At 36.7% G+C, this 60,945-nt stretch overlaps 3 protein-coding genes and 2 long non-coding RNA genes across 7 annotated transcripts; 3 read left to right on the forward strand and 2 right to left on the reverse strand.

The window, feature by feature from the left end:
- The first annotated feature begins 3,555 nt into the window (after positions 1 to 3,555).
- LOC131963014 (uncharacterized) lies at positions 3,556 to 8,013 on the forward strand. Of its 2 annotated transcripts, XR_009389989.1 has the most exons (8): positions 3,556 to 3,631; positions 4,288 to 6,345; positions 6,496 to 6,572; positions 6,748 to 6,861; positions 6,953 to 7,075; positions 7,158 to 7,283; positions 7,429 to 7,485; positions 7,774 to 8,013. It is a non-coding gene; the product is annotated as an uncharacterized LOC131963014 (long non-coding RNA). The 2 variants fall into 2 exon arrangements; XR_009389990.1 differs by lacking the exon at positions 3,556 to 3,631 and having other exon boundaries at positions 4,188 to 6,345; positions 7,432 to 7,485.
- A 2,738-nt stretch (positions 8,014 to 10,751) lies between these two features.
- On the reverse strand, positions 10,752 to 12,003 carry LOC131963015 (uncharacterized). The gene is made up of 3 exons (XR_009389991.1): positions 11,872 to 12,003; positions 11,139 to 11,231; positions 10,752 to 11,019 (listed from the first exon to the last, which is right to left on the reverse strand). It is a non-coding gene; the product is annotated as an uncharacterized LOC131963015 (long non-coding RNA).
- Positions 12,004 to 12,477: 474 nt separating this feature from the next.
- LOC131963012 (B- and T-lymphocyte attenuator-like) lies at positions 12,478 to 19,522 on the reverse strand. Its single transcript, XM_059328138.1, has 6 exons — positions 19,365 to 19,522; positions 16,330 to 16,659; positions 16,205 to 16,246; positions 15,980 to 16,105; positions 15,859 to 15,893; positions 12,478 to 14,943 (listed from the first exon to the last, which is right to left on the reverse strand). The coding sequence occupies exons 1-6, from the start codon at positions 19,468 to 19,470 to the stop codon at positions 14,602 to 14,604; spliced, it is 981 nt and encodes a 326-aa protein (XP_059184121.1). The 5' UTR covers positions 19,471 to 19,522; the 3' UTR covers positions 12,478 to 14,601.
- Positions 19,523 to 21,978: 2,456 nt separating this feature from the next.
- On the forward strand, positions 21,979 to 37,198 carry LOC131963013 (splicing factor U2AF 35 kDa subunit-like). 2 transcript variants are annotated; one of them, XM_059328139.1, is made up of 8 exons: positions 21,979 to 22,022; positions 24,729 to 24,816; positions 26,023 to 26,089; positions 29,122 to 29,171; positions 32,605 to 32,703; positions 33,569 to 33,702; positions 36,748 to 36,840; positions 36,917 to 37,198. In XM_059328139.1, exons 1-8 carry the CDS (start codon positions 21,979 to 21,981, stop codon positions 37,026 to 37,028), a joined length of 687 nt encoding a protein of 228 aa, XP_059184122.1. In that variant the 3' UTR covers positions 37,029 to 37,198. The 2 variants fall into 2 exon arrangements, with proteins under 2 accessions (XP_059184122.1, XP_059184123.1); XM_059328140.1 differs by lacking the exon at positions 21,979 to 22,022 and adding an exon at positions 27,510 to 27,579 and having other exon boundaries at positions 24,756 to 24,816.
- Positions 37,199 to 39,474: 2,276 nt separating this feature from the next.
- LOC131963010 (cystathionine beta-synthase-like) lies at positions 39,475 to 58,763 on the forward strand. The gene is made up of 15 exons (XM_059328133.1): positions 39,475 to 39,631; positions 44,499 to 44,799; positions 46,629 to 46,735; positions 47,846 to 47,980; positions 49,504 to 49,583; positions 50,249 to 50,453; positions 51,181 to 51,272; positions 51,789 to 51,914; positions 52,670 to 52,754; positions 52,846 to 52,951; positions 54,080 to 54,157; positions 54,244 to 54,378; positions 54,485 to 54,593; positions 55,074 to 55,158; positions 57,966 to 58,763. The coding sequence occupies exons 2-15, from the start codon at positions 44,507 to 44,509 to the stop codon at positions 58,097 to 58,099; spliced, it is 1,770 nt and encodes a 589-aa protein (XP_059184116.1). The 5' UTR covers positions 39,475 to 39,631; positions 44,499 to 44,506; the 3' UTR covers positions 58,100 to 58,763.
- Positions 58,764 to 60,945: the final 2,182 nt, after the last annotated feature.

A 60,945-nucleotide genomic window follows, 5' to 3' on the forward strand; every position in this document is an offset into this window, starting at 1 on the left:
CATTCATATAGCAGTAAACAACTATTTTCTGTGTAAATATAAAGGCGTCCTTTCTCTGAGCTTCTCTGTTCTTTGTAACTATTTCACCAGTAGGACACAATGCAGCAATTTCCAGTGTTTTGCAGGCATTTTGAATAAGGTCGCCACCACCAGTGTAAGCAGAACAGATTTACACATATTTAACAATCTAGGTGTGAAATTTTATTGATGTACTTTGAGATTTACATGTCTAATTACAAGTCAAAAGTAACTTTGATGAGAGAAAGCAGTAAGAACTCTTGATCGTTAAGCCAAACTGGAGTCAGCAGAAGTATTCAACATTATTCCCAAAGCATATTACAGAAAATAGCATTGCAATAGCACATGAATACAAATCAGACATATTACGTGAGATCAGGAGGCGAGGCGTCACGGCTTGGGTCTGGTGTCTCACAGCATTTTCCTGCATGAAAAGATTGACATCGGGAGAAATCAGATCAGTTACTGTTCTCAGAATCATTATATTTAAAATCTCCTGTATTAAAATAAATTAAAATATTTTTAAATCAGTTTTTACTGGGGTTTTATCAGGTTAGACCTTTAGCGGGAAGTGTTCTGCTGCTGAACAATCACTGCATGTTCTTACCTGCATACTTACAGCAGCATACAAGACAAAAAGCCAGCGCCATGCAACCAAAGAAAATCAAAGCAAGCACACCGAAATACTCCATATCCATTTTTGGGCTCTCTGCAACAAAGAGAAGGACTTACTATTACTTAATAAAGCATACAAGAAGCCACGATGTTTACATCCATGTGAAGAATTTTTTAAATTAAAATTATTATGAATAAGAACACATCAAAGTATATCAAGTAGTTAAAATTAGCTTGACAAAGGTAAAACGCTGCTTACATAAATGCATCAAAAATAATAATCAAATAACATATTTGGATATATTTAACAATCTAAGCATAACGAGCACTTTTACTTCTATATTTATATTTTACATTTTGATGCTGATACTTAAGTAAGGTTTTGAATGCAGGACTTTTACTTGTAGTGGTGTATTTTGAAATTGCCATTTTTAAAACTACAATCAGATAAAACATCTTGAGTGAGTGATCTTACCGTTAGCTTCCAAAGTGAGGAAGTGCACACTTCAAAAACCTGCTATCCTCCTCTGTAGAACAACTTTCACTGCAGGTCTGCTGTAGATATCTTAGTTAATGACATGGTTTACTTTATTTCCTGCTTCGATCACTGTGGTCTTTGTTGTTTGCATACCCCCATTACACTCAACATACAGGACATATCAAAGCCCATAAAAGGATATTTTAGGTATGAACACAGCTTGGTACATCGGCTACTTTGGGGGGTTTTGTGTTTACATTAATGCTTCTATAATTTTGGATCAGATAATTGGTTTTCAGAACATTCATATAGCAGTAAACTATTTTCTGTGTAAATATAAAGGCGTCCTTTCTCTGAGCTTCTCTGTTCTTTGTAACTATTTCACCAGTAGGACACAATGCAGCACTTTCTGGTGTTTTGCAGGCATTTTGAATAAGGTCGCCACCACCAGTGTAAGCAGAATAGACAAACACATATTTAACAATCTAGGTGTGAAATTTTATTCATGTACTTTGAGATTTACATGTCTAATTACAAGTCAAAAGTAACTTTGATGAGAGAAAGCAGTAAGAACTCTTGATCTTTAAGCCAAACTGGAGTCAACAGAAGTATTCAACATTATTCCCAAAGCATATTACAGAAAATAGCATTGCAATAGCACATAAATACAAATCAGACATATTAGATGAGAGCAGGAGACGAGGTGTCACGGCAGGGCTGGCGGCTTGGGTCGAGTGTCTCACAGTATTTTTCTGCATGAAAAGATTGACATCAGGAGAAATCAGATCAGTTACTGTTCTCAGAATCATTAGGGCCTCGGGGCAATCGCACCGAGCACTACTGTTATACTGTGGATTTCTTCTTATTCCTCTTGCGAACGCAATTTCGTCCCGCTACAAATTATATATCAAAACGTGCGGTTTGATCGGGATCGGTGTGCTATTACTTTTGTCTACGGAATACGAATTTCTATAATATCGGATCAGATAATTACGTCGCGAAAAACTGCCCAAAATTTTGCATTGAAATGAATGGGACGGCCGAAAGAAAATGAGCAAAAAAGAACATTAATTGAAGATTTTCAGACGTCTACTTCTCCGGCATAATTTCACCTAGAGACTCCATTTAAACTTTAAACAGTAGACACAAGTCTTGTGTATCGGTGTATTAATTTGCGTTTTGATAGGTCATATAGTTTTTTATCAATCCCTGTTCAATGACCATGATCATTTTTGGAGAAATTCTGAGATTATAATGGGTGTGTATTGCACGGAATGTTCGTGTCACAGTGTGTGATGTCATCGCTCAGAGTGTAGAGGGAGAGAAAAAACTGTCAAAAAATAAATTTGAAAACTGCGCTCCAGGCCGCAAATTCCACTCTACAGAAATAATTTATACATAGAAACGTAGGAAAATTTGTCTTCTCACTCACAATCCTCTGGTAAAGCTGTCAGAGTTATAGTTTGGGTGTAGGACGCACAGATGATTCACCAACACCACCAACAGCCTCATTGGCTCCCATATTAAAAACGCAGGGAGATTTCTGAGCTGTCTGAGATTTAACAGTTTTTTTAGATCGCTCTAACAAAGCTATTTTTTAATTTTTCTTCACAAAAAATATATGTAGAGGTTCAGGAAGAACTCAGGACGCTCAAAGTGAAGTCGGATCAATGATAGGTATTATGGTTTTGCCAAAAATGCTTTCTGTTCGAGGCCAGAAATTCCAGTCCACCTCTGGCTGCTGTAACAGGTGTCAGTTAATTCTGTTGATTGCTTTGATCTTTGATGTGATTACAGTTACAGATACACACACACACACACACACACACACACACACACATGCGCGTAAGCGCTCACACTCCTCACACATGCATACACATGCTTCAAACACGCACGTGCGCGCGCACACACACACAGACAGGTAACTTTATGCGATTTTCACTACACACACACACACACACACACACATTTTGAGGTTAAAGGGCATAGTTTGAAATCTCTGAAGAATCTCATCATAGTGTACACACACCGGCAGTCAGGGGTGGACTGGCCATCTGGCACACCGGGCATAGTCCCGGTGGGCCGTTGACCCAATGTGGGCCGGTCCGGTCCGCTATGTTTTTTTTTTTTTTTCTCTCTCTCTAAATTCTCTCCAATTGGGCCGTCCAATTGGCTACAGAGGGCTAGCAGTGTGTTGCCAGCATCGACACACATTATTGGTCTATGTTTGTCATTGTCAATCAATCACGGGCTGACAGTGCTGTCAATCACCACACAAACGAGGGTGGGCGGGACCTCATGGCATGGGCCGGAGTCGCGAGACCCGCTGCTGCTGAGCTTAAGATGGATAAGCGTAAGAAACGGCCGGGTGGCGCTTAAAAACTGCGACTTAAAAAGTTGAAGTCTCTGGAGGTGGAAGCAGCTAAATGCTCGAAATTAACATATCTATTTGGTGCTGGCGGGGTCACCAGCCCAGCACGTGCTGCTACGCCGGGAGACTGGCGAGTGGAGACATACATGGTAAGTAACATTAGCCTGCGGCTGGCCTGGCTACATTTAGAAACAAAGTAGAAAACGTTTTTACATTGAATGTGATGTGATCTAATTAACTGCATACGTGTGACAACATATTAGCCCAGAGATGAAGGGCTGTGACTGTTGGTAGTTGCGGTTGATTTTGTTTAAATATGCCGAATTGTGATATTATGTGTTATTTTGTTAGATGATTTAGCTAAGCTAGCTAACAGCTGCTAACGTCAGCAGTCTCTTGTTCAGTAAACAGTAAACATTGACATTACACTAATGAGCTGTAAATAGAGATGGAGAATCAAGCTGTATTGTAAATACAGATGAGATACTTTTAATTTTAGATCAAAATACAAGTAAGCCTATAGGAAATAATTTGTTTAATTTGCAATATATTTGCCATTGAATTTATTGTAATCTTTCAGTTAACTATTTTTAAAATAACTATTTTTTAGGTATAATTTGTGTGTAACTTTAATTTCTGTGTAAATGTGTTACTTTTACTTAGTAAGAGTACTAAGTAAGTAAGACTTTCTTCGTCCTCCTCCTCTTTTGTGGCAGTGTGGCCTCCACTTCAATGTCCGTGTCATCTCTCTCTTGGATTTCTGTGTTTGTCTAGTTGACAAATGTGTCTGCTGCTTTTTTTACAGATTCAAAATCTCTTCCCAAGCTTTTCAACGTATCTTGTGTTGATGCCACCATTCTGTGAGCAGAGAGGATGTCCAATCCTGCCGTCTGAAGGTATTTAGACAATGGAGAGGTATGTTCAAATATGCGGAGGAAGATTTCAGCCGTCAAGATTGTCTCATACTTGAACAATGACTCTGCATATCCTCTGGCCATGACACGGATAGATGGTTTCACTGTTGCCTGTTTCTGTATAGCTGATAATGTCAACAGCACATCAACGTACAGACCATCTTCCGGCTTTCTGAAGGAGCCAAACACCTTCTTCAGGGCCTCATGCTTGGCCCACCAGCGTGTCTCGCCAATAGGAGCAAGGCGTCTACCTCTTTTTTTTCTTCCCAAACATTCATCCTTTGATGAGACTCTTTGATGAATACCGCAATGCCATTGAGGAGCGCAAACAGGGACCCACTCTCAATAACAATCTGGGTTGTGTTTGCAAGCACCAGATTCAGAACATGTGCGTAGCACCATACATGCACCTGGTTTGGCGATTGTACAGACAACAGTGAGGAGAATCCTTTGTATTGGCCTTGCATGTTTAATGCCCCATCAGTTGCATTTCCAATGCACATGGTCTTGCTGAGGCCCATTTTGTCCAGAACTTCTGACAGCATGTCGACAAAGGCCTGTCCAGTAGTTGAACTGCACTTCAGCACTGCAACAAGCCTCTCATGAACAACATCAGTAACATACCTCATAATTATAGAGCATTGATCCAGAGAGGTGATGTCCTGCGTTGTGTCCAGTTGAACTGAAAACATTCCTGCTTTCTTGATATCACTGGAGATGTTTTCTTGAATCAGATGGTGAATTGCATCTATCACTGAGTTGACTGTTGTTTTGGAGAGTAAAGTTACAAGGGAGCCTCTGCCTCTTGTGCCACCAGACAAATGCAACTTTTTGCTGTTCTCAATGCAGCTGTCCAGGTGCTCTTTTAAACAGAAATCACACTTCCCCAGTAGAAGTACGAGTTCCAAGAAATTACCATGATCAACCGTGTGGTCTTCCAGGGTATATGCTGCCTCATTTTCTGACCTCCTGTATGCAAGCCCCCTCTTCCCAAGAACCTTGATTACATCTATGATGCGCTCCAAAACCTGCCGTCTCGTTCTGACCTGCTCTCTGTGCGCCAACATCTGACTGCCACCAAACAAACTGCTGATATCAGCACTGGCAGATTTCAAGAGGTAAGCTTCAGCACAGTTCCTGTGTGGACTGCCTCTCTCATGCTTTTCTGTGCGCTGGTGTATATGCCTCAATCTGACATTCCACTGATGAACAGACTGCTATCAGTTCTCTTACTGAATGCCATGCAGATGAAACGATACAGCATGTGACGCTCTGGACAGTACGTCAGCCACTTTCTACTGGTGCCGTCTCTGCTACAGAACACTTTCTGCACCACTGGATTGCTACTTTTTTGCTGAGGGTGGAAATTTAAAAAAAAATCAGTTATTTGACTGGCAGACTCATGGCTCTCTACAGATGTTTCCCTCTCAGGTGATCCTGTCTTTGGGCTGCCTGCACTGGTCTGGCTCTCTCCCTGAACCTGTCTGGTCTGGACATTGGGAAAGCATTTATCATTGGATGGGGAAATAACTCAAAACCACAGAATAATGTACAAGATAAAAGATTACTTCATATTGAACTAAATGTTCATGAGCATAAAAAACACTAATCATGGTCACGGATCATGGACACAGCAATTGAAGCCATTCATAGGCGCTTTTTGACACACAGCAATCTATATGCTGACTTGGCATGTCTGGATCCCAGAAACTTCCCTCAGCTCTCCACCAGTGCTCTTCCCCAGTCTGCCCTTCAAGACTTAAGCAAGTGCTTGCAAGGATCTGACAGCAGGGCAACCAAGGAAAATATGCAGGCTGAGTTGAAAAGCTTTGCACTCCAGTGGACCAGGCTGAAGGCATCCCCATTGGCAGAGTACAAGGCAAGAACAGTAGAAGATGGATCAGGTGGTGAGGAGGACAACACAGAAGAGGTTGAGGCGATAAGGCGAGGTATATTTAATATTATCACACATCAAACATTATGTAGTAATTCATTATTTTTAATTTTAATATTGCTTTTCAGAAGTTTTATTGTGCTTATGTGTTGATCCGTAATGGTGTGATTATGTACACTAAATTATCAATTATTTTCCATTACAGGTTGTTCTGATATATTTGAGGAGTCGTTCACCCTCTGTTCTATATGTGGACTCATTTGGGACCACTGTTAGAATTTGGTAAGTGTATCATGTATTTCTTAATGTTACATAAATTCATGCTTCATAATTATGATAATTTAAAAAAAAGTTTTAAAATAAACACACATCCAAAAGTTTTCAACTCTATGTGCAGGACAGAGGAAAGCATTTTCTTTATTTTTCAGAAATGATAATGTATCCATGTCCCTCTCAGGTTGACCACTTGAAATGTGAGAGTTTGAGGAGTTGTTCCCCCATCGTCCATGTTCGAGGACTTGCTCTCTCTCTGCTTTCATTGCACCAAAGTTTGGCTGTTGAGTCTCCTCTAGTATGATGAGTTTATCATTTTTTATGTTTTATGAAATCATACTTAATTTGTGATGATTAGAGACTTAATAATGTATCCATGTCCCTCTCAGGTTGACCACTTGACTTGTGAGAGTTTGAGGAGTTGTTCCCCCTCCGTCCATTTTCAAGGACTTGCTCTCTTACTGCTTCCGCTTCACCACTTTTTGGCTACTGAGACGTCTTTGATTTGTTGAGTATGTCATGTGTCTTATAATGTTATATGAATTCATACTTGATTTGTGATGATGACTTAATAATGTTCCATGTCTCTTTTAGGTTCATTCATTCATCATCTACCGTTTATCCTGTACAAGCCAATCACTCTGTCCCCTTTTGAAGACCTGCTTTGTCTCCTCCATCATTCATTGGGCCACTTTTGGGTTCCTGATCTTATTTCATGTGGTGAGAGGAATGCAATATGTGTATGTTTAAAGGTTTATGTGAAGAAAATATATGTGTGATAAAATGGCAATTGGTAATTCATAAATGTCTCTTTATATTCTCTGCTACCATCATCTCCTGTCAAACGGGTTTCCTGACCTGCAAGAAGTTCTTCTTTCTATGATTCTTGAGAGAGAGAGAGAGAGAGCTTCGTCTTGACTTTGTGAGTTTATTATGCAACTTGTTTTGTCTCAGATTGAAACAAAAGGTTTGATTATGATTATTTCCTAGTTGAAGATTTTCATATTTATGATTTTAATTTCAAACATCTGCATATCTTTTAAGTTAAGTTAAACAGTTATGCAGGTAGGCCTCAGGGCTCTTTTGAGACTTAAGTCACCCTTCATGACAGATACATTTGTTCACTAAGTGTCACTACATCACAAAAAGGCTACATGGCTACATATACTTCAGTATACTGAGTACAAGTTCTGTTTGCTGTTTCTTGCAGGTCATGAATTTGATGAGGAGTGGAGCTGGCTGGCTGCGGACGAGGAAGTAGGGCAATATATACATGTGCACATACACATAAATGAGAATGCATATTTTTCAGAACTGTAATTCATGTCTTAGACTTTTTCACACAGCTATAGATACATTCCCCCCCAATTCTCTGTTTATGGTTTCATAATGACTGAGTCACTGTTAAAACAAATGAGTTTCAGCTCTAATGCTGCTTCTGTCTGTAATATGTTTCTATTTAGATTATTTGTCAGGGTAATTTGTTGCTATTGTCCGAGTCTGGTTTTAACTAATGCTGGGCTAAGATTTTCACAGTCACAGACTAAAAGGGTAGCAAGAGGGTTCTTCCCGTTAGCCTCGTCCTACCCCTAGTCTTGACATAATTTCTGTTGTGATTTACCACTAATGAATAAAGACTGACTGATTGAGTGCTATAGTTGTCAATAGTCCTTGAGTTCATAGTTACGTGCTTTATTTGTTAACTGCTATCAAGGAATATGGCTCTCCTTTGTAGTATGCATGAGAGGAGATGCTGTGAGATTTGTGGACTTCTATGTAGTGTCCGCTGACAATGTAGTGGGCTGGTCTGGACATAAAATGCCAGGGCTGAATTTTTGTCCCAGTCCACCCCTGCCGGCAGTAGCCCCCGTGGCCCTTTCAAAATTTCCCCCGAGGAAATTTTCTAGTTATATTTAAAATCTCCTGTATTAAAATAAATTAAAATATTTTTAAATCAGTTTTTACTGGGGTTTTATCAGGTTAAACCTTTAGCGGGAAGTGTTCTACTGCTGAACAATCACTGCATGTTCTTACCTGCATACTTACAGCACCATACAAGACAAAAAACCAGCGCCATGCAACCAAAGAAAATCAAAGCAGTAAAACCGGCAGCCGTCATATTCATTTTTGGGCTCTCTGCAACAAAGAGAAGGACTTACTATTACTTAATAAAGCATACAAGAAGCCACGATGTTTAAATCCATGTGAAGAATTTTTTAAATTAAATTAAAATGATTATGAATAAAAACACATCAAAGTATATTAAGTAGTTAAAATTAGCTTGACAAAGGTAAAACGCTGCTTACATAAATGCATCAAAAATAATAATCAAATAACATATTTGGATAGAGTTAACAATCTAAGCATAACGAGCACTTTTACTTCTACATTTATATTTTACATTTTGATTCTGATACTTAAGTAAGGTTTTGAATGCAGGACTTTTACTTGTAGTGGTGTATTTTGAAATTGCCATTTTTAAAACTACAATCAGATAAAACATCTTGAGTGAGTGATCTTACCGTTAGCTTCCAAAGTGAGGAAGTGCGCACTTCAAAAACCTGCTATCCTCCTCTGTAGAACAACTTTCACTGCAGGTCTGCTGTAGATATCTCAGTTAATGACATGGTTTACTTTATTTCCTGCTTTGATCACTGTGGTCTTTGGTGTATGCATACCCCCATTACACTCAACATACAGGACATATCAAAGCCCATAAAAGGACATTTTAGGTATGAACACAGCTTGGTACATCTGCTACTTTGGTGGGTTTTGTGTCTACATTAATGCTTCTATTATATCGGATCAGATAATTGGTTTTCAGAACATTCATATAGCAGTAAACAACTATTTTCTGTGTAAATATAAAGGCGTCCTTTCTCTGAGCGTCTCTGTTCTTTGTAACTATTTCACCAGTAGGCAGTGGTGGGCCGTCAGGGCCAGCAAGGCCTTCTCTGCTGGCCTAACATGACCAGAAATCATGATCATAATTATGATAAAGGTTAATTTAATTTTTAATTTTCTTTCCCTAAATATCTAAAAGTATTCATATTCTCTTCATGTCATATTATGCTCCTTCCAGTGCTGATGCTTTTAGGTTAGAGTTTTTATCCAATCAGAATTCAGCTATCTTATGTTGCCAGGCTGTATGAAATCTGCCCGGGCCTTCAGAATCAACAATGCGGGCGTTTGTGCACTGTAACCGTGTGTTCAGACCGGACGCGTAGCGAATTTTGGCGTCGCGTTACTCGCGCAAGTTGATCGCGCCGCCGGCAAAAATTTGCGTCTATTCGCGTGTGTTTGCATTGACTTTGTATGTAATCTTGTCGCGCAAAATATTCGCTACGCGTCCGGTCTGAACACACCGTAAGTGAACGGGCAAATACAGTTGATAGATAGTTGCGATAGCCAATCAGATCACGAGTTGTGTCAGTAAGGCCCTCTAGCTGGCCTCACGTTGAACGTGACATTTACGCGTCCTGTGATTGGATATAATATATATATATAATAATAAGGATACTTACTAGTTTGAGCCACGGCAGCGCTATGCAGATCAACAGAGTCACACCCGGGACTGTTAACAGTATGTAAATAATCTGGCGCGTTGGCGCAGCTGTGTGGTTGTACTCACAGCAACAGGTCACAGAATGTCGTGATACGTCACGTTTTGACATGAAAACGTTTTTTCACAAAGAGACTTGTTTATCGTGTCGCTGTCGCCAAAGTATGGCCGTCTTGTTAGCGTCTTTCTGATATTAAACTGCGATTTTGCAATGTATTGTACAATCTTGTTAAAGCTTGCATATTCTTTGTGGACTCATTTAATAAAACTTTTTGGAAAGATAATTTTAAAGACCCTTTTATTTTTAAGTTTTGACAGTAGCATATCAGATATGTTTTAATTGCTGATGCGCCGGATAATAGCCCATTTTGTAAACAACTGAGGTGATGCAATGCCTAGTAGTGCTTCAGTGTGTTTCTAACTACTCTCCAGTCCTGGTGTTATAAATGCTGCATAATGAAAGGTATTTATTGACTAAGTTGGACATCACTGAAGGCCTAAGTGTGAAATGCACCGCCCGCCACTGCCAGTAGGACACAATGCAGCACTTTCTGGTGTTTTGCAGGCATTTTGAATAAGGTTGCCACCACCAGTGTAAGCAGAATAGATTTACACATATTTAACAATCTAGGTGTGAAATTTTATTAATGCACATGGAGATTTACATGTCTAATTACAAGTCGAAAGTAACTTTGATGAGAGAAAGCAGTAAGAACTCTTGATCTTTAAGCCAAACTGGAGTCAGCAGAAGTATTCAACATTATTCCCAAAGCATATTACAGAAAATAGCATTGCAATAGCACATAAATACAAATCAGACATATTAGATGAGAGCAGGAGATGAGGCGTCACGGCAGGGCTGGCGGCTTGGGTCTGGTGTCTCACTGGATTCTACTGCAGGAAAAGATTATCAGGAGAGATTAGTTACTGTTCTCAGAATCATTATATTGAAAATCTCCTGTATTAAAATAAATTAAAATATTTTAAAATCAGTTTTTACTGCATGTTCTTACCTGCATTCTTACAGCACCATACAAGAAAAGAAATCAGCGCCATGCAACCACTGAAAATTATACCGAAATACTTCATATCCATTTTTGGGCTCTCTGCAACAAAGAGAAGGACTTACTATTACTTAATAAGGCATACAAGAAGCCACGATGTTAACATCCATGTAAAGAATGTTTTAATTCATTTAAAATTATTATGAATAAAACCACATTAAAGTACATTAAGTAGTTAAAATTAGCTTGACAAAGGTAAAACGCTGCTTACATAAATGCATCAAAAATAATAATCAAATAACATATTTGGATATAGTTAACAATCTGAGCATAACGAGCACTTTTACTTCTATATTTATATTTTACATTTTGATGCTGATACTTAAGGAAGGTTTTGAATGCAGGACTTTTACTTGTAGTGGTGTATTTTGAAATTGCCATTTTTAAAACTACAATCAGATAAAACATCTTGAGTGAGTGATCTTACCGTTAGCTTCCAAAGTGAGGAAGTGCGCACTTCAAAAACCTGCTATCCACCAAAAAAACTAACATTTTTCATGCCATTTCTAATCCCTTAAATAGTTTTATTAGAACAAACATCTAATATTTCATCCACATATAGTCTAGGGAGATCCTCAAACTAAAAATCTGCATTATAGCATCAAAGACCCACTTTACAATTCTACATTTTGCCATTTTTAAAACTAGAATCAGATAAAACATGTTGAGTGAGAGAGCTTACCATAAGCTTCCACAGTGAGGATGAGCGCAGCGAGGATGAACACATGAAAGATGTTCAGGTAGTTATTTCTTATGGTGGGAACACTTCAAAAACCTGCTATCCTCCTCTGTAGAACAACTTTCACAGGTCTGCTCTACATAGATATGTAGAGCAGACCTGCAGTGAAAGTTGTTCACATGGTTTACTTTATTTCCTGCTTTTGTTCACTGTGGTCTGTGTTGTTTGCATACCCCCATTACACTCAACATACAGGAAAACAAAGCAAAAGCGAGTCAGCAGCGAGTCATGTAATCTTAATTGAAATCAAACAGTGGATACACATTATGTTATTTGATTGCACAAAACGACAAGATTATTATTACATTCTCTAGTTCCCACTTAAAGAAACAGTAATTCTGAAAGGTTTTCGATCACAAAATTACAGTCAGAAAATGAGTCAATAGGTGATACCGTACTATGTAAGCACATGTTACTATTATTGCTGTAATATGTGATGTCACTCAACAGAGTGAATTCAAGTTATGAATGTGCAAAAAGCACATCATGCACATCATGCACGTCCTGCAGGTTAAGACTGTGACCTTGTGGTCACAGTCTTAACCTGCAGGACGTGCATGATACAAAACATTCAAAACAAATCCATATTAGTTGAAGATAGTTTGTGAAATAATTCTGTGAAAAAAATACATTAAGTTTGTTCAGAGGTGGTGCTGCTTTCGCCGTCTCCAGTGCTGCAGATTTATGGAGCCTGAATCCAACATTGTCCATCTTTCAATATTTTCCAGACAAGTCATTTCCAACTGAAGGTGTAAAACTTTCAAATTGGGGCACAAAGATATAGTTTCATTTTTGACAGATCATTTCCTGAAATAGCTGGGCATTGTAGAGTTTAGTGGATGTTATTCAAACAGGAATAAATAGCGAGTTTGTAAGGGACTATTTTCAGCTGCGGATTACTCCACGTTTGGTGCACTAGTGAGTAATTCTGTGTTATTTGCGTTTTAGACAACGTCCATTCTTTGGAATCAGGTTGTACAATGTGTGTGTTCATGGTAATGGAGGACCACTTCCCCCTGACACGTTTTCATCCCTAGTTCATCAGCTACGGACATTTGTTCAGGACGCCTTGGCGTCACTTTTTAACACACTGGGCATCAAAATAAAACACTCCACTACGGATGCAGTTTTAAACACGTGGTTAACATTGTGAATTTAAACAAAACGACATGGTTATGTTTGGGAAAAGTTCATGTAATGTATGTTCTGTCAATTTAAAGGCGTAATTCAGATTTTTATGAAATGAGGTTGTACGAGGTATTTTAACCACTTAAACAAAAGCCCAACCTTAAAATATTATACCCGTTTATGTGTACGCTCTATTACATTTGGAACTACTTTTTTCTCAACTGCAGACCCATATTCCTACACATATGACGATTAAATTGCCAAAGACAAAAGTAAATATTTTTGGAATTGGGAATATACAGAAGAAGGACTATTGCTGATGGAGACTGAAAGGGCTGAAAGAGAGAGAGAGAGGGGAAACTTTGGTGGAAACTAGAGCCAAGAAAGAGCCCCGGCTAGCTGCTGATGCCGCTATGTAAACTGTAAAGTCAGTTCTGTTTGATTCAGTCCAAAACAGCCGATCTGTGACGGGTATAACATAATTAGGGTGGGCCTTTGTTTATGTGGTTAAAATACATTTTGTGACAGTCTGTTTCCTGCCAACACTACATACATAGCGTCACGTCAGCGTCGCGTTCGCCGTTGCAAATAGGTAACACTCTAATCAATGAGAGCATTTCCATGCGATGCGTAACGTTACAGCAGCGTCTCAGCAGCGTCTCTCCGCGAGCATTAGGTAGGACTTCTATTTCTCCGCGAGACGCTGCCAAACCGCGTAAATCTCAACAGAGCAGATCACCAGACAGGAAGTCCGACTCAGAATCAGCGTAAAACACTTCCGCCCCTTTCAAAATGAAACACAATACGCAGTTCATGCAGCCTAAAACTACTTCACATCAACATTATGTTATGACCGAGGCACCAGATCAGCAATCAATCAATCAATCAATCAATCAATCAATCAAAGGGTCTCAGAGGATCGGCGACACGGACGACAAGAGACAGATTTTTGAAGTGGAACATCATACAATCATTTATGACATAACATATTGTTTTTATAAGGATAGATGGTCAGATCAACAGATCTTTCACGTCAGAGAAGCAAAGTAAGCTGTTTGTTGTTGTTGTTGTTGTTGTTTACTTTATACACACAGTTTATCCATAGACTGTATAAATAGAGTTTAGAGTTTATCATGGGATCTCGCGGTCTCCCGTATGGTCAGGATTATCGCGTGATCTCGCGTGTATACGACCGGCTCGCTAAACTGACGTGCTGCTGCTGTAACGCGCCCGGTGTGAATCCCCAGTCATACAACCTCACGTCAAAAGATCCGAACCATCTCTTTAAATATGTATGTAAGTTGTCAAAGTATTTCACTCAGCGTTCACTTTTGGTTTTACACGGGACAAGATGTTTGACGTGCTTTAAGCTTCTAATATTGCTGTGCATGGAGTTGAAAGCCTTGTGTGCCTCATACAGGTCCAGAGGGTGCCCCGTGTGTCCGGTATCAGACGCCTCCTGATCTCCTCTGGGACGTACTAATGGTCCTCTAGTGTGGTTTGTTGCCAGATTAGCCAACCTGTGAGTTGTCCGCTTTGAGTAATTCAGTCCAGTGGGTCTTTAATACGGATAGCTGCGTACTCCGAAGCCTCTTCCACCTGCCTGCGCGGCCGAGCTGCAGCTCTGGCTGGAAGCTGATGGTTGAGAGCAGCGTACACCACAGAACTCCCCTCTTCCTCCGCCGTATTCCTATGTCTCTCCTCGCCCTTTTTCACCTCGCCGTAAACGTGCACATGGTCTCTGGGTAGCGGCAGCTCGTTGGGTTGTGCGGCCGGGGTCTTTCTCCGGGTGGATCTCCGACATGGCGGCGCTGAGGGGCTGACTCTTGGCGAGTTCTGGGCGCTGGCGGGTTGGAGCGGTTGCTCCACCATGGGGATAGCAATGTACTGAAAACATTTTTGAAAATAGGTTGTATTGAACCGTTTAAAGTATGGAAGCCCAGAAGGGTCAGCTTGCAATTTTTTTATGCTGTTATCTCAAGGTAGAAGAAGTTCGTTTAGTTGTTATCTCGGAAAGCAAAACAGAAAAAGCTTCAGCATCTCGAGATAATTTAACTCATTATCACAAGAAAACGATCTTAGCTATCAAATGAAGAGATATTTTACTCATTATTACAAGGAAACAAACTTTGTTCTTTATCTTGCGATATCATGATAATTCCTTTTTTATGTTTGGGTCAAACATGTCAAGTGACAGCCTTGGTGGAGTTATCAGAAGCAAAGCACGTCTGGTTTTCAAAATAAGATATTATTTTGTTGAGTTTATTTCCAAAAAATCTAAAACATGTCAGCTGTTACTTTTAAATTACAAAAAAAAAAAAAACTAAATTGTGAGGGAAATGTATTTATTCTTTGAATTTTCAGTTACTGGAAAAAGCTTTTTACCGTATCAATTTAGAGATTTCAAAGTAAAAGTCCCATATTTGTACCTTGACATTGCTACGTTATGTTTCTGAATACTTGTTTAACAAAACACATTGCTACATAACTCCTTTCAAAGAATGATATACTTGTGTTCAGGACATCTTGTTTCCATATATGTATTCTGTATTTACACCTTATTTTGAAAAAAAACGGATGTAGTCATACATGTATTCTTCTGCAGTTTGAATGCATTTGCCTTTGTGATTTGACCCAAACATTTTAGTAATAAGAGGAAGTTTTCTTGTGATAACGAGTTCATTATCTTGCTATCTGGTGATAACAGTATTTTATTAAAATAACTGCAAGCATGGCCATTCTCAGCTTCTGTATTAACGAGATAGAAACAAGATGTTATCTTAAAATGTGTCCTTGTCTTACCTGATTTTCAGTTTGCACCTCTTTTTTTGGTTTTCCTGCAAGAAAAATTTTTTGACTAAATTAGTCACTGTTTTTAGAGTCGCAACAATTTCCTCTATGGCACATTTAATCAAGATCTCACCTTTACACCCGTGCATTGACAAGATAGATATAATAATCACTACGATGACGAATCCTGAAATCCCAGCAGCCAAATAGATGTACATCCATAGATCTGGTGGGGGGTCAGGGTCAGAAGGTGTGCGATCTGCAAGAAAAATAGAACATAAATGTATATATGTATTTAAACCTAAGTGTATAAAATGAAGAGAATGAAAATAGGGGGAGTAGCAGAGTTTTTTCTTACTTGTGTCATTATTCTCTGTAACATTGGTGGGATCACCATCACCTATAAAACAAATCACAGCTGCTGTCTTAACTTGTTATCATACGAAGATAGAAAAAAGTTTTTTTTTTTTAAAGTCCACTCACCAGTGACAGAGACGTTGATGTTGTGACTCACGCTGCCTTCACTTCGACAATGATACTGACCAGAGTCTTTTCTGAGTATTTTTTTGAAATTTAAAAACAATATTCCTTCATAATCACTCAAAAGCTTCCACTCCTCTGTAATGTGACTTCCACCGCTCACATTGACAGGGACAGCTGTGCCATTTTTCTCAAATTTAAACCAGGTCACTGTTGGTGGCTTTTTGTTGCAAAAAGCAACTGTGCAGTTGATCTGGAGCTCTTCCCCATGGAAAGCGTTATGAGCCGTGTGGCGACGTACTTTGATTTCAACTCCACAATCTGGATTTTCACCTGCAAGAGGCAAATAGAAAACAACAGATATAGAATGAGTTAATTCATCCTTACTTTACAGTTTAAAATGTAGCACCTGATTCGAATTAAGGCATATGACATCAGATCTTAGTTAACAGTACAATTCAAGTGACAATGTGTGTAAGAAAATGATTTACTGGTAGTCTGATGTCTTTTTTAAGTGACCAAAATGTTAAAATGAACTTTGATTAAGTGAAACCACACTGTGAAAGGTTAAAGGTTAAACACACACCATGGTAGGGACCTGTCAATCACAAGGTTGCCCCAGCAAAAAACATATCCTGCTTTATCATCTATTTAACTCTAATTGGGACCATCATTTACAAAATTAACACCATGCTGTATTGAACAAGACTTTAAACAAGCAATTGAGATCATAGACCCTTTATCAAAATGTTTACTGAGTTAACAATTCAAGTGAGAAGTTGAATCATTTTCTTATTGACTTTCATACAAATGGACTTCTTTTTGCAGCCAGTGGAGTCGCCCCCTGCTGGCCATTGGAAAGAATGCAGGTTTAAGGCATCGGGTTCACCCTTTAGGATGATGTAATATAGATATATTGAAAGCAAGGTGAGAGATTACAAGTTTTTATAAGAATTATAGGAAAACTGTCTTAGTATAAAAACACACAAGCATGACGTCTGAGTAAAAAAGTGTACTTAAACTTCTCACATCATAGCTCTGCTTTCTTTCTGCTACAAATCTTTGCAAGTAAACTAGTAAAGCTGTTAATCAATATTGTATTTTTAGAAGACATAATATTGGGATAACATCAATATTTTGAGGAATCTGAATTCAGTGTTTTTTTAAGACATGCAAATAGGGTTCAAGGAATTTATTACGTTGCTTTACACTTTACTCTATGTAAGACTGTGAAAGAAAAGTAAAAAAAAAAGTGCCACAGCATACAATAATATTAAGATTGTGAAATACAAGTATTGCATTATTTTTCATAAAAATCATCTAAAAGGCCTATAATCGTGTCAAGAGGATTATTCACGCACCGAAAGTTTCATCCTGTGACAAATGGAAACACATTTTGCATTAAAGGGAACTGAGAGTGAACCCCACCTGAAGTATGCCATCTCAGGGGGAACTTTAAAACCACAGATCTGAATTTCACACTGAAAACCCTCAAAATACTGCAACATTGACGACACAACTTCCCCACTAAGTCCATTTAGTAGCTGTTCTGGAGTTTTCAGACAAGAGAAACAGGGAATTTAAACATACATAGTTCTGTGACAATGTTACCTCAATAGCAATTTTCATATAAACTGATGCATTTTATTCAATTTAACCCTCCTGGTGTAGCACATACATCGTGGTAATCTTAATTTGTGATTTTGCCTGATTTAAAATGTTCTTTTTGCTCTTTGCCACCAATATGAGTCACCATTAAATAATACCCCCTCTGCCACAGCGTCAAACCACAGAGTAACACTTAACTAAACCACAGCATACACTTATATATTTAAAGATAGATATGCTAATTACATTGTAGTCGTTGGAGGTAGAATTTGATTAGCTATCTTTTTTACACCACTGGTAACGCAAACGGGGAAATTATAGAAACGCCAAGTGGGTAGACGACTGATAAAGCTAATGAGTAAGCTTGAGAAAAGTATGTTTTTGATGCCATATTTTTCATACTTCTTTTATGTTTGTATTGAATCTCTAAATGTTTCCATCAAGCTCCCACATGCAGGAAAAACACCCCCATGTTGTGGAAGACTACCCCGAAAGTAGCATTTTTAGCATCTGAAAACAGCATTTGAAACTATTTTTTTCATGTGAGCAATGGTGGAGAAAGTCAAACTTACTGAAGTAAAAGTACAAAAGTATCAGCAACAAATTGTACTTAAAGAATCAAAAGTAAAAGTACTTATTACGCAGAACGGCCTCACTCAGATTGGTATATATATTCTAAATATATGATAAGATTATTTGTATTGATGGATTTATGTAAACAGTGTTCTAATTGCGTAAAGATAAGGCTCATTCTATAGCTACTTATTATACTGTTGTGAGGTTTAATAAAAACATTTTTTAAAAAGTCCAATCACTTTAAATCGATCATATTTTTTATGAATCTTGAACTGAAAAGTAACTAAAGCTGGCAGCTAAATGTAGTGGAGTAAAAAGTACAATATTTGCCTCAAAATGTAATGATGTTGATGTATAAAATTACATAAAATTGAAATACGTACGAGAACGTGAACGTACGTGAATTAAGTACGAGCACCTCAAAATTGTACTTAAGTTCAGAACTTGAGTAAATGTACTTTCCACCAATGCATTTATTGTAATATTTACATACTTTTCAAGACAAGTAATAAGATTATTATGTGGCAGGTTCAAGGACAAATAACATAGTCCTGATAACGGAAATCTGTTACACCAAACTGGGCCACTCTTTGGGCGATGCCAACTTTCGCTTCATTAAGAGACTGTTTGAACTGCACGTAGCACATGAATTTAAATATAAATCCTGTGTAGAGACAGCACTTTAAAACTCACAACCTTGACAGATTTCAGGTCACGAACCTTTGATTGTGGTCACAAAGCTGGTGTTTTACTCCAAAGGCCTGATTTAACACAACACAGACCTGCAGACGAAGGAAAAGGCAACACTACACAAATACTGAGACGGCAAAAACGTGCAAATAATCCTAACTTACTGTCAGCGTTTAGGGTGAGCAGCAGCCCTGCCAAGACGGACAGCTGCAGGATGGTCCAGCAGCCGTTAGGCCTCATGATGGGAACGCTCAGCAGACCTGCTGTCATCTTCCAGTCGCAGCCAACCCGAGTGGGTAACGATCCTCTGAGCACGTCATGATTTACTAGTAAGAGAACAGAGAAGTGCTGAAGCCGAGGCAGGAGATACTTATACAGGTTGCTTCCTCTTTCGAGTCTCGGTTCGTTCCCTTCCTACTTTCCCCTTCAGTGCTCCGGAGCAGACTGAAGGCTGGTGGGTGGTCTCACCTCACTGAATGGCAGTAAATCATCTTACATCAGGGGGTTTCCACTACAATACAGTTACAGCAAAAAAAAAAACAGAAAAAAAAATCTCACACTTTACTGCCCTCACTTCTCTTTACCTCTCCGCTCATTTCCGAGTCTTGTTTCAGTCTGTGCACCTTGCTCTTCATCACTGCTCGGCGCCGTCTGTGGTTCGCCCTCCTCAGGCTGACTTCCTCCATCCTCTCCCCGGCTTTCATCTTCGCCGTGTGCGTCTCGTGCAAACGTGTGCGGCCTTGTGCACATCGCTGTGGTTTCAGAGGAGGTTACAGAGAGCACTGAAGGGTGATGGGACACTGTGGCCTCTTTTTAATGCCCACTCTGTTGATGTGTGCATGGTGGGTGGACTGCTTTTTTCATTCATGTTTTAAAGGACCGCTTAACCCATTGACGCCTAAAACTTCCTGTAAAACCTCTGGGCGATTTTAAAATAAGCCCCTAAAACCTGAAGTTTTTCTGTAAATTCAACAGAAGTGTCAACTCTTCCTACTAAATAATAGATTTTTCAGCCTCTGTAGCAGATAGAAATGAAATTCAAAAAGTATTTGAGAGCTTATACAAATACTACAAAACAACGTAAACGCTTTCCAGGCTTCAATGGGTTAAATAGATAAGCTTGAGCCTCCACTGTTAGGAGGGCCAGAATCTCTTGTAAGTCCCCAAATTCATGTCCCTTCAAAACTCTGGGGAAATATATGCAATGAAGGGAAATTACCCCCCAAAAAGTCCTGCTTAAAAAAAAAATCCCAAGTAAAAGTACATAAGCAGTACATTTAGGCCCACCTCTACGAAGTTGTCGTACATTATATGAGCTCTGTTTTTCATGTTAAATCTTACTCTGTGGTGTTCAGATAATCATAGCAGAAGTAAAGAACAATAGAAATAAAAAGAAGAACTGGAGTTGGCTTTTATCTGCTGGAGAGCCCTTGAGCAGGGGAGAAGAGGCCAACCTTGAAACTTGGCGTCCAAACCATAGAAGAGAAATCCTGCTCATTGTGCCTTTAACAATACAATAATAACAATAATAATTTAGCCACTAATTTGCTGACTTGCTGACCCCGAGTGCTTTGATCTTTTACATCATATTTTATAAACAAAATAGAGAAAAAAAAACACGTAAAACAGGCCTACAGTTACCTCACAGTACACATACAGTACTTGATGCTACAGTTCTGCTCTACAAAGTTAAACTATGAATCAATTTCAACAATAAGATATGGCTTTAAAGTTTGTTTCCTAATAGTTTGCACATCTATGATAGGTTATGTTTTACTGGCTTGCCATAATATAACTTTTATCCAAATTAATCTGAACCTCCATACTTTAAGGCCCAAAACTGATGAGTTGTAAAGTTGCTTTCCATTAATAGTAATAGAAAATGAAAATGTAAAATTATCAGTTAAAATTTAATATGTTTAGCAAAATAAACTTAGTGTTTTTGAGTGATGATATAAGTAGAGCTATTTTAGGTAAGAAGAAAATGTTTTTGTTCAGAAATTTAAAAAACCAGTAACCAGTGGCGGTTCTACACAGGGGCCTACAGGTGCCACTGCCCCTGTAAAGAAGCCTTTGGCCCCTGCTGTGGTCCCTGTGTCAAATTAATAATAAAATGATCAATTTATAACAATGAACAATGGAACAATTCTAACCTTTTTTTTGTTCAAACAATATCTCATTGTACACAGAAGGAACCCAGAATGTGTACATTGTATAATAGTTTAACTCTATGGAGTCTTATGGGGCTATTTTGTCCATTTTTGAATCCTTTTCATGTCTTTACATGTCTTTGTAAGTCATTTTGTGTCTTTTTTGGACATTTGTGTCTTTTTTTGGTAATTTTGTGTCTGTTGTTGTGTCATTTTTAGTTATTTTGTGTCTTTTTTTGTCATTTTGTGTCTTCTTTTGTCATTTTGTGTGTTTTTTTTTGTCATTGATGTCATTTATGTTTCTTTTTTTGTGTCTGTTTTAGTTATTTTGTGTATTTTTTTTGGTAATTGTGTGTCTTTTTCAAGACATTCAAAGATTTTGAATGCTTAGATATCATCTTTGCCATTCTTTCATGTGCTAATGTGGCCCTCTGATTAAACACTGGCCCCTCATTGGCCCCCACAGTAAAACTGGTCTAGAACCGCCACTGCCAGTAACACAATAAATAAACAACAGCGCTCCTATGTGGCGTTCAATGGTACTGCAACATCTCTGGTGGAAGGAACTGCGCATGCGCCGTCCCATTTACGTCATGACGTAGCTCTTTACGTTTACGACGAGCCGAAAATGGCGGAGTACCTGGCATCCATTTTCGGCACAGAGAAAGACAAGTAAGTTTTATTCAATATTAAATGGAGGAGTCGCCCAAGCAAGGAGTGTTATAAATAGTCCGGCTGCAGCTCTTCTTCGTGGCCGGCGGCGGGGCTCAGTTTCCCGCCGCAGCGCCGCTGAATGTCCGAGTCAAGCTTCCATTAGCATCAGGAAGCTAACGCTCAATGAGACTCAGGAAGGCACCAAGGCTAACCTGCAGCAGCTGCTGGTTTGCGCCAAAATGTGTTATTTTGCAAAGTATAACTAGTTTGTTAGTACAGGTGTAAATTTTGGGAGCATACTTTGCAGCCCGTTAAATATCCAGGTAACGTGTAGCTTGGTTAATTAATGAGCTTGCTAGCAGAGTGGCGTTAGCTCAGGCGGGGTGTTTAGTTCAGTTTCACCGGTGGAGAGCAGCAAAATGCATCCCACATACTGTTTATAAAGTAAAGCTGCGATGTACACACGTCAGATATCGCGATATGTTCACTGTGCATTTATTTATTTATGTATATCGTCACCCTGTTAGAATAATCGCCTAACTATTTTTTTTTCAAGTTTTGCAGGAAACACAAAAAACTTCACCAAAAGTGTAACATATGACATTTATTGATCATTTCACTCAAAAAGGATGTAATAAAGGATGGCATAGTAATAACACTGTGTAAATTATGTAACTTGAGAGAAATAAATGGCTCAGAACATGCCTTAAGAAAGATATGGTAACACTTTATTTTGAAGGTGTCGACATAAGAAACATGACATGACAAGTATTATGAGTGTCATTAATGTTCATGACACATCCCATGTCATGTTTATGACATGCTCATGTCACTCTTATGTAGACACCTTCAAAAGATCAGATTTATTATGCCTAAGTCAAAATAAAATGCGACTTAGGCAATTTTTGAACATGCCTTTGTGACTTAAGCAAGATATGGTAACACTTTATTTTGAAGGTGTCTACATAAGAGTGACATGAGCGTGTCATAAACATGACATGACAAGTATCATGACCGTTAATGTTACTTCAAAGTGTCGTTAATGTTCATGACACATCCCATGTCATGTTTATGACACGCTCATGTCACTCTTATGTAGACACCTTCAAAAGATCAGATTTATTATGCCTAAGTCAAAATAAAATGTGACTTAGGCAATTTTTGAACATGCCTTTGTGACTTAAGCAAGATATGGTAACACTTTATTTTGAAGGTGTTGACATAAGAAACATGACATGACAAGTATCATGAGCGTTAATGTTACTTCAAAGTGTCATTAATGTTCATGACACATCCCAAGTCATGTTTATGACACGCTCATGTCACTCTTATGTAGACACCTTCAAAAGATCAGATTTATTATGCCTAAGTCAAAATAAAATGTGACTTAGGCAATTTTTGAACATGCCTTTGTGACTTAAGCAAGATATGGTAACACTTTATTTTGAAGGTGTCTACATAAGAGTGACATGAGCGTGTCATAAACATGACATGGGATGTGTCATGAACATTAATGACACTTTGAAGTAACATTAATGCTCATGATACATGTCATGTTTCTTATGTAGACACCTTCAAAATAAAGTGTTACCATATCTTGCTTAAGTCACAAAGGCATGTTCAAAAAATTACCTAAGTCACATTTTATTGTGACTTAGGCATAATAAATCTGCTTAAGTCACACACTTGACATAGGCCATTATCCTAAAGGGGGAAAATCACATAACAGAGTGTCCGGTGCTTGTTGTAAACAAACAGAGATCGCTAAGTGAACACCTCCTGCAGCACATTAGCCTGTAAAAGTTTATTCTGAGCCTCTCTGTAAATGGGCCACACAGCCTCTTATGATGATGAATTTGGAAGATGTATTTGTTGTATTTGTTTGCGATGAAAGCCCAGTTTCACTGTCCTGATGCCCTAAATTCTTATTATTACACAACTTTCACAGCTGTAAATAGTCAAATATAATATTTACTCCTGTTTAAACAATTATTGAATCTTTTATTGGTAGCCTCCTGGAACTCATCAATGATCAGTCTGACAACAATTTAGCCCCTGAGGACAATATTTTGGGGCTGCCGGCAAATATCTAGATAGATCTAGACTTCCTCTTCTGTTCCCAAGTCATTTACAGGCTGATTAGCAACATCATCAAATAGATTTAGTTGGTGTTTCATGCCCATGCAAGATTTAAGCAAATCATTAGAAACAGATATCTGCATACAAATGCAGATATCTATATATATAAAATTTAATGGTCTTTATGCCATAGTCGATGGGAGATTGCATTTAAGTCAATGCATTCAGCCCTTTTTTTGTCCTCAATAGTACAATGAACACACAACAAACACAAACTTGTTTACCAATTCAGCCGAGCTTTTTCCAGTTAGTTTGACTCATTGTCCGTTGTTTTGGTTCTATAAAGCAAATTCAACAGAGTTAAGCTCATTAACTGTGGCAACTTGTGCTGGGAATTATTTCAAAGTGGCTTTTTGGAACCACATCAACTAAAAAGGAGTCCGACTTTGTGAAAAAAGCCTGATTTTTTTTTTATAACCACATTCTTTTTTGATAATCACATTATGGAGTGCTTCCAATATTAAACTCTTGCCCTGCTGCTTAGATTCTATATCCATGTTCAGATATCCTTGAGTCTTATCTTTACCAAATCCACTGAAACTAAAGTAAACTATTAGTATGATGACACTTTCCCTTCTTTTCCAGGGTCAATTGTTCCTTCTATTTTAAAATCGGTGCTTGCAGACATGGAGACCGCTGCTCGAGATTGCACAACAAACCAACCTTCAGCCAGGTGAGTATCCCTACAAAGTCACACACTTTGACAAACTGATTTTTTAAATGGTTTTGACTCTAATTGTTTGATTTATTAAATGAGAAAAGGAGATATCCCAATATCCTTCCTGAAAAAACTGCAAATTAGCTCATATTTAATGAGTCAACACCAAGTTTGCATATCTAAACCTAACATTTCAGAAAACTTGTAATTTAAAATAATAGTTTCTTAATGTAAATAACAAACTGGGGAAGTTTAATGCTGATGTCTGCCAGTTAAAAGGCTTCAGGAGGAGGTCGAACATAGCATAAGCCTTTCATAATTACAATTTTCTTTGTGCTTTTTGGTTGCTAAAAGAATGATTTTGATGAATTGGAAGACACGTAAGAGAAATTGATTTTCAAAAGAATCATGGTTACTTGAATTTTTTTTGATCTCCTTGGAATGGAGCGAATGACCGATTGGATGAATGATGATGATTTTGGAATAAATTGGGAACAAGTTATGGGAATTATCGCAGAATTCCAAATGTGAGATGAGGAAGGAGCCTTGCTCTGCAGCCCTGTAAGAGCCCAGTGTCACGTTGTCACCTTGTTTCCATGTAAATTAACTTGAAAAAGATTATGAAATGAACATGATTTTGAAAAGAACAATTAATTGCAATGGTACAGTACTTATCTCGTGTCTTGTGGTGTTTGTTGTGGTTTGTTATGTCTGATCTATTATACTGTGGTTGTTTGTGGTTGTATTGTGTCTGTCTTATGTTGTATAATAATAAAAATGTTAATAAAAAAAAAAATTTTTCTTTGTGCTTGACTGTCAAAAATATAAACAGGCTATAATGGAAGTGGACATCCATCAAAGAGTCCTGTCTTTGATGGATGTCCGGGTTTTTTTTTCTCTTTTTTTTTTTTTTTGGGTCGTCTGTCTGTTTTCGCCGTGTGGCTTTGTACTGGTGTATCGTTGTTTTCATTTTTTGTTGTTGTGGTTATCCTTTATATTATTCTTTGTATGTTATTTGTGTGTACATTGTCTAATTTGTAAATATGTTCCTGAGTCTTTGTTGTCTAGAATTGTGTTTTACTGTTTTGTTTTCATATTGTGGCTCCTAATAAGTAATCCACTGTTCTTTTCTTTGTTTCTTCGTTAATAAATAATAAAAATAATAATAAAAAAAAAAAAGAGTCCTGTCTGACCGCATGCTTTCTCTTCTTCCCCCTGCAGACCATCTTGATCCAGAACATCTACCGTAACCCTCAGAACAGCGCACAGACGGCCGACGCTTCTCGCTGTAAGTTAAACATTTGTCAGCACCCTTTGTGCTTCCTTAAATTGGTGCTAACATTACAACAGATGTGAGGTACTGCTTCAGCCGTATGAACCGGGGACCCGGTTGTGACCCCGTTATCTCTAAAGGAAGCCAAACCAAACATTGACTCATTGGTCGGTCATCACCTAAAAGCACAAACACCTGCTTCTGATACCTCCACTATCTGTTTTTCAACCTTGTGTCGCCGAGCGATCTCGCCAAAACACATAGAGTTCTTACAGAACGTGCTGAACACGCAGAACTGAGCGTAAACAAGCTGAAGCAGTACCTCTCATACAGGTAAGTGTGTCCTGTGTTTCCCTCTGGGCCTCATGTTTCTATTGTGAATTAAAAGCATTTCATTCACTCTGCCATTGATACAAGAGACGCTGTTTACTCCAGCATCACATATATGTGTTACCGGTAGAATGAAGAGGCTTGATTTAGACCCACTTTACATTTAATTATCAAGTACAAGCCTGACTTGTGGAGTATTTAAAGGATAATTACAGTTTTGTTTTTTAATCATAACTTGAACTCAGGACAATTTGAAGGCTTTTACAGTTTTATAGATACAAATTGAGGCCATTCACTTCCATTTATCACCTGTTTACTCAGGCCAAACAACTCTGGATACTTATTTACCAGAAGAAGTAATCAAATTAGTGAATGAGTAGCTTACATGTGTGTGTTGCAGGGCTGCATTGGAGTCTGGGTACAAAATTTTGAATCACTTTTTCATATGATTCATGAATTAAAAATGACAGTTGGCAACAGGCAAATTGTTGTCTTACTTTTTAGTTGACACTTCACTAACTTTTTAACTGCCTCATGAAGCATTGTTACATACCTAATACTTAAGTAAAGGGGTCATAAAACACATGCAAAACCTCACTATTTAAAAACATAGAAAAACACTGTTTAAACTGTCTCACAGTGACGCAAAACATCGTAGAAATAATTTAATAGTAACATTTTAAGAGATAATGCATGTGTTTGTGAAGTACTGAGAGTACTCTGTTGTGTGAGATTGTAAACAAATGTTTTTATATAGTTTTAGTGTTATTAAAGGCAGCCCCCATGTATTCAAATCATCAAGAATTTTCTCCGTTTTTTAGATTCTGCTTAAATCCTGAAATAGTTGCATATTCCTTCAGAAAGATAACAGGCAAAACCTAAAAGTAAGGGGAAAGGAGGGAATACATTAAAGACTTCTAAACAGTGAGGGCAGTGAGCTTCACCTCCAGTAACTCAAGGAGATATTTTGAATGGGTGGAACTCACAACATGTAATAAAAACTAAGAACGGCAATTTACTGGCAGAAACATTTCTAATCAAATTTCTTTCTTCCTCAGCTCTTTACTTTGGTTGATGTCACAGAAGTTTACGTTTTGTATTTCAGACCATTTCCCTCTTGAACATTTACCTTCATAACCTTCAAAACTCTGCCCAGTCTGCTGATGGTTTACACTGTAAGTTCTCCCTTCATCTGCAGGACCCTCCAGCACTGACTGCACTTAATTTACTGTCACACCTCCCCACATGAATCTGGCTCAGTGTAGGAACATGTCCTCTAGAGATGTCCAAGGCCTCCGATCAGACTAAGCGCTTTTTAGCACGCTGGGACAGAAATTTGTCGTAGTTTTTAATGAGTCAAGTGTTTTTGCTTGTTGCTGAGTGCACTTTGAGTGCCTCAAGTTGAAAAATAGCCCATAATCTCAGTTTTTCCCCCTTATCCAGTCAGGTTAATTAGCAGGGCTGACTTTTTTTGAACATTTTTATTTATTTTTGGGCATTTTTTTTGGCTTTGTTCCGTAGTGTTAGTGATACAGAGTAGAACCTGGCAGATATATCAGTTGACAGATATTTTTGGCCGATATTGGCCTGTCAAAGCAAAATCGGTATCTAAAATGTGCCGTTATTAAAAACTTTTCTACACAATATTTAATGCAATTGCCTGGTATGGTTTAGAAACTGTTAGCTTTACATTTTTTAATAAAAAAAAATAGCATTTGAGTGAAACTGAACACTAAGGATGTTTATTTAGGCATTTATTTAATTCCTATTTAGTCTTTATTTTCAATAAATTTCTTAATTTAATAAAGTTTGAGAACGTAGCTCCCTGGGTAAATTTGCAGAGTGGTAAAAAAAATTGGTGCACAGTCCACATAAAAAATGTCTATTTTTTATTCCAGCACCCCCAAATATTGGTTATCGATGAATTTTCATACATCACTCAGGCTCTAATACAGAGTGAAGCAGTGAGGCCGAGAGGAAGATGTGCAGGAAAGGGCTCCGATAGCCTTGATAATGCACTATTTTATTTTTTTTTTTTTAATCGTAGCCTTCAATAAAACAGACGGTGCACCGTGTGTTTTGCAACCTGCAAAAAGCTCTGTTTCTGATCGGGGCCTCACACCATTTCCTGGAGATATAACAGTAATAACAGGCCCCGGCCTAACTCAAACTACTGTCGTGCAATAATGTGCACAGCTTTGGTGTCAGATTCTTCATTTTGCTGATGTGAAACAGATGTGTTACACCTACAAAAAAAAAAGCAGCTATAATTAACTTACTGTTTCTGTGTTTCACACTGAATACACACCTTTTGCTCCTGATTCATTGAAGCAGGTTTATACTAGTGCTGTCCTTAACTTAGGAGAAACTCCTTTTCTTTTAAAGTAGTCGAATAGTTCTTAAAGTGTGCGTAGTGGTACGTCAAGGCCCCTCTGTCTGTGAGGTGCATGTAGTGACAGAAACAGTTTTGTAAAGAAGTGAATGATGTAAAAGTGTAACCAGGAGAAAGCTAAGAGAGGTCAGCTCTAGTTTCTACCTTGCTTCTGTGAAATGGGTCGGGAGAGAGCACCAAATAACATACAGACTCTTTTGATCTACAGGGTGTAACTATTATAGCAAGACGTGTCAGTTAGATTTGTTCAAAGCTACACAGACAGTCTTTAGCCACCAGTGTCCCTCTAACTCAGCCTTGACTGTCCCCTGTTGACCTTTCCTAGGCGCCGTCAGCGATGTGGAAATGCAGGAGCACTACGACGAGTTCTTTGAGGTGAGTGACCCGCCGTGCTGACGTCCCATCTTCTTTCCACATAGCGTCATCACTGGGTTATCTGCAGCAACATGATGACTATTAATCAGCTAATATTTAAACAGCAACATGCAATAACTGCTTTTAACCCATTAAGGCCTAAAACGCCTGTAAAACCTTTGGGCGATTCTGAAAGAACCCCCTAAAACCTGAAGTTTTTCTGGAAACTCAACAGAAGATTTTTCAGCCTCTGTAGCAGATAGAAATGAAATTCAAAAAGTATTTGAGAGCCTATAACTGTGGCTTTCATGAGAAGTTGAGTTTATTTGTCCAAACCTCCAATAAAGTTTTTTAAAAAATCAACAAACTCAGCAAATGTTACATTTGTCTGAATAAAAAATCCTATTTATAATACTAATACATGCCCATTAGCAAGATGCAAACATGATATGACCATTGGAAAAAATAGACATAGTTCTCATTAGCCTACTGTAATAAAAAAATATATATATATCATAATAATAATAATAATAATACATTTTATATATTGCACTTTTCAGGGTACTCAACGACACATAAAGTAATATAAGACATAAACAGTCATGATTTCTTGTATCATCATCACAATCAATTAGCCTATTATTATTATTAATATTAATATATTATTAATAATATTATTATTATCTCCAGATGGCCACAAATCTGTCTGTTCTTTGGTGAAAATATGTCGTCTAAAAACATATTCCTCATTCATAAATGCCGGTCGATTGGTTCCGATACTACAAAATGACATATCCGCTGTCCCGGCCTTAATGGTAGAAATGCGATAATGCTTTCCCGGCGTCAATGGGTTAATCAGCTAATATTTAAACAGCAATATGCAATAACTGCTTTTAAGAGGGGTTTGTTGGCTGCTTGAGTAATTAAAAAAGTCATGTGTTTATTAACCAGGCAGACTGCCTGTGTCCAATTCATGTTGAAACACCGCAGCAGCAAATTATCAGTCAGTCTACAGTATAAAAGATGATTTAATTAGGGGTGTTGGCTTAACTGTCAAAATATACGATTTATTAGTTGTTATCTAACATACCCAACCCATATCTAAACATTAGGTTTCCCAGAGCTGTTACAATTTCCTTGTTAAATATGTGAAGTTTTACTTAATGACTAATTTCCATGACATAACTCAATAAAAACTGAACATCTAGGTTAAACATTGTCTGAAAAAAATGCAACACATCGTTAGCCTCATAGCATAATTGCCTAAGTCATTTTTTGGCCAAATTGTGATATCTGCCTAACTTTACTCTCCTATCACTGCTGCATCTTTCTGCCTTATTGCCTATGTTCTCAACCTATCAGAATACTTGCAAAATTACCAAAAAATACACAAAATGACAAAAAAAAAGTAAAATGACAAAAAAAAAGACACAAAACGAACAAAAAACAATGTAAAATGACAAAAAAAGACACAAAATGAACAAAAAACTATGTAAAATGACTAAAAAGACACAAAACGAACAAAAAACAATGTAAAATGACTAAAAAAAGACACAAAATGAACAAAAAACAATGTAAAATGACGAAAAAAAGACACAAAATGAACAAAAAACAATGTAAAATGACAAAAAAGACACAAAACCAACAAAAAACAATGTAAAATGACAAAAAAAGACACAAAACGAACAAAAAACTATGTAAAATGACAAAAAAAGACACAAAACGAACAAAAAACTATGTAAAATGACAAAAAAAAGACACAAAATGAACAAAAAACTATGTAAAATGACTAAAAAAGACACAAAATGAACAAAAAACTATGTAAAATGACAAAAAAGACACAAAATGAACAAAAAACTATGTAAAATGACTAAAAAAGACACAAAATGAACAAAAAACAATGTAAAATGACTAAAAAAGACACAAAATGAACAAAAAACTATGTAAAATGACAAAAAAGACACAAAACGAACAAAAAACAATGTAAAATGACTAAAAAAGACACAAAACGAACAAAAAACTATGTAAAATCACTAAAAAAAGACACAAAATGAACAAAAAACTATGTAAAATGACTAAAAAGACACAAAACGAACAAAAAACTATGTAAAATGACAAAAAAAGACACAAAACGAACAAAAAACTATGTAAAATGACAAAAAAAGACACAAAATGAACAAAAAACTATGTAAAATGACTAAAAAAGACACAAAATGAACAAAAAACTATGTAAAATGACAAAAAAAGACACAAAATGAACAAAAAACTATGTAAAATGACTAAAAAGACACAAAACGAACAAAAAACTATGTAAAATGACTAAAAAAAGACACAAAATGAACAAAAAACTATGTAAAATGACAAAAAAGACACAAAACGAACAAAAAACAATGTAAAATGACTAAAAAAGACACAAAATGAACAAAAAACTATGTAAAATGACTAAAAAGACACAAAACGAACAAAAAACTATGTAAAATGACTAAAAAAAGACACAAAATGAACAAAAAACTATGTAAAATGACTAAAAAGACACAAAACGAACAAAAAACGATGCAAAATGACAAAGAAAGACACAAAACTAACAAAAAACAATGTAAAATGACAAAAAAAGACACAAAACGAACAAAAAACTATGTAAAATGACAAAAAAGACACAAAAACTATTATTTATTGCATATGTTCTCCCTATCTAAACACTTGTTAGAGTCCAAAATCACTTTCTGCCTTAGTCATCTCTTTGACTTAGGCATTTTTGCCGCTACATACAAACCAAACTACATTATTTATATGAAAGAGAAAAATTGCCTTAGTCAGGGCATATTCTGCCTAAGTCACTTTTATCTGTTATGAAATCGATGTGTTTAATTTTTTATGCAAACTTGTTCACACTTCTATTTGAACTTACTGTTACAATATCAATTAAAAATACCAATGGGCTTACCAAAAATTGTGTTTTTTCTTGTTTTCCGAAAACATTCAAATATGACTTAGGCAAATATGCTATGAGGCTAACGATATATTAATAAGCGTCACCAGAAAACTGTAACTATATATTTTTTCAAATGAAATGAAATGCTGTTGAAATGTGAACCATTGCATTATGAACATTACACGCACATTATTCTGTAAAATATGACAAACTTGCTGAATAAAATTGCAAAAACAATGTGTTTTGGGAAATAAATCTGTAGGAAATGTACTTGATAATTAACATTCGTAGCTGATGAACTTGACATTTCAATGCAAGTTATTTTAATGTTTTTTAAACTTAGATTGAATGTGAACTCTTGGCCTTTGTGGTGAATTTTAGCCTCCTATAGTGAAAACAATGGCCGCCGAAGTATAATAACTTCATCAACTCGTCCCTTTGCTAAATTTTAACATAGAATAAAAGTTAGTAAAGTAACTTTTTAGAGGATAATCTTCTTTCTCTGTCTTCCACCCGATGCAGGAGGTGTTCACAGAGATGGAGGAGAAGTACGGAGAGGTGGAGGAGATGAACGTGTGCGATAACTTGGGCGACCACCTCGTCGGCAACGTCTACGTTAAGGTTGGTGACGCATCTAAAATGTTTTCATAAGAGGTGGAGCTAATGCAGAGTCAAATTTGGATATTTTTCTCATATTTGGCTCCGTTTACATGATGACGGTCTGAACAGAAGACGCAAAAGTGGCGTCACGTCTTCACTTTTTATTCCTCGTTTAGACGAGCGTTTTCGGGAGGAAATCTGCTGCATACGGTGATCTAAAGTGTGTGAAATGTGATTGTATGCAGCCAGGCGGCATCACTTAAAGCCATAAGAGCATCTTTGGGCATGTGGAAGTTTTCACACCACACATTTTCATCAGCTACTCCTTCCACAAAGTTCTCCACCATCACTAGATCTCCCAGGTCTCGTTCACAGCCGTCTGGCTCCTCCCACCAATCGCTGCATCCAGAATGTGATGGAGGTAATTCCAGATCCTTCTCTGTTCACTAATACTATCTGTACATATCCTGGACATTTGGTGGAAAGACTCCTGTAAGTTTATTAGAGCTGCCAGAGCAGCTTGAAGGTCCCACCATGGAAATAATCCCACGTTTGTTTATTTCCTGTCCTGGAGCATGTATGTGACGTAAACACATACGTGACGTGAGCAGATCAGATCAGAGTTTTGTGTCTTGTCAGTGTAGACGACACGCTACGGAGGAGAGGATTTAACTTTTCCACTTTGGAGGGTGGTTTCAGATTTTTGCGTCTTTAAGCCCCAAAAACGCCGTCACCGTCTAAACGAAAGGCACTTCACATAAAATATTTTGTCGTTTTTACCCGCGAGCTTCCTCGTGTAAACGGGGCCTAAGTTGCCACAAGTTTTAGCTATCTGGAGTTATCCTAAGTGTGTGAAACCTGTGTGTGTGTGTGTGTGTGTGTGTAGTTTCGACGTGAAGAGGACGCAGAGAAAGCAGTCATGGACCTGAACAATCGGTGGTTCAACGCCCAACCAATCCACGCAGAGCTCTCCCCCGTCACTGACTTCAGGGAAGCGTGCTGCCGCCAGTATGAAATGGGGTGAGTGTGATAAATCCTTTTTAAATAGTGAATTACAGCGTAGAAATGTTGTCTCCATGGCTTGAATTCATTCTGAGGTCACTTCACTGCGTGTCTTCCCCTGTTGTGTTGAGTTTAGCTGCACAATATATGACATATTTGAGTACATTAGTAAATAATAATTAGGGCTGCACGATAAATCGTAAAAAAATCGCGATCTCGATTCACACATACACGTGATCTAATTTCAACACACGTCGATTCTGAAGTATTTTATATCTGGAGCTGCATCAGAAACAAATGCTCCTATTATCTCCTGGATTTTTTCAAGCGGTGTGGAAGTATTTCGGATTTCAGTTGTTATCACCTGCATGTCTTAATTTTTATTTTTTATTTTTGTTAAAGTAATTTATCTTCCAATGATTTAACTACTACTATGCCCCTGTCAAAGTTCATCAGTGCAATAAACATTTTGTGAAAAAAAATCGTGCCAGAGAATCGTGATCTCAATTCTAAGCAGAAAAGTCGTGATTCACATTTTTTCCAGAATCGTGCAGCCCTAATAATAATTAGTAAATAATGATTAGTAAATATTATCTGTTGTTTGGTTATCTCAGATAATAACGTTATTGTGACATTAACTTTACCACATATCTTCCTCACATCATGCAGCCAATGTGGTAAAGCTAGCCATTTATTAAATAATGCTGAAAAATATAATATTGAATCCTTTTTTCTGCAAGTACAGTAAACATTTACATTTATAGCGTGCGCATAGTAATTACAGAACATTTTTAATTAAAAAAAATATTTTAGGTGATTTTGTGTGTGTTATTTAGCCCTTTTTTTCTTTCTTTTTGCCTCCCAATTTTTCTTTACAAAAGTCAGGAAATCTCAGCTTTTTGTCTCTGACCTGAAATGTTTGTTATAGTAGTCATATCTTTGTGAGTACTTAACTAAGGTACTAATTTCAAACTGGGTTATTACTACCATTACAAGTAAAAGTCCTGCATTTAAAACTTACTTTGGTAAAAGTACAAAAGTATCAGCATCAAAACGTACTTAAAGGATCAAAAGTAAAAGGAATCGTTATACATAATGTTGCCACTCAGGTTGTTATGTTTTCTAAATATGTTTTAAATTATATTATTATTAAATTGATCATGTTTTCATGATGATTCCAGACCTGAAAAGTAACTAAAGCCGTCAGCTAAAAGTAGTGGAGTAAAAAGTACAATATCCTTTAAATCAGGACTAAAAACACTATTGTTTACTGCAGCGTATCTTAACTTTAACACTTATCTGCTCTACTCTACTGCCCTTAGTTTTTAACTACACAATGTTTGACTTGTGCTTTTTATTATTTTATCTCTCTTTTTTTATCCTGCTGTATCTTATTTTATCCTATTTATATTTTTATTTCTATTTCCCTGTTTTAATTGACTCTTTTTACTGTTTTCAATTATGTCTTGCTGTTTTTAATGTTTATGTAAAGCACTTTGAATTACCTTGTGTTTATTTGTGCTTTACAAATAAACTTGCCTTGCCTTGCCTTACAATATTTGCCAGCTGCAAGCTACATTTTTATTTTATTGGAGAAGCTCCTCTAGAGCAGCTGTTCTCAACCTTGGGGTCGGGACCCCAATTGGGGTCGCGAGATGATTTCTGGGGGTCGCCAAATCATTTTGGAAGTCAGCTCTGTCTCCACTGTGTTAAAGTGTTCATGTGTTAATGTGTTTTAGTCTTTTTTGTCACTTAATGTCTTTTTTTTGGTCATTTTGTGTCTTTTTTTGGTCATTTTGTGTCTTTTTTTGGTCATTTTGTGACAGTTTTTTGGTCATTTTGTGATATTTTTTTTATCATTTTGTGGTCAATTTGTGTCTTTTTTGGTCATTTTGTTTCTTTTTTTGTCATTTTGTGTCTTTTTTTGTCATTTTGTGTCTTTTTTTGGTCATTTTGTGTCTTTTTTTGTCATTTTGTGTCTTTTTTTTGGTCATTTTTGTCTTTTTTGGTCAATTTGTCTTTTTTGGTCATATTGTGTCTTTTTTTTTAGTCAATTTGTGTCTTTTTGTGGTCATTTTGTGTTTTTTTGTGGTCATTTTGTGTTTTTTTGTGGTCATTTTGTGTCTTTTTTTTAGTCAATTTGTGTCTTTTTGTGGTCATTTTGTGTTTTCTTTGGTCATTTTGTTTCTTTTTTGGGTGATCTGAACTGTGTGTGTGAGATTGTGTTCAGTGAGCGGGGTTTCGCAGACAACATGCATGTAAAATTGGGGGTCACGACTCAAAAAGGTTGAGAACTACTGCTGTAGAGTGTGTCAGGCATCAGGTAAAGACAGAACAAGGTGTGTGGTGTTAGCAGCAGGTTGGTGAGGTGGGAAGAAAGTCCAGCCTGCAGCTAGACGATCCAAAATAAAGCTTCAGTGTTCAGCCTGCCGCTTGGGGCGGATTACTAAGCGGGTAAAGAGGGCAGCTGGCCTGAGGGCCTGGCCCTCCAGGGACCTGCAGAGCTCCAGGCTAACTGCTTGGTAACTGATTCTGGTAGTTATTTGGGACTTTTTGTTCCATTTATGCAAAGTATTGGATGACCTGATGGCCTCCAGGTGCTTCAGAATCAAAGTAGCACTCAGTGAACCTGAGGCCGGCTTAGAGAAAGTACACGTTGCACACAGTTTATTGAACAAGAGGGTCTCAGCAGATACAGTCTTATCTATCTGCTGCCATGGTCTGATTTACTGTAACTCACACGTGTCCTTCAGCACGCCACTAAAAACACAACCAGCTGCACGGGCACAGTGTCAATTACCACATTTTCTTTTGAATGCAAATCTAAACTTTGTCCTCGCACAGTAGGAGGAAACTTTCTCTCCTCTCTTTTATGAGTGCTGCTGTGTTTTTCCATTGGATGGGGGGTTGTTTACTCTGTTAGTGTGGGGGGAGATAAAGATCAGATGGTGGGCTGGCATGCTCCTCGGCATGTGTAACTAAGAGCCAACCTTTCTTCGTGGCACGGCCCTACCAAACGCATGCCAAGCAAGTGTTAACCCTCGATGCGCTGTTTCCCTGCAGAGAGTGCACCCGAGGCGGCTTCTGCAACTTCATGCACCTGAAACCCATCTCACGGGAACTACGGAGGGAGCTGTACGGCCGCCGCAGGAAAAGGTAAAGACGCCGTCAAAGTGACAAGTCGTCGATTGGTTTAGAATTCCCGAATTAATCTTTCCTCGTGTCCCGCCAGGCACCGCTCTCGCTCGCGCTCCCGGGAACGACGCTCCCGCTCCAGGGACCGACGGCGGGACCGCGAAAGGCCCAGAAGGTCGAGGGACCGAGAGCGATCCGGAAGATTCTGAAAAGAAGCCAAGACTGACCCGATGTCCTACCAAATCCATCCCTCTCAACCCCAGCAGTGATGACAAAGTTATTTTCTTTTTTGGTGAATTGTTCAAAGTGTTTTTCTTTTATTCCCTTTTTTTAAGATGAGCTTGTTTCGCTTTCTCAATAAAACAGATTTGTAATTCTGCACTGGGACCACTTGATTATATCAACATCAAATGATTTGAGACCTTTTATACAAGGAGAATACAGATTATTGGAACATGAAAAGAAATGTTTAATTCGGTGAGGCTTTTTGGAAAGAAGCTGGAATTATTTTAGGTATTGCAAAGTCAGCTTATATCTGATGTTGTCGTCTGTCAAACTTTAACTTTATCAGGGTGAATATCTAAGAAGTATTTTATCATTGACATTTGTACCACTGTATTACACTAATTACGGTCATATGCTGCTAAAACAGGCACCAGTTATTTGCCAAATGGTCAATAACTCAACTAGCAGCTGTAACACACCTCCTTATCGCTCTCTAATCTTTAAACCGGTTTAACAGGAAGTAACCAATGTATGAGTCATTCAAGGTCATATTACCCACATTCATAAACCAAATGTTGCGTGACAATGCAGTTCATAAGAGATACATTGGTGCAAATGTAATTCAAACTTCTAAAACATTTCTTTCTATCATGCAAGGTCATTGTTTATCTTGTTCTATCACACTGAATGATGCAGTATTGACTGAAGTTTCATCAGCCTGTTCTCCAGGTCCTTGTCATACTAGTTTTATTTTTTAGGTGGCAATTATGAAAGCAGAGTTTGCTAAGCAGGTAAAACATGAATATTATATGGGAAAATGTAAACAGGTTATAGGATGACAGAAATAATATTTCCACATCCATATAAAAACAGAAAATTAAAGTGGCAACAAAAGCTATAAGTTGACAAATCTGATTTTAAAAATATCTCCTCTGAATTTAACCCTAGTGAGTTTACCAGAAACCTGATATAAATTGGCAAACTTTTAAATATTTATATATATAGTAAAATAAATTTGAATGATTATGTAAATGTAGATACATTCAAATAATTTGTAAAAAAAAAAATGTATTTAATCAAATTCATTTTTTTACTCAATGTACAAACATTTAAATACATATGCAGGAAAAAGTAAACATTATTCTACATATATGTATAAACATATGCATATGTATGTATATATATACACTACCGGTCAAAAGTTTTAGAACACCCTAATTTTTCCAGTTTTTTATTGAAATTCAAGCAGTTCAAGTCAATTGAACAGCTTGAAAGGGTCCAAAGGTAAGTGGTGAACTGCCAGAGGTAAATAAAAAAAGGTAAGCTTAACCAAAACTGGAAAATAATGTACATTTCAGAATTATACAAGTAGGCCTTTTTCAGGGAACAAGAAATGGGTTAACAACTTAACTCTATGGAGTCTTGGGCTATTTTGTCCATTTTTGAATTCTTTTCATGTCTTTGTAAGTCATTTTGTGTCTTTTTTAGTCTTTTTGTGTCTTTTTTTGTCATTTTGTGTCTTTTTTTAGTCATTTTGTGTCTTTTGGTGTCTTTTTTTGGTCATTTTGTGTCTTTTTTTGGTCATTTTGTGTCTTTTTTTATTCATTTTGTGTCTTTTGGTGTCTTTTTGTCATTTTGTGTCTTTTTTTGGTCATTTTGTGTCTTTTTTTGGTCATTTTGTGTCTTTTGGTGTCTTTATTTGTCATTTTGTGTCTTTTTTTGGTCATTTTGTGTCTTTTAGTGTCTTTATTTGTCATTTTGTGTCTTTTTTTGGTCATTTAGTGTCTTTTTTTAGTCCTTTAGTCCAACATAAAATGTGATTATGAATCCTTTTTTTACTTTCAAAACACTATCATGCTCAATAAAGAATTTTAAATGTTGCAAATGTGCACTAATTTCAGAGTACACTGAGACATTAAGTTGCATAATTTTCAATTAAATTCTGGAAAAGTTGGTGTGTTCTAAAACTTTTGACCGGTAGTGTATGTTCAATACTTGTTTATGGATTCATATTGATTTTTCTGGCATAATTTTCACAAAAAACGAAACGTACACTAAATTAAATTGACTCAGCATTATAATAACTCCATATCAAGTGCAAATATATAAATAGGTATATATGGAAAGATACAGACTGTACGTGCAGGGTGTGTGTCGTAATATAATAGCCTATGTAACATAATATGTCTGGATTTCTATTTATTTATAATGGGAAGCAGCTCACGCATGAGAAGTCTCAAGATGTCACATGCTTCAAAAGTACATGCAGCTCCGTGTTGGGTCAATAAAAGGTAAACAGATGGTGCTGGGAACTTTAACGCAGCGTTTTCACAAACCCTTATTGAGAAATCTCTGCTGTGATTGGCGGAGCAGGCCAAACAGACGCCCTCGCCGCAGCCAATCAGAGGGCGACTTAAAACTTTGGCCACGCCTCCCCGTTTGGTCCACGTGTTTCGTCACGAAAACCTCGGTCTCTGTCGGAAGTTGCTCACTCCGCATTGTTGTCCTCTGGTCGCTGAGCATCGGGGTCGCCTGTGATTCTTTTTCAACACTTTAACAGGTTTTCGCGCCACGTTTCAGTCATAAGGTGAGTGGAAACTGATAAGTATTGATAAACAGAGCGTGATGAATATAAAATCCATACATTAACACACGTGGTTGTTTGACGCTTGATGACTGATCCGGTTCTGATGCAACATCGGAGCTGCGCAGTTCACATTTTTGTTGCCACATTTGTCAGCTGATTTGGTAAGATTTGATGTTTCCTCTTATTTGCTGCTTACGCTACACACGAAATATGTTATTTTTCGGTAATAATTCTCCTTATTATGACCGTTATGTTTTCATATTTGCCCTTCATCCAATCAGTGCTGAACCGTGACTGTTATAGCTTCTCATCCTCTCTTATCATATCATCATTTTACTATCTTTTTATGCTGCCTTTTACATTTTTATCGGATGTTATGAATAGATAGGGTTACCACTTACGATTAATTTGACCTTTAATGTATCGATTAAACGATTTGGTTTACAACAAAGACGAAATTTAAAAAAAAAATCCAAATATATTTTTCCTTCGTCGCCTTTTAAAAACAAAACTACGACACTATTATTTTCTGTGAATGTACCGTTGCCGCTGACTATTATATTAATTATTATTATATTGTAAGTAGGGGAGACCGGGGCCGGTGGGTCCGCACCATTACTACACCAGCATACGTCACGGTGTGGGCGGAGTCTAAACCATTTAAACATCCATACAATCAGTTCACACTGCATGTGCTCATATTGCTTATAGAAACCACAATGCAATGTTAAATTGATGAAATAAGAAGTTTTGTGTGCACAAATGGTGTGCAGACTCCGCCTACTTAAAGCATTACAGGTGTATGTAATAATGGTGTGTTTTTGATTAAAAATCTATCAAATGTATCAAATGCCAAGCAGTCCATACAGGTATTAATAGACTCAATGTTTTGTAAGTTGAAAATAGAAATGACTAAAATTAGGTAAAAACAGATGATGTTGGCTTCCACTCTGTTATTGTCAGGAAGCCTCATGTAAAAATAGGTAATAATTATTTTTAAAAAGACATGAAAAGTCATAATAACATGTAAATAACCTTTTTTTATTTCGAGGATTTTATTGATTAATTACATATGTTTTTTTCTAGACATTACAAACATGCGTTACAAGTGGAGTTAATCAATTTCGCAACCTGTACATATTTAATAAAAACATGTAAATACTTTGTTTCAGTAGCAAATTGCCAATGCCAGTGTCTGTTTCACAAAATTAAGAAAGTGTTACAACTGTCTGTGGTTTCCTGTATGGGTTGGTGTGCATTCAGCAGCTGTGTACTTAAAAAAAACCCTAAAATAACAGGTTAAACATGCATAAAAAAGTAAAAAGTATTTCTGTCATGTGATTAAAAGAAAGGTAGACTCTAGCCAGGCATACACATGGTATGATAACTGTCAATTGTCGAGACCAAGAACAGATTTAGAAAATTTCTCAAGCTAGATGTCGAGTCATTTTTCTTTTGACCAACGAGTGGACTAATCCTTCCAGCTCTCGTACCTTATCCTTATTAGTGTTCCAGCTACTAATCACATGTAGTTTATCTATATTGGGCCATGTGATGGAGGCCTCCAGGTGTACATGCTGTCTGTTTTACATTGTGTTCCTACTGCCAGCATTCCTGCTGCTCACATTGGGTCACCATTTGTTATGGCTGAGTGAATATCTATAGTCAACTCTTCTGGTGACCAGCTGATAGTTTGTTGCTGGCGGAGCATTTATCTGACCGACACTTGCAGCTGCACGGTAGTCTTTATTCTTTGAGAACACTGAGCATACCCAAGGAGATTAGAAATGCCACATTTTAAGCAGATAACAGGGTCTGTCTGATAAGGTAAGAATATTACAAACTGTTCATTAGATTGGCTTGAAGTTGCCAAACTGGGATCAGGTGATTTGCGGACTGTTTCTTTAGCCTGCGAGGAATTTGAGGATTTGATTTGTGGCTTAGGTATGGCTTATTAAACAATAATTGAAGTTTCTTCTTGTTAAATCCTCTTGTGAGACTGTTCTGCTGTGCGGCCTGGGCTCAGTGCCCCATGTGCTCTCTCAGAGGATCAGATTGCCCCCGTTGAACCACAGCGAGGCCACCAGATACCACCGACTCTTTCCCACATTTACAACAGCAGTTGTGAACCCGTAATTAGCAGCGTGACTTGTCGTGGCTGCAGAGATCTGGTGTCTAGAGTTGAAGTGACAGGAAAGAAGGGCTAACACCTTCTGCATTTATCTCATTGTGTGGCTAGATTATATCAGGTGGGTTACCAAGCAGAAACAGAGTGGTAACATTTGATTTGAAGCAGCATATCTGTTTTCTCTCTCATGCTGAGCTGTTTGAAGATGTTTGGTCACCAAAGAGGGGCTTTAACAGCTGGCCCCAGTGTGTGCACTGTGTATTAGTGAAGGTTCACGTGCTGCCGGACACTAGAGAAACCTAATGGATGCACTAAAACAGCAAAGATCTAAGGGATAATGTAAAGCGGGTTGGGAGGCCTCTCATTCTCATGAGTTTGTGTATTCTGGGTTCCTATGGGTGCCTGGGAAACCCTTGACGTTTGTCTTTTAATGTGGTTTTCAAGGTTAGTAAAGGCTTGAACTGTACAGGATGACGAGTCAACTTGCAATGATGCAACATTGCAACAATTTGTCGACTAATTAGTTCAATCAGTAAGTCGTGAAAGCAATTTTTAATGCAAAAGAGTCTTTCATATATGGATATTACCTGCTTCTCTTTGCTTTGTTATATAAAACTGAATATCTTTGTGTTTTTGAATGGCAAAACAAGCCATTAAGACATCGACTTGGACTTTGAAAAGCTATGAATGGCATTTTTGTCGATCGTCTGACAAAAAACAAACAAAAAGTAGTGGGTTTTTTTGCATTCATTCAGCTCAGATCCTGTAAAAAAACATTTTAGGTGCTGTGGCCAAGTCTTATGATTATGGCCTTGATAAGTTTTTTGCTGAGCTCACTAAGGTGACATTGTAATTATTGTGACAGGCCGATGTCATGCATGGTACTAAGACATATTTATCATAAGCTCTTATAGGTATTTTGCTCTTAAGTTTAATCTTCTTTTCTCCTACAGTCAGTGAATGATGCAACATAAGAAAAGGCTTGCTCATCCAGCCATCCGGGGCTCTTTCCTTCTCTCACTTCTGTTTTCTCACGAAGCTCTAATGAAACTTTATTTGACTAATCTGTTTGCTCGTCATGACTGTTATAATATTCAGCAGTGAATATGTGTGGAACTGAAACGTGTCAGAGAGCAGAGGGTGTGTATGGAGCTTCATTAAGCATTATAGAGCTTGATTTGCAACTGTTCATATGACTCAGCATTAACGGAAAGGGGCGGTTCAGTGTTTGTTTTCCACTAGCTGCTGCTTAGATGGAGTTACAACGTAATGAAAGGTGCATTTAAAGGGCCGGGCAGATTTAACCCTTTAAAGTCAAACAATTACACAAACAAACTAGCTGATAAACTGGTAAAACTGGTAAAATGACTGATTTTATCAATGGATTCTGGTGGCTTTGACAAGACTAAAGCCTATATAGTCTGTATATGGGTCAATGACGTGATCTAACACAGTGTCAGTTGGTGTAACCAGTCATTTTTTACCCATAAAAATCTGATTATATGCAGGGAAATAAATGTGAACTAAAATAAGAAAAAATTCTATCCATGTTTACATTGCAACATTATGGTAGTTGCATTTTTTAATTTTATTTTTTGGTACTCACTATTAAAAAATAAAATAAAAAAATCTGAAAAAAAATCTGGTACCTATAAGAAAAGGAAAAAAAATGTTAAGAGGATCTAGTCCGGCAAATATTAAGATTTTGCATGTTTTCCATGAAAAAGAAACTGTATTTTTTTTAAATTTCATCTAAGGGTTAAAATTTATAATAATAATAATAATAATAATTTGGTAGTTTTAATTAGGACAGATGTAGGTTAAAACATTTAACTCAGTAAAAGTAATAATACAATTAAATAATATTAATATATAATTAAATGGCATATGGTATATAACACATTTTTACATAATTTGTCAAAACTTTTGACAAAAATGGTTGTTTTTAGAATATGTTCTGCTCAATATTGGCGAATTTCATGTTGTTGTTTTTTTAAATTAAGTAACTATATGTATATGTCCACTTAAATACAATGTAGGTGGATGAAGTATTTAATATTTATCATTTTTTTGTAGTTACACCATTTGACATCTTGCCAACCCTTATTTGTCACTGACCCATATACACTACTGGTCAAAAGTTTTAGAACACACCAACTTTTCCAGAATTTAATTGAAAATGATGCAGTTTAATGTCTCAGTGTACTCTGAAATTAATGCACATTTGCAACATTTAAAATTCTTTATTGAGCATGATAGTGTTTTGAAAGTAAAAAAAAGATTCAAAATCACATTTTATGTTGGACTAAAGGACTAAAAAAAGACACAAAATGACCAAAAAAAGACACAAAATGACAAAAAAAGACACAAAATGACCAAAAAAGACACCAAAAGACACAAAATGACCAAAAAAAGACACAAAATGACTTACAAAGACATGAAAAGAATTCAAAAATGGACAAAATAGCCCAAGACTCCATAGAGTTAAGTTGTTAACCCATTTCTTGTTCCCTGAAAAAGGCCTACTTGTATAATTCTGAAATGTACATTATTTTCCAGTTTTGGTTAAGCTTACCTTTTTTTATTTACCTCTGGCAGTTCACCACTTACCTTTGTACCCTTTCAAGCTGTTCATTTGACTTGAACTGCTTGAATTTCAATAAAAAACTGGAAAAATTGGGGTGTTCTAAAACTTTTGACCGGTAGTGTATATGAGCCTATTTCCTTTCTTTTGTCCAGTGTAAGTCATGCCGTCCGTCCCCTCGACCAAAGAGGCCGCCGTGAAGGGCCCCGTGTGCCCGCACGCCGCCAAGCTGCTGGGCCACGCCAACGGAGAAGGCAAGATCCGCGAGGGTTCCTTCCCGGCCAACGGGGTCGACAAGCTGCCGCCGGCGGACGCTGAAGAGCCGAACAGAACCCTCCAGATCAACACCAAGAACGCCGTCGTCGAGAGGAAATGGATCCGGCCCGACCTTCCCAGCCGCTGCACATGGAGCCTGGGGGCCTCCAAGGCCGACTCACCTCACACACAAGTCCCCAGGTCAGTGAGATCACGTTTCCACTGCACACTAACGCTTGAAATGTTTGTTTGACTAAATAACAACTAAGCCCCGTGCCTCTCTAGGGACATTCTAAAGTTTCTTTTTTTTTTTTTTAAACATTTGTTTATTGATTTTTCAGTGACATAACAAAATCAAGAGATGACATTACGAGAGTCAAAACTGTGTCAAGTGTAACAAGTAAAATAATAATAATAATAATAAAAATAATACATAAAATAAATATAAAATAATAAAATAAAATGAAAATAAATAATTAAATAAATTTTTAAAAAATGGAAGCGAACAACAAATACACAGAACAAAACAAAAACACAAACAGGTCACCCACTGCTAAATAAAAGTCTAATAATATGTTCACTTAAGCAGAGATAAATAAAAAACATTCCCAGCATGCTACAAAATCACACCAGAAAAACTCACAACTAGTAGACAATCAGGGTGGCTCCTCAGGAATAGCCGTAAAAATCAATCCCTCAACATGTGCAAAAAATGGACCCCAAGTTTTATCAAACTTTGCCAGAGAACCATGTATGGAGAAGACTTCCATCTCAATAAAATCAAACGTCTAGCCAATAAGGAAACAAAGGCCATTTTAACATTTCTAATGCATGAAATGCATCAAAGTTCATCCTCTGATAATAAGTCGACAATAAATTGTGTATCCAGAATACAAACACTTAACCCTTAAGGACAACTATGACCCCACTTAAACCCATTTAACTCAAATTTTTGATCCAACGGCCATTATGGCTTAAAATCATGCATCTTTTTTTTCATGTTGGCCCTATAGTGAAAATACATGCTATTTTTTCTGTTTTCCACTGGCGACATTGTTGCTGTATTATATAAAAATGCATAAAAAAAAAAAAAATCCATTCTGTTTCAATTCTCACTGACACATCCCAGACAATGAAAAACCTTTTTTTTATGAAAGATTCCCTGCATTTTTTAATTTTATTTTTTGGTACTCACTATTAAAAAATAAAATTAAAAAATCTGAAAAAAAATCTGGTGCCTATAAGAAAAGGAAAAAAAATGTTAAGAGGATCTAGTCCAGCAAATATTAAGATTTTGCATGTTTTCCATGAAAAAAAACTGTATTTTATTTTTTATTTCATCTAAGGGTTAAAATTTATGATAATAATAATAATAATTTGGTAGTTTTAATTAGGACAGATGTAGGTTAAAATATTTAACTCAGTAAAAGTAATAATACAATTAAATAATATTAACCCATTGAAGCCTGGAAAGCGGATACGTCGTTTTGTAGTATTTTTATAAGCTCTCAAACACCTTTTTGAATTTCATTTCTATCTGCTACAGAGCCATAAAAATCTATTATTTAGTAGAAGAGTTGACACTTTTTTTTCCAGAATTTTTCCAGAATTTCCAGAAAATTAGAGGCTTATTTTAGAATCGCCCAGCGATTTTTCAGGCCTCAATGGGTTAATATATAATGAAATGGCAGTTGAACTGATATTTTTTCCTCCTCTGAGGACATCAGAGCGAGTTCTTCAGAGTGAGGCGTTCAGGGGTTAAGTGTGTTTGGGACTGCAAGTTGTTTTTGTATAGATTTTATGGCTTTGTTTGTGCAGCCGGTTAAAACAAGTCTCACCAAAGTCCTGAGGAGTGCCTTGGCAAACAATTATCTCAAACCAGAAACATGTGGAAACAAGTGCTATTGTCTCATAGTGGTGGCAGCAGGAAGAAACAGTTCCAGCTGGATCTTAGATTACAGATGCATCTTCACACGGAAACCATGTCTCTGGTTTCTGAAACATTGTTTTCTCCCTCGTTTTCTCCCCAGAACTCCTGCTCCAACCATTCTCCCAAACATCCTGCACCGGATCGGAGACACTCCCATGGTCCGCATCAACAAGATCCCCAAAGCTTTTGGACTCAAATGTGAATTATGTGAGTCATCGTCAAGTCGAGACACATTCAGAGCAGACAGAAGGTGTGAATGTTAATTACTCATTGGCACCGTGCGTGCAAACATGCGAGTGCTGGGTGAGGCTGTTATGTGTTTCTATATGTTTGTTTCATTTTGACTGAGATTATAAAAGTAACAATATAAGGTCGTTCAGGGTCGATTGCATCATTTCAGCTGAATCTGCATCAATTCATGTGATAAATGTTTCTGTTTTGTCAGATTTATTTACATAGCGCATTTACAGACGGCTGAGCCAAGGTTATAATAGTTTTGGATTTTTCATTAGTTTTAGTTTTAATTTCGTTGTGAATTTTTGTTTTTCAAATTCAGTTAGTTTTAGTTAGTTTTTAGAGTGAGTTTTCTAGTTTTAGTTCAGTTTTTATTTTTTGAAAATGCTTAGTTTTACTTTAGTTTTTATTAGTTTTAGTGTTAGTTTTAGTTTTTTTGTAATGGGGTATTTGTTGGGTGCCTGATTTAAAGAGGTCATAATAAATGTTTCCTTTATTTCCTTTGGTTTATCATCTCAGCCCCAATAAGGTTATTAACTCTTACAGTTCTGGGTGTTTTGTATTTTGGTTCTAGTGTAAACATCCCAGTCTCAGTAAACATATTCACCATGTGTTGCATGTTCAAATAGAAACACTGAATTATGAATGAAAAAACGAAAACTAAGGACATTTTCACTATAATTTTAGTTAGTTTTAGTTAGTTTTGTAACCACACAATACAGTTTCAGTTAGTTATCGTTTTTTTAAAAACTCTAGTTTCTATTTTTATTTCAGTTAACGAAAATGTTTTTTCAATTCTAGTTTCCGTTATTTCGTTAGTTTTCGTTAACTATAATAACCTTGGGCTGAGCCACACCAAAGTGCTTCATATAAAAGTGCAATAAAAATACAGAAGTGACAAAGGTAAAAAAGAAACAAACAAAACAAAATTAAATGTAAAATAAATAAAAGAAGATGGGATCATTTTAGAAGCACTGTGGGATTACTAGGGACACTGTTCCCTAGAAGTTGCCGGAGGAAGAAAAAACAAAACAAAACAAAACGAAAAACTTAAATTGTAATTGTTCACTTTTGTATTTGTAGTGGCCAAGTGTGAGTACTTCAACGCTGGCGGGAGCGTGAAGGACCGGATCAGCCTGCGGATGGTGGAGGACGCGGAGCGAGCCGGGCTCCTCAAGCCTGGAGACACCATCATAGAGCCCACCTCTGGAAACACTGGTAACTAGAAACATGCACGCCCACAAAACAAGAAAACAAGCATCTTGCAGACAGACCAACTGACATAACAAGAGTTCAGATTTTTTTTTTTTTCTACACATCTGCAATCATGTTCTTTTGCCATCCTTTTGATCCCTCTATTGCAAATTAATTGCAGCAAAATCGTCCAGAACTCCTTTTAGAAAACAAATATTTTAAAAGTTGTTTGCTTGTCATCTTGCAGACAGACCTGACAAAGCATGAACACAGACTTTTTACACATCTGCATCATGTTGTAGTCATTTCGGCATGCTTTTGATCCATTTGTTGCAAATAAGTCACAGCAAAATCAGTTTATTTTGCATACAAACTCCTGTATAAGCGACAATTAGAATAGTCATGATCATCCAGAACTCCATTCAGAAAACAAATATTTCAAAAGTTGTTTGCTTGTCACCCTTTTTACACATCTGCATCATGTTTTAGTCATTTCTGCACACTTTTTTTTCTCCATTTATTGCACTTAAATCACAGCAAAATCAGTTTGTTATAGGAGAACACTGATGTATTAGTGCTGTACCGGCAGTCATCCAGACACAGTTTCCTTGAGAAAGTGATATAAATTCACTGAGCTGTGTGCACATCCAGGTGCTTTTATTAATCCAGACATGACAGGACTGTATTTTCCGGACTATAAGTCGCTCCGGAGTACAAGTCGCACCAGCCATAAAATGCATAATAAAGAAGGAAAAAACATATATAAGTCGCACTGGAGTATAAGTCGCATTTTTGGGGGAAATGTATTTGATAAAATCCAACACCAAGAACAGACATGTCATCTTGAAAGGCAATTTAAAATAAAAATAGAATAGAGGCAACAACAGGCTGAATAATTGTACGGTATGCTTACGTTACATGACACAACTGAGAACGTGCCTGGTATGTTAACATAACATATTAAGAGTTATTCAGATAACTATAGCATAAATAACATGCTAAGAAGTTTACCAAACCATCCGTGTCACTCCAAATAACTAAAATCCAATGAAATCTTCATCCTCGGTGTCACTTTTAAACAACTCCGCTAACTCCGGAGGTAGAAGATGCGGCGCTTCTTCTTCTACGTCGCTTACGTCAGACTCATCCTCATACTCGGCCTAGAGCGCCCTCTGGCGGTTTAGTGTGAAAATAACATGTGAAATGATATACCGGTAATAATGTGTTAATAATTTCACACATAAGTCGCTCCAGAGTATAAGTCGCACCCCCGGCCAAACTATGAAAAAAACTGCGACTTATAGTCCGGAAAATACGGTATTTGGTTTTCTAACATACCTACGACTTCCACAACATGTGAATACCATAAATGAAGAGAAAAGCGATCCTGTGGCAGACAGACAGACACATGCAGTCACTCACAGAGCCAAACATATGATTAACAGCATGTGTTGCCATGGTGGGAAAGGCATTTAAAGCTATAGGTGGTGTGTTAATAAGTTGAAAGCAGCAGTGTTGTAAAACTTATATGTGTGTGTGTGTTCTAGGTATTGGATTGGCTCTGGCTGCAGCTGTGAAAGGCTACCGCTGCATCATCGTCATGCCGGAGAAGATGAGCATGGAGAAGGTGAGTTCTGTCATATTGAAACTGTTGCCATGTCCCATTTTTGATCCACAGTGAAGCTTTTCAGTATTTTTTTTACACAAAATTCCAGAAAACTATTCTCCTCTGAGAATCTTAGTATCTCTCACAATTTGTCGACTCATTGTACGTTTTGGTCTTCGTTGACTAGTTGGTTAGAAATTTTTTTTCCTTTTTTTTCATGCTTCAGGAGTTCATCTCTGGTAAACAGCAGATGTTAAGTGGTGTTTTTTTTTCAATAATTCTTGTGGAAGAAAATTTTAAATTGTTGTTATTATCCTGTTTTTTCTTATTTTTTCTCTTCTAATTTTTTTTATTTTAGTTTTTTTATATGTGTAAACCTATTAAGTTATTCTACTTATTTATTAGTCTAATGTTAAATATGGTTATGAAAGGAACATACACATATATTTTTATGATACTTCTTTCCACCATTTACTGTGTTACATGGATTGTCATTAAACTTTGTGTTACATAAAGAAAAAGTAAAAAAGAAAAAATAAGTCATTATTAAAATGTTCACTGAGGTAATACATTAAGTGAGAAGTAGGGTCATTTTCCTATAGACTTCTATACAATCTGTATTTTTCTCTTAAAATGTAAAGTACAAAAGTAAGGCGTCTTAGGAATCTATTTTTATTTATTTCCAGGTGGACGTCTTGAGAGCTCTTGGAGCTGAGATCGTCCGTACGCCCACCAGCGCCCGCTTCGATTCGCCAGAGTCTCACGTGGGCGTCGCCTGGCGCCTTAAAAACGAGATCCCCAACTCTCACATCCTGGACCAGTACCGCAACCCCAGCAACCCTCTGGCTCACTACGACACCACGGCCGAGGAGATCCTGGAGCAGTGCGACGGTACCAAGACCTTAAACCCACCAAATATACACTACTGGTCAAAAGTTTTAGAACACACCAACTTTTCCAGAATTTAATTGAAAATGATGCAGTTTAATGTCTCAGTGTACTCTGAAATTAATGCACATTTGCAACATTTAAAATTCTTTATTGAGCATGATAGTGTTTTGAAAGTAAAAAAAAGATTCAAAATCACATTTTATGTTGGACTAAAGGACTAAAAAAAGACACAAAATGACCAAAAAAAGACACTAAAAGACACAAAATGACCAAAAAAAGACACAAAATGACCAAAAAAAGACACAAAATGACAAAAAAAGACACCAAAAGACACAAAATGACTTAAAAAAGACACAAAATGACCAAAAAAAGACACCGAAAGACACAAAATGACTACAAAATGACCAAAAAAAGACACAAAATTACCAAAAAAAAGACACCAAAAGACACAAAATGACTAAAAAAAGACACAAAATGACCAAAAAAGACACAAAATGACCAAAAAAGACATGAAAAGAATTCAAAAATGGACAACTTACCTTTGTACCCTTTCAAGCTGTTCATTTGACTTGAACTGCTTGAATTTCAATAAAAAACTGGAAAAATTGGGGTGTTCTAAAACTTTTGACCGGTAGTGTACATTGTTTACATCCTCAAAAATACTAATTCACAGTTTCTATTTTGTGGCTTAAACCTGAACTTTGTCTCAATGGATCCTTTCTAACAGGTAAAGTGGACATGCTGGTGGCCGGAGCAGGCACCGGGGGCACCATTACTGGCATCGCCCGCAAACTGAAGGAAAGATGCCCCAACATCAAAGTAAGTCAAGATATTGTGATTATTTTCTCGTTTATATATTTTTTTATTGGAAATTAGCATTCATAAGCATCAGTACAAGACATAACTTACTCCACAGCTGTTTTCCACATTTTTGTTTTTTAAAGGGTACATTAGAACAAAGAACCACAAAAGAAAAATAAATACAAAACAAAACAAAAAACATAGTATTATAATAATATATAATAATATATAGGGAGGCAAAAAAGCAGAGAAACAGAAACATTAACAATTATGCTAATAACACCAATACATCAATAAACACAGGATGCCAAGTATGCTCATTAAAAAAATAAAAAAATATTTTAAAACATACCTTTAATAAAATAAATGAAAATTGGATGCATCAGATCTACTCAGTTGGGGTCCAGAGAGGTGAGGGTATTCACATATGTGATGACAGGCTGCCATCTTTTATAAATTGTGATTATTTTCAAACAGAGTGCAGCTAATCGTTGTTTAGATGCTCGTTATTTATGACTGGTGTGTTGTGTGCAGATTGTGGGTGTTGACCCAGAAGGATCCATCCTGGCTGAGCCCGAGGAGCTCAACAAGACCGATAAGACCCAGTACGAGGTGGAGGGCATCGGGTACGACTTCATCCCCACCGTGCTCGACAGATCCGTGAGTTTCAGTGTTTTTTTTCTTACTTCCCATTTTGTTTACCTCAATTACAACCGTTTAATGCAGACCTGGGCATTGTCCAGCCCACGTAAGGTTACCCAGAAATTAGAAATCAATATAACCGTGGTGCTTTTATTTTGAAAAATAGCAAACATTAGCATTAGCACTAGAGCTAACAAGCACTTTTACTATAGTTAAGGCAACAAATATAGCCACTAATATGTATGACAGAATAAAATAAACTTTAACAAACCTTGTGTCCTGTCAGTCAGCCACTATAGAAGCCTTTTGATACTTTATATCAACTTTATATGAATTACTAAGCACTCGTTATTATTTACCGTTCGTTTTTTCATTTAACCGTTCTACCGGTTATGTCACTACCTTTCAAAATTAAAGCACCTGTTTCACACTGGACTGCACCTTTTGAAAATAAAAGCATCACAACATTGTAAAACACTAAAGGTCATTTACAGTTGTGTTTAAAATAAATGGAAAAGTGATATAGTGATTGGAGTATTTACTACTTTTTACTGCTATATTTGATTTACTCTTATCATAACATGTGTTCTTATCAGTAGCAGCTCAAAACCAGATAATTTACTGTATTTTATAAAGCGATTACATTAATATTGAGCAGAATTTAGTTCAGAGTTTTGGTCCGGCCCCCGCAACCTTCATGGTATTGGTCATGAGGCCCCTTGGGGACATTAATTGCCCACCCCTGGTTTAATGTCATCTCTTTACGTGTTCAGGTGATTGACACCTGGTACAAGTCAGACGATGAGGAGTCCTTCAACATGTCTCGCATGCTGATGAGAGAGGAGGGCCTGCTGTGCGGTAAGCGATCAAGATCCTGCGAGCAAACGACAAATCAACGTCTGAGGAAGTTTTCAAGTCGGCTCACATTTCACTGTTTCCTCGACAACAGGTGGCAGCTCTGGGACAGCCATGGCAGCGGCAGTAAAAATGGCCAAAGATCTGAAGGAGGGTCAGCGCTGCGTGGTCATCCTGCCAGACTCCATCCGCAACTACATGTGAGAATCCATACATGTCTGATAACCAGACAGCTGCATGAAAGAAGCTTGATGGAATCACAAAAATTGATAAAAACGTTTGAAAATTTGCATAGAAGTTTTTACACTCGGAAAAAGTTAACCCGCTAAATGTGAGATGGAAACTGTTTTTCTGAATAAGTTCTGACATAATTAACTCACATGACTGATCAGCTGTTTCCTCTGGCATTAAAGAACAATTATAAGTTGACCAATTGAATCCAATTCCTGAAGACTTCTCTCCATTTACTCTCGCTAAAGTTGTCCAACCTCCTTTTTGCGCAATCTATACTTCTTCTCCTGTTTACTGGCAGATTAGCCTACAGCAATACACTACACTGCCATCTTCTGACCAAAGTATGTTACTGCAGCTTTGTTTATTTGCCCCAGTTGATGAAAACGCCCATAATTCGCATTTTCTCTTAATGCAACATTTCCAAATTTTGCTTCAAATTCGCTTCAACTTTAAAGGAAACCCGGTTGGTGACTTAGAGCTTTGAGATTGCTACAGACATGTCCTTGATCCAGTGGTGGCCAGCATGTTAAATAGCCTACAGGTTTATAGATGCTCCAGTGTTTGAGTTAACTAGTCACTGTGTTAACTGGTGGCCAGTGTTTGAGTTAATTGGTCACTGTGTTAACTGGTGGCCGCTAGCCGAATGTGTCGTGGTCGCACATTGTGTCAACAGCTGTTAAACATCAAACATTTAGGTGTTCTCTTTAAGGACACAACTGGAGAATTCAACTAGTTTGTATCTGCTCCTTTCTACTGTAGTTTTTCCACAATTATGTGGTTAGGCATTTCTTTGCATTTTCCATAATACAGTCCTGCAAATACTTCAGTAGAAAAGCCTTCTGTAACCTGAATCCCAATACAGGGCTTTTATTTTGAAGCAGAAACAGTGAAGCGTTTCGTTAAAAGTTTTTTTTTTTTGCATGTCTGCTAGTAATTCTACAGTTGTAGACATTGAAAGTTGTTTTTGCTGAGAACCTTGCTGTCACGTTGAAAAAAAAGCAAGGTCACTGCAGGTTATCTTAGCATTCTGTCTTTTATTGTGTAAACACAGATAAAGCAAATCTTGATATTTGTTTTGCTTTTTTCCCTTCAAGGTCCAAGTTCCTGAGTGACAAGTGGATGGTGCAGAAGGGCTTCCTGAGTGAGGAGGACCTCATGGTGAAAAAACCATGGTGTGTAGAATTATTCATCATCTTTCTATGCAAATCTCCTCCATGATCGGTTGCCCAAGACTCATCCCTCTCTCTCTGGTTCTCAGGTGGTGGAACCTGAGGTTGCAGGGTCTGAACCTGTCCGCCCCCCTCACCGTCCTGCCAACCGTCACCTGTCAGAGGACGATCAAGATCCTGAAGGAGAAGGGCTTCGACCAGGCGCCCGTGGTGGACGAGGCTGGGTGTGTGGAAGAGAAACCAGATAACTGTCATGCTGAAATCCTGCACATCTGGTTTGTTGTTGCAGTGCAGCTTGGCTTTAACTTGAACCTGTTTGTGTGTGGACAGGTTAATCCTGGGCATGGTGACTTTGGGGAACATGTTGGCCTGTATTCTGGCGGGAAAGATCAAGCTGTCAGACCCGGTCAGCAAAGTCCTCTACAAGCAGTTCAAACAGGTCAGACACCCACTGAAACGTCTCTCTTTGTTTGTAAAAAAAATGTGTGAAAGTGTAGGCCTCGGGATGTTTACCAAATCACTTCTTGGCTGAAATGGAAAACCAAAGTCTTACTTCTGATTGGCTGGCGGCAGCAGCCAATGAGATGAAGCAGATCAGGGGAGGATCCCCAGGTGGGAAGGTTGTAAATCGGCAAGGCCAAGCGGATTTTAGCAAGCCGGGGTGTGACACAAGACAAAGTCCAAATATGGTGTTTTGACTGGAGTTGATCCAGATCAGATTGTTAAACCAGATGGTTGTTATTGAATTAAGCCAAACAACTGGAATAAAAAAAAATCTTAGTGAGAGGAAACCAGAGAGAGGCACCAGAATTACACATTTCTAATTGACTTGATACCACTTGAGCACACGTTCCTTTAATTTTTTAATAATAATATTGCTCCTTTTTATTTATTGTCATTGTCTTTTTGTCATTCTCAGATCCGTCTGAATGACAACTTGGGAAAGTTATCCCGTATCCTGGAGACTGACCACTTTGCCCTGGTGGTGCACGAACAGATCCAATGTAAGTACAAAACATTTCCAGTCATACACACAACGTATGCTCTCATTCACCTGAGGGCAAATTCTTGAACAATAATCTGATGTGTGTGCAAAACGTCTCTCTGGCTCCCCCTGGTGTCAGAATGGGGAAAGCACATTATTGATAGATAGATGGATGGATGGATAGATAGATAGATATAGGTATTCAAGTACAATAAAATACAATAGAATAAAATACTGAGGTAGCATAAATAAAAACAACAATAGAAAAAAAAACCTGAATAGAACAAGGACACTTAAGAAGTTAAAAAAAAGAACATCAGTTGGTAGGATGGTTGGCAAGATGATGGTAATAATAATAATTAAACTGGTGATATGATGCAACAGTGCTATAGTGACTAGACGGTATATAATAATAATAATAGTGCAGTATATAATATATATAATATAATATGTAATAATAGATAATAAACAATATAAAAATAAAATGAAAATGAAAAATATAAATAAAGTAATTATAAGTAAAATAATATGACATATAATATATAATAATAATAGTAATAATAATAAATAAGGCCGGTATAATAATAATAATAATAGTAGTATATTACAGTATATAATAATAATAGTAATAATAATAATAAATAAAAAAGGCCGGTATAATAATAATAGTAATATATTACAGTATATAATAATAATAATAGTAAATAAATAAGGCCGGTATAATAATAATAGTAGTATATTACAGTATATAATAATAATAGTAATAATATTAATAAATAAATAAGGCCGGTATAATAATAATGGTAGTATATTACAGTAATATAATATATGTATAATATAATATAGTAATAATAGTAATGGCAGCAACAGTATATATAATAATAATAATAATAATAGTAATAATATTAATAACATAGCAAAGTGTCGTGCGTAGATTTAGTGCATTATTGCAGACAGAAAGCACAACAGTGCCCTAAATGCTCCGATGTTTGGCAACTTTCACATTTATACAACCAACCGGTGATTTGTATCCAAAACAACTAGGACTGAATTTACATGTGCAGGGTCAATGTCTTTCTCAAGGACACACTATTGACTGCTGCAGCTCAAATGTGGGCTCGTCCACACCCACATTTGTCATGATAACATTGGTCTCTCAGTGGGTCAACATGTCACTGATCATTATTTCTGATACATGAGTGTCAAAGTCCAGCTGCAGAGCCAGCATCCCAATGAGAAACTGTCTTGGGACAACCTTGCAATGTCAAGGTAATCTGAGAGATTGAAATCTGGCAGGAAAAAATCGATGTTTTTTTGTGAGTTTTGTCTGGACGCCTCAGTTTTCTCGTGGTCTCTTGACTGGATGGAGCTTTTTCTGTCTGTAGCTTGGCAGTATAGCAGCGAGGAACCATCTATCTGCTGAATCAGCAATAAGTGGACGCCATGACACACCTTGAATGTTAACCCCTCATTTGCATAATATAGAAGGAATGATTTAAAAATTTAAAAAAGATAATAATAATAATATAGAAAAAAATAGGAGGAATAAATGCAAAGGGAAAATAATTTGAAATAAATACATGCATATATAAGTAAATAAATATCTTTTTTAGAATAAATTAAAAAATATGTAAAATAAATTAAAAAAATTAATAAATAAATACATTTTGGAAATTAATTTAAAAACAGGAAAGAAATAAAACATTAAATGGGGAAGCAAATAAAATAAGCAAATTAAACTAGAATTATGTATTATTATTATTATTATCAAATTTATGAATAAATCAATATCTACTTTTTGAATATCTATTATTTTACATTTAATATTCATTTATTATTTGAGTCATTTATTGATTTTGGCAGGTTAAGTCTTCCATATCTCGTTAAATAGACAGTAAAGATATGAAATATATTGTTTTATTTTTCATTGATTTTAATGTCCTACAAACATATTCTCTGGTTCTGAACACCTCACAGAGTTACTGAATTTTCTTCTCAGTCTGCAGGATTTCTAAGCATTTTCTCTTCTCTTAAGCAGCTGCATTATAATAACTGTTGTTAAATGTCAAAGCTGGAGACAGGCCGACCTTTAAATATTGTGTCATTGCTTTTATACACATTTGATGGTATTTTATTGGATAGGTGGTTCTATTTATATATTTCTTTTTAACCATTTGATGCACAACATGGGTCCAAAATTACCCGCATTCATTCCCCATGTTATTTAATGCTGCTGTGTGCTTATTTTATGATTGAATGTTCCAAGTATTCTTTAAATATCTTGTTTTTGATAACAAAATATCATTATTTCCATTTTGCCTCTCATACTTTATGAAGATTTTTTTTTTGTATTATTACACAGCTAACTACTTGGCTAAGCTAACTACTCAGCCAAAAAGTTAGCTCAGTAGTTAGCTAAGTGGTTAGCTTAGTAAGCTACTTAGCCAAGAAGTTAGCTAAGTATTTAGCTTAGTAAGCTATTTAGCCAAGAATTTAGCTAAGTAGTTAGCTTAGCAAGCTACTTAGTTAAAAAAAATGGATATGGGTCATTTTTGAATCATGTTGTGCATTAGAAGAGTAGTGACACAAAAAGGGATTTTATTCAAAAATGAGTAAAGGAAAACATAAAATGACGATGTATGATGATCAACAACAAATTGATTAAGGGAAACCTAGAATACTGAATGATGAAAATAATTTATTGCAAAGATATAGAACATAAAAACTCGGTCGGGTCACTTTAGACCCATGTTGTGCATCAAAGGGTTAAGAAAGCAGGGTAGTCATTTTCTTCATCACTCTCTCTTCATCCTGTTCTTCCTCCAGACTTGACAGACGGCTCTCCCAGTCTGAAGCAGATGGTTTTCGGGGTGGTGACGGCCGTCGACCTGCTTAACTTTGTGACGGGCCGAGAACGGAGAGAGCGCTCCATGTCGGAGTCCACCGACGAGCTCTGCTAAACATAAAGCCTGAACATTTCCAACCAGAACTTGACAAACACGTCAAAAGATAATTTTGTGACGTTTTGATTGAGGTTAGCTCTTTGCTGATTCATTTTTGTATTTTTAAACTTGAGTCTTAAGGTTTATTAGCCAAATATGTCGCGCCAGTATATGATCGGGTTACTTATTATTTTAAGAAGTTGATTATTATTAGATTTGCTTTTACTGCTCAAAGCAAATCTTCAGTTTTTATCTTGTAGCTTTTTGTTTTGTATTAGATTCCTTTGTGTTGCTGTTTTATTTGTCTGGAGATTGTTTCACCTTTGCCTTGTGTATTAATTAAACATCAGATATAAGACAGAATAGTATAAAAGCCACATTCATCTCATATATCAAGAGTAGACGAGTAGATAGCTGCTGTATATAAGCATATTATCTTTCCAGTGCTGCTTATTATGTGCTGCTTTTTCAGTTGTGTATGTACACAAAAAAAGAATTACATACAATCTAATTTCTTGAAGTAAATCGTGGTGCTCTTTCCTTTCTGCAGCACAACGCCTGTGGTGTAACTGTAAACTGTAAAGTCAAAACTATTTAATCTTCTCTGTGTGTGAGAGAAACTTTTTGTATTGCATCATTTTTCCTTAATGAATGTGTATGATTAAATAAAGTTTAAAAGTCGTCTCTGACCATCTCTGACCATCTTTAGGCCCATAGACATATTTAATTCTGTGGAATACATATATTTTTTATTCTGTTAATCTTAATATGTATTAAGTAATAGTACAGAGAAATCTGCAAGGCTACAAAAGGAGTACCTAAGCACAACTTGTGAAATATTTATGTAGTTATTTAGTATTAATTTAATATACTGTGTAAATAATGCAAAGATATGCTTGTTAAAGTCAAATTAGTAATGACAGTTTTATTGAGGTCGGCTCAGCAATAAAAACACCAGTTCTATAAATGATAAATTGACATTATAAAGCTATAAAGACAATAATAAGGTACAATTACATTATTGTTGGAAAGAACAGATGGGAGGAAGGTAATGAAATACAGCACTATATCCAACACATTGTACAGATATAAGGAGAAATTGAATATCGTCACAATGTTAAAATAGTTCCCTAAGCCATTTTGGTCAAAATTGTTTTTTTTTGCCTAAATCATCTCCTCATTGCCACCTATGGTAAAATCGCCTACATCCTCAGTTGATCAGATCATGTGATTTTACCCCTTTAAGATAATGGCCTATGTCAAGTTTGTGACTTAAGCAGATTTATTATGCCTAAGTCAAAATAAAATGTATCTTAGGCAATTTTTTGAACATGCCTTTGTGACTTAAGTGAGATATGGTAACACTTAATTTTGAAGGTGTCTGCATAAGAGTGACATGAGCGTGTCATAAACATGACATGGGATGTGTCATGAACATTAATGACACTTTGAAGTAACATTAATGCTCATGATACTTGTCATGTCATGTTTCTGACAGGCTTGTGTCACTCTTATGTAGACACCTTCAAAATAAAGTGTTACCATATCTTGCTTAAGTCACAAAGGCATTTTCCAAAAAAATTGCCTAAGTCATTTATTTCAGTTGCATAATTTAGACACAGTGTTATTACTATGCCATCCTTTGTTACATCCTCAATGTCATGTGTTACACTTTTGGTGAAGTTTTTTGTGTTTCCTGATAAACTTGGGAAAAAAATGAATTAGGCAATTATTTTAACAGGGTGACAATATGAGAAAATGAAATTAGATAAATAAAAATACAGCATGCCAAATAAGTATGTAAATATTTGATAATATAATTACATGTTTCATGTTATTATTCTATCACTTTAATTAAAATAGAATCGTGGTAATTCATTAACATGTACAGTACAGGCCAAAAGTTTGGACACACCTTCTCATTCAATGCGTTTTTCTTTATTTTCATGACTATTTACATTGTAGATTCATCAAAACTATGAATGAACACATATGGAATTATGTACTTAACAAAAAAAGTGTGAAATAACTGAAAACATGTCTTGTATTTTAGATTCCTCAAAGTAACCACCCTTTGCTTACTAGAATATAAGACATGTTTTCAGTTATTTCACACTTTTTTGTTAAGTACATAATTCCACATGTGTTCATTAATAGTTTTGATGAATTTACAATGTCAATAGTCATGAAAATGAAGGAAAAACATTGAATGAGAAGGTGTGTCCAAACTTTTGGCCTGTACTGTATGTCGATTTTAACCCTATAAAGCCTGAACCATGAAACAATTGCCAGAAAATTCTATTTATGTTTATTGAATCTGCTAACCAAAAAAACAAACAAAAAAAATCAATATCAATTTGCATGTATGAATTCTAAATTGCATCATATTTGATACACCGGATCTTTTCGTGCAACCTTAAAATATTTTTAACCAATTAAACTTTGACTTTCCTTTAAAAAATTTTCTCAAACATACAAAATATTTTTTTTCCAAATAAGACAACATCATACATCTGCTGATATGAAGTTTTCATGCCGCAATGATGGATCCACCAGTGGAACCAGCAAATTATTTGGGCTACATCTGGTGTTTATATATTTTTTTCTTCAACACATGTATACATCAGGTTTTTCAAGAAAAAAAAAAAGTCACACTGATGATTTAGAGGTCTCAAAAACTTGTGTATCAAATATGATACACTTGGCTTTACAGGGTTAACAGCTTCGTTAGTCAGTTTTCCAAGTTTATACAATGGAACCTGAACGCAAATATTATCAGTTTTTTTTTTTTTTTTTTTTTTTTTAAATAAACTTTATTAAGGCAGTTGGGTGGGGTGTAATACAAAAAAATACATCAGAACGTC

The sequence above is a fragment of the Centropristis striata genome, chromosome 24 (assembly GCF_030273125.1).
Source record: "Centropristis striata isolate RG_2023a ecotype Rhode Island chromosome 24, C.striata_1.0, whole genome shotgun sequence".
Lineage (NCBI taxonomy): Eukaryota > Metazoa > Chordata > Actinopteri > Perciformes > Serranidae > Centropristis > Centropristis striata.

Coding starts and splice junctions, on each gene's coding strand:
- LOC131963012 (XM_059328138.1), bottom strand. CDS start 19,470: ATGACAGCAGGTCTGCTGAGCGTTCCCATCATGAGGCCTAACGGCTGC. Junction 16,660..19,364: donor GCTCACCCTAAACGCTGACA/GTAAGTTAGGAT, acceptor TGCCTCTTGCAG/GTGAAAATCCAGATTGTGGA. Junction 14,944..15,858: donor AGGTGCAAACTGAAAATCAG/GTAAGACAAGGA, acceptor AAATGTTTTCAG/TACATTGCTATCCCCATGGT.
- LOC131963013 (XM_059328139.1), top strand. CDS start 21,979: ATGGCGGAGTACCTGGCATCCATTTTCGGCACAGAGAAAGACAA. Junction 29,172..32,604: donor ACTACGACGAGTTCTTTGAG/GTGAGTGACCCG, acceptor CACCCGATGCAG/GAGGTGTTCACAGAGATGGA. Junction 33,703..36,747: donor TGCCGCCAGTATGAAATGGG/GTGAGTGTGATA, acceptor GTTTCCCTGCAG/AGAGTGCACCCGAGGCGGCT.
- LOC131963010 (XM_059328133.1), top strand. CDS start 44,507: ATGCCGTCCGTCCCCTCGACCAAAGAGGCCGCCGTGAAGGGCCCCGTG. Junction 51,915..52,669: donor CCACCGTGCTCGACAGATCC/GTGAGTTTCAGT, acceptor TTACGTGTTCAG/GTGATTGACACCTGGTACAA. Junction 52,755..52,845: donor AGAGGAGGGCCTGCTGTGCG/GTAAGCGATCAA, acceptor CCTCGACAACAG/GTGGCAGCTCTGGGACAGCC.